Source organism: Rhamphochromis longiceps, linkage group LG15, assembly GCF_057381845.1.
Source record: "Rhamphochromis longiceps isolate RC_006_pf linkage group LG15, R_longiceps_female_GT1.1, whole genome shotgun sequence".
In the NCBI taxonomy this organism is placed as follows: Eukaryota; Metazoa; Chordata; class Actinopteri; order Cichliformes; family Cichlidae; genus Rhamphochromis; species Rhamphochromis longiceps.
Window position 1 is genome coordinate 36,674,536 of NC_140571.1, and position 71,547 is coordinate 36,746,082.

General features: G+C 40.4%; 4 protein-coding genes across 6 annotated transcripts; all 4 read right to left on the reverse strand.

Moving 5' to 3' along the window:
* Positions 1–12,991: 12,991 nt before the first annotated feature.
* On the reverse strand, positions 12,992–17,208 carry LOC146653075 (interferon-induced protein 44-like). 2 transcript variants are annotated; one of them, XM_085382356.1, is made up of 8 exons: positions 17,113–17,208; positions 16,029–16,520; positions 15,259–15,307; positions 14,973–15,168; positions 14,737–14,889; positions 14,465–14,636; positions 14,019–14,119; positions 12,992–13,930 (listed from the first exon to the last, which is right to left on the reverse strand). In XM_085382356.1, the coding sequence occupies exons 2-8, from the start codon at positions 16,498–16,500 to the stop codon at positions 13,736–13,738; spliced, it is 1,338 nt and encodes a 445-aa protein (XP_085238482.1). In that variant the 5' UTR covers positions 16,501–16,520; positions 17,113–17,208; the 3' UTR covers positions 12,992–13,735. The 2 variants fall into 2 exon arrangements, with proteins under 2 accessions (XP_085238482.1, XP_085238485.1); XM_085382359.1 differs by having other exon boundaries at positions 16,029–16,515; positions 17,113–17,202.
* Positions 17,209–31,451: 14,243 nt separating this feature from the next.
* On the reverse strand, positions 31,452–36,902 carry LOC146653076 (interferon-induced protein 44-like). Its single transcript, XM_085381791.1, has 8 exons — positions 36,598–36,902; positions 34,555–35,059; positions 34,342–34,390; positions 33,875–34,070; positions 33,639–33,791; positions 33,367–33,538; positions 32,034–32,134; positions 31,452–31,896 (listed from the first exon to the last, which is right to left on the reverse strand). The coding sequence occupies exons 2-8, from the start codon at positions 35,024–35,026 to the stop codon at positions 31,666–31,668; spliced, it is 1,374 nt and encodes a 457-aa protein (XP_085237917.1). The 5' UTR covers positions 35,027–35,059; positions 36,598–36,902; the 3' UTR covers positions 31,452–31,665.
* Positions 36,903–40,232: 3,330 nt separating this feature from the next.
* Positions 40,233–53,066, reverse strand: LOC146653077 (interferon-induced protein 44-like). The gene is made up of 8 exons (XM_085382355.1): positions 52,754–53,066; positions 45,785–46,301; positions 43,079–43,127; positions 42,571–42,766; positions 42,335–42,487; positions 42,064–42,235; positions 41,253–41,353; positions 40,233–41,144 (listed from the first exon to the last, which is right to left on the reverse strand). The coding sequence occupies exons 2-8, from the start codon at positions 46,254–46,256 to the stop codon at positions 40,950–40,952; spliced, it is 1,338 nt and encodes a 445-aa protein (XP_085238481.1). The 5' UTR covers positions 46,257–46,301; positions 52,754–53,066; the 3' UTR covers positions 40,233–40,949.
* A 4,350-nt stretch (positions 53,067–57,416) lies between these two features.
* On the reverse strand, positions 57,417–62,767 carry ifi44g (interferon induced protein 44g). Of its 2 annotated transcripts, XM_085382003.1 has the most exons (9): positions 62,583–62,767; positions 61,520–61,710; positions 60,578–60,640; positions 60,289–60,340; positions 59,972–60,167; positions 59,632–59,784; positions 58,719–58,893; positions 58,243–58,343; positions 57,417–57,940 (listed from the first exon to the last, which is right to left on the reverse strand). In XM_085382003.1, the coding sequence occupies exons 1-9, from the start codon at positions 62,609–62,611 to the stop codon at positions 57,740–57,742; spliced, it is 1,161 nt and encodes a 386-aa protein (XP_085238129.1). In that variant the 5' UTR covers positions 62,612–62,767; the 3' UTR covers positions 57,417–57,739. The 2 variants fall into 2 exon arrangements, with proteins under 2 accessions (XP_085238129.1, XP_085238130.1); XM_085382004.1 differs by lacking the exon at positions 60,578–60,640 and having other exon boundaries at positions 57,418–57,940; positions 62,583–62,764.
* Between the last annotated feature and the right edge of the window lie 8,780 nt (positions 62,768–71,547).

The following is a 71,547-nucleotide window of genomic DNA, read 5'->3' on the forward strand; positions in this document are numbered from 1 at the left end:
GCCACACTTTGTGTGGAAACAGAGTTAGCATTAGCATTTGCATGATAAGTTTAACTAGCTGCTTTCCCAACACCCTGCCTTCTTTTTTTCAATAATATTTTTACGCCCTCTGGTAGATATTAAAAGTTAACCATGTCACAAGCTGCTTAAGCCTTATTTTTTTTAAAACATTGATTTTAATATACTTTTATTAAAAAAAATAAGATGTATGCCTGTTTTTCTGAGCTCATTAACAGCAGCACCCATATAGCACTGATGGGGACCTTTTTGTACAGAATAATCATTTTCAGTTTTAATAATTTCTAATAATAAGAAGAATAATTTAAACCGACTGTCAGCATAAGAACTACATAAACCTGTCCCACAGGTGTTTTTTGGATCACATATGTACTTTAATTAATTTTGTTGTGTTATTAGTAAAAACATTTATAATCACATATTTAAAAAATATTAATTGTTCTTCTATAGACGCTACATATTCATTGTATAAGACAAAATCAGTTACAAGCACTATTAGCATCACTGTTTTATGAATTTATTTACAGATTTCAATGACAACACATATTAGTACCACTGCACTAAACACTGTTTAGCAAAATGTATTTACAATAAAACAGTGTACACATAATGTCAACATTTACATGTTACCATTTGTTTTGAGATAAGCTACTTTAAATATATAATTTGTAATGATTTGAGTGTTTTGAAAATAATTCAAAAAGAGCCCACAAAGACACAAAAAAAAAAACCTTACTGAAAGTAACATAGCAAATATCATTACCCCCCCCCCCCCCCCCCCCCCCTCCCCTCCACGATACAGTTGTGGTATGACCTAATTTGTTGGTCTTTATATAGATTCTTAGTTCATCAGCCAAGGAACTGGAGCAGCTGCCACTAAGGTAACTCAGAAAACAGAGGAAGATTACATTAAGTGTAACAGTGTAAATTAAAGTGTGCACACTTATTTATAGAATACAGCAGGGGTGTCAAACTCAAATACACAGTGGGCCAAAATTCAAAACTGGAACAAAGTCGCGGGCTAGCGTTAATATTTATTGAAAAAAAAATCTTCCTCCAGATATAAGAATGAATCTTTTCTTATGGACTCAAACAAGTTTAGCTGAAAAACTGAATATGGAACAAGCAAAGCTTAATACTAAACAATATATATATTAGCTGTATAATACCAGTAGGCCAGCTCTAATAGTAATTTGGTATGGCTTCGCGGGCCAAATGTAATTAGTCTGGGGCCAGAGTTTGACACCTATGGAATACAGTATTGTGTGATTGTATAAATCAATTCTAAACCAAAACCACCTTCATCACTCTGTAAAGTAAAGGCTATTTTTAAAGAAAGCAAAATATAAGTGTAGTGTTATGTATAAGTCTCTATTGTAGCACTGTGATGTTTGGTAGATATTACTATATGTGTGGCTATAACTGCAGCCATCAATTTGATATGGGCCCAATTTGATATGGTGGAACAGTTTGTATTAATGCAGCTCTCCTGAGCTCCACCTGAGTCTCAGTCCTCAGAACTATGGATTTTGCACTTTCACAGTGCTTGTCAATTTCTATCTGAAGAGTTATTTCTTATATCAGAAGCATATTAATTTTCCTTCAGCCTCCTCAGTGATCTGAACTGCCTCACGTTTTTCAGAGAGAAGCCTACATTTACACTGGAATATTTTGGTTAGCAGGCCTACAGTGCTCACGCTCCCTTCTCATGAGTTTTGAGTCCTTCTCTTGGGAGAATGCTGGTTATTACTGAACTGGCTGCGTCTTTGTAAATAAATCATTAGTGAATCACACTGTAATTGTGACATCACAAAATTTGCCTCACTAAATAAACCTGCCCCACATTTAAATGAAATGCATCTTATTTTCCCATATTTTACTGTTGTGATCCAGTGAAACTGCTTTCTTCCTCCCTGTTTAATATTTCTGTGACTGCAGAAAAATTCCTTCCATCCATCACTTATGACAACTGAACTGCAGTGTAGTAAAAATTAATCCTTAGGACTTTAATCCTTAAGACTGCAAAACAGCAAGGCACACTATACGAACACTGATTATACAGAATCTTAAGCTCACTTTTATCAGTTAATATCCTGTAGATCATAATCTTGAGCGTCACAGCATTTATAACACCTTTGCGCAACAGCTGTACATTTAACAAATTGTTCTTCAAATTCTCAGCAGGCCCTGGCAAGACATGGAAATTTGCAATCATAGTTAACAATTACAGATGTTTGGAAATACTTTGTGTAACATGATGGAGTCTTATTTCTGCCCAGCCTGACACCCACAGTGTCTCAGTGCTTCCATACTTGGTTACAATTTAGTTTTTTTAGGCTCTTGTTGCTGGCTTCCTAGAGTATTTGAAAGTAGAATGGGAGGGAGAGGGTTCAGTTTTCAGGCCCCTCTTTTATAGAACCAGCTTCCAGTTTGGATTCAGGAGACAGACACTATCTCTACTTTTAAGATTTGGCTTCAAACCTTCTAAAGCTAAAGCATATAGTTAGGGCTGGATCAGGTGACCCTGAATCCTCCCTTAGTTATGCTAAGTAGGCAGGGTTCTAGACTAACTTTTTGCCACGGTTGAACTGGTGCGCCTAACTTTTTTTCTTAGGCGCACTCAAATTTTTCAACTGCATCGCATAAAACCGCAGTTTTACATGTGCACTTTTTTGGGGGGGAAATTGTGTCTATACAGACACTATTAATTTGTAAATGATTAACTAACAATCTTGTCAACACAAGGTTCTTTGTTTGGAGCACATTTCTACAAGAAAGATAAGTTACTGAAAAAGTGCTTGTGCTTAAAGTCCTTTGGCACTCTTTGGCAATATTGTAGACAATGTTAAACTTAATCATCATCTCAGCCTCCTCTGACAACCTGTTTGCTGCTGCCTGCTGCAGCAAACAGGTTGATGGCTCCGTGTCAGAGCACTGGCTATGAATTTCAGATGGATCAGGCCTTAACTTAACAAGAAAATTATCAATAGTTCTTTTCATCTTTTCTTATTACCCACAGCTACATCCACTTCTGTCAGGCCTAGGCTATTCACTAGGACTGGGTGTCATCACTCATTTCTAAAATCCATTTGATTCCGATTCACAAGGTCCCAATTCGATTCAATTTTGCCTCAGATAGTCAGAAATATTATAATTCTGATCATTTTTAAGTACTGATATATGTGAAACTTCATCAGAGGTGTGAGCATCAAAGCAGATGTGTCATGAACCGTAGTTCAGCACACAAGCTGGACCCAGAAGCAGAGACAACACGCCAAGGTGCACGCAAAAGAACTTTATTTTAACTAAGGGCGTCCCGGAAGGGTCAAAGGAAAACACGACAGGTAACTAGAAAACCAAGGGACCGGGAAATAACTCAGGAACGCCGTAATCGGGACTGTGGGAGGCTGCAACAGAAAGAGGAAGAGGGTTACTGGGGAACGGAGAAATAACAGCATACATGGGTAGAGAATGAATCTTACGGTCCAGATGGGGCTGTGGGAACTGGAGGGAGGGGTGAGGGTCCGCGGGGAAGTTCCAGGTGATTAGAGGAGACGAGTGCCGGTAGTGATCCAAAAACTCCAGGCAGGCAGGAAGACAGGCAGGAGAGGGCTCCAAACACGCCAAGCTGTTACCGCTGAGAGGTGACTAACGGACTGGCGTGGAGCAGCTGGCTGAGCTGGGTTAAATGGTCCACCTGATCGCCTGGGATGGGATGCAGGTGTGGAGTCGACGGCCACACCTGTGAGCGTGGGCATCCCATCAGCTCCCTGGACACCGGGCCACGGACCATGACAAGATGCCTTCGTGTCAGAGTAACTGAGGATAAAACACAGAAAAAGGAGATTTTCCTGGCCTGCATGCTTTTTATAGCAGATAACCTCAAACACATTGTGCAATTTTACATGATTTTAAAAAGTTTAAATTTCTTCAGTACTGAACAACAAAAATTAGACTCTCTTTTCCGAGGTCATTTAAGTAAAAAGAAAAAAAAAAAGAGCGGCCAACAAGGCTGCAAACAACGGTAGACTGGTAGGTAATAAGTGAATGAATAATGCTGAAAACAGAGATTTGAGATTGGAAACTGTTCTTGAAGTACAGAGAGAGAGAGAGAGAGAGAGAGAGAGCTGTGCATGAAGTGGGATTTTATCGTGGTGGGAGCCAAACAGCAGAAGTCAGAGGGAATTCATGACGATGTTTATCAAATGTGGAGCGTAGTTTTGATCTTCTTTTGCTGCTGCTTCAGTGATGTTTGGTTGGTGAGGGCAGTAGCAGTTTTTGATACGGGTGACATAGATGGGTGGTTGCCCGGGGCGGCATCACGGGCATCGGCAAAAAAAAAAAAAGTTGCTGTTGCTGGAAAAGTCTCCTCCACAGAAAAACTTTATTGTCATCTCCGCCACATACAGTCCAGTATATAGAGAGACGAGATGACGAGGCTCCAGTTACAGCAGTGCAAGTAAACAAACAATAAATATAAGAAGAGTAAGAAAATAAATATACACTTTAGGACCAGGGGTAAAGGGATCAATAACAATTTAAAATTTATTATTTACAGTTTGATGATTTAAAGTCTCACACACAACCTGTTGACAGGGGAGGGGCCCCGGCTGGTTCCAAGTAGAGCACATTTCATTCATAATGATGTAAACCCAAGTCCATTATGTATTCATGATTTGAATCCTGGGTTGTGTGAAATCCCAGAAATACACCTGAGACAAAGTGAATCTGTGAACTAAGGTGTAGGTCTATTAGGTTATGTTGTGGTGATCCTCGAGTTGGGGGACTTGTGTTCATACTGGAGTGCAAAATAAAACCAATGGAAGATGGACAAGAAAAGTTCAAAGCCATCAGGTGCTCAGTTTAGAAAAAATAGAAAAGAAGAGGAGGAGAAACGAGCAAAAGATACAGGTAAGCAGATGTGTCATTGGATAATGGCAGGTCATCCTGAAACAATCAGAATCAGAGTCAGAATACTTTATTAATCCCTAAGGAAATAATGTGGATTACAGTTTCTCCAAAAAGAAATGGTAAAAATAGTAACTGTAACAGACTAAACTCCAAACAATACATTATGTTACAGATTTTAATATTACAGTTTTTCTCGATTGCTAAAACACATTTCTTGAAACTACGCCTCATATCCTCACAACAGTAAACACAAATCCATAACATCTCACTCAATTTCCCAAACATCCTATTTCCAGGTCAAAATGAAGCTCTACACCCAAAACTATTCACTCCTGCTGAAAAACCAAACTTTGCCCTCAGACATCAAACACAAGCCCTCAAAAACACACACACTACAACAGAGTTTTGCACACTGGTACAATTAATTCAAAACAATAGTTCCAAAACAATTAGGTTGCTTATGGTTCTCCCCTTCAAAAACCTTTTCACATGATAAACACAAAAGACGCAACCAATGTATGTACAGTGGCACATTTTTATTCATGTACTATACAGTACAACACACACCAAAAAACATTATTCCACCTCAGCATCTTGTCTTTGGTCTGGGTCAGGCCAGAGAATCTCATCCACATCACAGGCTATATTGGCCCTAGCCAGGCAGCGGGGGTAAAATCCTCTTGCATGCCTGATCCACCCCTGGCATGCATCTACTGATATGTCTAGGCAGGCCTCTTCCATGGCCTGAAGGAGGTGAACACGGACATAAGGTTCTCGGTCATACACTTTCCACCGCCATGCCGAAAATAACTCCTCTATCGGGTTTAGAAAGGGAGAGTATGCAGGCAGAAAGATATTAGAAAACCTTGGGTTATTGGTAAACCAGTCACGAACCAGAGCAGCGCGATGGAAGCTGACGTTATCCCACACAACAACGTAGTGAGGCTGCTCTGGCTGTGCTGGTTCCCTGTAGTCCAGCTGGAACATATGTTGTCTTAAACCATCAAGAAAAGCAAGGAGAAGCATAGTGTTATAGGGTCCTAGTACGGCATGGCGGTGGAGTACCCCTCGTTGGCTGATGGCTGCGCACATAGTGACATTCCCCCCACGCTGACCAGGGACATTTACAATAGCCCGATGGCCAATTATGTTCCTCCCCCTTTTCCTTCTTTTGGTCAGGTTAAAACCTGCCTCATCCACAAAGATTATTTCATGGGGAACAGGCCGTCCTTCAATCTCAAAGATTCTCTGCAAAACACATAACACAGTAGAGTCAATCGGTACCCTGAACCACAGTTCAAGAGTGCTGAAATGGCAGCATAAACTGCCATGCTGTGATGGTACACAATACTTTATACAGTATCAAAACTCATACCTGAACATATTCCACACGTTGGTTTTTCACTCTGTCAGAGTTTCGTTCGAAAGGGACTCGGTATGCCTGTTTCATCCGGAATTGATTCTTTCGGAGGATGCGGTCAATTGTGGAGAGGCTGATGGCATTTATGCCTCGAAAAAGATGATCATCCTCAATCACTCTCCTTTGAATCTCTTGCAGGCGGATTACATTATTTGCAATTACCATGTTTACAAGTTCCCTCTCTTGCCCCTCCGACAAAAGCCTTAACCTGCCTCCACCAGGTGGTCGTCTCTGTGTCCTACAAAAATAGAAGCACTCATTACTGTAACTGTCACACATTCGAAGGTTCTGATTGGTGTGTGATAAATTTTGACTCCTAGTGTTTCCACCTGGTTAATTGTGTGCTAATTGAGCTCAAGCTATGCTGACTTAAGTTAACATTATTGAATGCTAGTGCTTTCTAAATGACTACATGGTGTAAGCACTGAAAAATGTAGGGATTTGTGTGTAGAGTTTTGCAGTAACAGTTCACCAAATTTGACTCATGTGTCAAAGCAGGGAATAGTGTTTATAGTTCAGGGAAATGGGTGAGCTTTTTGAAAAATAGCGTTACGGTTTTGAAATTTTAGTTTAAAAGCCTGGTTATAGTGTTTAAGCAATCGAGAAAAACTGTAATACCCATGTCTGCAGAACCCAGTCGCATTAATGACACCATATATTCAGCCTGTTCCAAATAAGAACATTATTCCCTTCACATTATACTTACAAACACGTCATATCAGTATGACACTCAAGGCAACTGAGAGTGCCAGCACACAGAGTCTCACATACTTTTATTATTGTTCAGAAAGTCATTTTCTTTTCTGTTCACTTCTTGTACACACTCTACCTCTGCAGTTCTCACATTTGCTTTTCAGGACCATTGCTGCTGTAACTTCACTGCAGCTTTGGTGCTGTCAGCTTCAGTACTGCTCATCTCCACACACACATAAGTCCCAGTGTCCCACTGCGTAAAATAGGAGAGGTATAATTAGGTGAAGGCTGGCAGCTGTCCCAGCCAGCCTCCCCTGGCACTGCCCCTGAAACCCCTGTACCACCCTTCCCTGCAGCTGAGTCACAAACCACACCCTGCCACCACAATCTGTTGCTGCAAACTGTTTTAATGTCACTTTTCAGCAGAAACATATCAGAAAACCTATTTGCTGTTAAAATTGACCTTAGCGTGGCTTTAACTTCATATATTTTCATTACATTTTTATTATTGCTGTTCTGTTTTGTATATAATTTGTGTATCTTTCTGTAAGATGATTTATACATCGGGGAAACCAAACAACCTCTAGGGAAGCAGATGGGACAACACAGAAGAGCTAACTTGTCAGACCAGTGCTCTGCAGTCTATTTAAACCTAGAGACCAGTGGACACTCTTTCAATGATGAGGATGATACAGGGGATGAACATGTCCTGGACAGGGAGGAACCCTGGTTTGCTAATTTTGATCATTCTTCCAGAAGTGCATTTGTGAGACCTGGCTCACAGTCTCTGCTCTAATTCATCCCAAGGATGCTCTGTCAGGTTGAGGTCAGGACTCTGTGCAGGCCAGTCAGGTTTTTCCATACCAAACTCACTCATCTACATGTTTATGGACCTTGCTGTGCACACTGATGTGTAGTCATGTTGGAACAAGAAGGAGCCATCTGTTTCCAAGAAGTTAGGATCATGAAATTGCACAAAATGTCTTGGTGTGCTGAAGCATTAAAGAGGCCAAGGACAACTCCTGACAACTCCAGACAAGTACCATTCTCATGGCAACTGCCAAGCCCAGTCTCACCCATCGGATTGCCAGATGGAGAAGTGGGATTCACCACTCCAGAGAACATGTCTCCAGTGCTCCAGAGTCCAGTAATGGCATGCATCCCCATCACATAACCACTGCATCCGACACTTTGTATTACACTTGATGATGCATGGCTTGGATGCAGCTGCATGAAGCACTCCACACAGTGTTCTTGAGCTAAATTGAAGGCCACATAAAGTTTGGAGTTCTGTAGCAATTGACTCTGCTGAAGGTTGGCGACCTCTGTGCACTGTGTGTATGTTTGTAGAAGCAGTCTAGTTGATTTTATACACATGTGGCCATGGAAGTGTTTGGAACACCTCAATGATCTGGAGGTGTATAAATGTAGATTGTACAAGTTTACAGATTTATTTATTTTTTTTGCCACTAATTAATTTGCTGCCAATTGAATTTTACAGCTGGGATATTTGTAGATTTTGAAATCAGGCAAAAGTATTAAAATTCAAAGAACACCAATAGATTTAAGAGAGAAAGAGATTCATCAGCACCAGTGTTGGTCAAGTTACTTGAAAAAAGTAATCAGATTACTGCCCTTCTTATAGTAAACTTACCCTTCATGTTGTCTTTATTCAATTTCTCAAAAAAGAGTGCAATAATTTATTCAGTCGTGAAAACAGCTGTAAGCAGGTTTTCTGAATGAATCTGTGTATTCTATTAAAAACAAACATAAACAATAAACTTAAAGCTTAAAGGACATGTTAAATATGTAGCCTGAAAAGCATTTTAAACAGGTCTTGATTATAATTAGCTCACTTTATTTTCTCCTGCATTCCTTCACCAGAACTTGGTGAATCATAACATGTAGCCTTTTTAAGTTACTTTAAATACATTCGATCTCAGTTAACTTCTAACTGGCCCCCTATCTATCATCAAGCCTCTTCAGTGCATAGAATAGCTCTCCCACACATGGATTTATTCATTTTCCATGATCTGAAATACTCCTGTAGTATTAATCAATTGAGCATACGGAGTCAGATGCCCAGAACTTGAAAGAAAAGTAGCTTGCTTTAATTCTCTTTTGTTCCCTAACTTTTTTTTCACTTCAGATATTTTTCTCTTGGAATTGGCTAAAACATGCCAAAACAAATGCATTTTGGTTTCAATTTTCTGGCACATTAACACATTAAGTTTCACAATTACACACTTTATGCAATGAAGAAATGAAGAGGATGCTTTGTGACACATTTAATTTTAAAACAACTATCACCTGGGGCGATCATGGCTCAAGAGTTGGCAGTTTGTCTTGTAATCGGAAGGTTGCCCGTTCAAGCCCCGGCTCAGTCTCACTTGTTGTATCCTTGGGCAAGACACTTCACCCCACCTACTGGTGGTGCCCGTGTCTGGCAGCCTCACCTCTGTCAGTGTGCTCCAGAGCAGCTGTGGCTAGAATGTAGCTTGCTATCTCCAGTGTGTGAATGACTGAATGTAGTGTAAAGTGCTTTGGGGTCCTTAGGGACTAAGTAAGTATACTACAAATAGAGGCCATTTACCAAAGTCAAATCTGACAACTGCTATCTAAGTACATAAACTATACTTTATCTTTTTATCAGTAATAAACAACCAACCAAACAAAACCATGGGTACCACTACAGGCACCACACGAAAGCAGTTTACTTCTGCCAGAACTTGACTATACTGGTTCTTACCCCCCCCCCCCCCCCCAAACTTTTTTTTTGACACTTTTTATTTGTTTAGGAACATTTTTATGCAACAAGATAAAAGAAAAAAGAAAAAACAGAAACAGTATGAGGTCATGGGAAGATAACATACACCTGTACATACATCTGCACATCCACACATACATACGTCAACAAGTCTGCATTACTAATTCTATGCATTAAAGGGTGCTGCCACAAGCTGTAAAGTCCAGCCATTTTCTCCACCGTCTCCTTCCCAAATCTCCCTGCAGTCGCAGAGTGAAAGTCATACATTCCATCAATTTGACGTCTTCCACTATAGAGGTAAAAAGTGTTACAGTGGGAGGATCTCTACAGAGCCAGCGTTTTGTTATGGCCTTCTTCGCAGAAGCCAAGAGAACTTTCAGAAGGTAAACATCATCTGCAACTAAATCGTCTGTAAAATATCCCAGATACAATGAGGTAAATGTACAAGACACGTGGAATCCCAACACCTCTGTAATTATCTTTATAACTTCCGTCCAGAAGGGTCGTATGAGTGGGCAGGACCAGAATATATGACCGTAATCAGCCATGACTTCCCCACAATTCCTCCAGCAAAACGCAGGTGTAGCATTGAATTTAGACTTCTGTTTAGGCGTTATGAAATAGCGTATAATGTTCTTCCAGCAGAAGTCCCGCCACATGTTGGAGTTAGTCGTGGTAAACTGTGTCTCCCAGATCCGTGCCCACCAATCTTCTGTAATCACAATGTCCATTTCTTTTTCCCATTTCTGCTTTATGTAAATCGTTGAGTGCCCTTTGAGCTTAGTCAGACAGTTATACAGTTTACTTATCAAGGCTCTGTTACTCCCAGAGTCATAAGCATCAATGAAAATATTAACAATGGAGAAGTCTCCACGGACACAGCTCTTCAGTCTTTTGCCAATATAGTCACGGAGTTGCAAGTATCGAAAAAAGTCTTGTTTCTCGAGATCGTAAGTCTTGCATAGGGTATCAAAAGCCATAATTTTAGATTTTACAATAACCAAACACCCAGCAGTGATTCCATGCCACACCCATTGTTTAAATCTACTATCGTGGGAAGCAGGTAAAAAATCAGGGTCATACGCTGGCCACCTCAGAAGTTTGATCTCTTCCTGGAGTTGCGCCTGCTTGACCACTCCCCTCCATATTTTTAATGTAAAAGTGACCCAGTGGCTGGGTGTCAAGGTATCGTCCAAATCAGAAGCTGCGTGACCAAGTCTAGACTGGATTGGCGTGTCCGAGAGAGACATCTCAATCGTCTTCCACCTCGCACAAAAAGATGGATTACACCAACACACCAAGGACCTCAGCTGAGCAGATAATTGTAATTCCTTAATGAAGGCAGAGCCAAGCCCCCTTTGTCTTTCGGCAACTGCAAAGTAGAGAACTTCACCCTTGGTCTTTTGTTAAGCCAAATGAATCTCGAAATCTGCTTATTCCATTCCCTGAATTGCTTCTCTGGAATTTGAATAGGTAAAGCAAGAAAAAGATAGAGTAGTTTGGGAAGAATATTCATTTTAATTATCTGTATCCTGTTGCCAAGGTCGAGAGGGAGCAAGGCCCAAATGTTGAGATCGCTATATATTTCTCTATTAATACGACTGTAATTAATATCATACAGTTGTGTCAGATCTCTAGGCAGAAACACTCCCAAATATTTGATAGCAGTTGCCTCCCAATTAAACTTGAATTTTGCCAGTAGTGTCTGGTCCGGAGAAAAATTAAATGACAGAATTCGAGTTTTTTTGACATTAAGGACATACCCTGAATACAGGCCATATGTTTCCAACATCCCCATTAACACTGGTATACCTGAGCTGGGATCCGTGATTGTCACCAAGACATCATCTGCGTATAAACACACCTTGTACTCGTCCCCTTCTATTACAATCCCTTTCAACGATGTTTCCTGACGTATAGCCTGGGCTAGAGGTTCGATAAACAAGTTGAAGAGGTAGGGGCTTGCTGGACACCCCCCCCCCCCCCCCCCCCAAAAAAAAAAAAAAAACTTGTGTGTGCCTTCATACTTTGTATAGTACTAAACACAAGGTATAGCTAAAGGTGATGGCAGTATCAGTAGTTTCATGAGAAGTTGGTCACACGTAAAAAAAATACAGAAATTTGGTCTGTTTGGATGATAACACCACGTAACTTGAAAATTTCCCACTGCAGACACATCAGCTGCAGTACTTTGAACCCTCAGTATCGGTGTGATAGCATTATTTTAATATTTTATTATGTGCGTTTTATTGTGTAGTTTTGTTGCACTTTTTTGGTTGCATGCATTTATTTTGAAAGTGTGTCACTTCCTACCTACAGTCTCCCCCAACTTAAAGAATGACTTGTACCTGTAACAAAGGGTCTCGCAGCTAAGAAATGGATGCTAAGAAATTTTAATTGGGGTAATGGCACTTGATAAGTGTTTGTGAGGAATTGGGAGGACATTGGGCTCTTATTAGATGGCTATGTAGTGTTTAGTTAGGCATGATTAGTCTCCTCACAGCTCTGGATTTTTCAGATATAATTTAATAGTTGTTTTTTTTTTCTTTTTTGCTGCTTTCTGTCTGGTCTGCCCTCCCCTTGGGTCACATGATAAAAACAACTTCAGAAAAGAAGTCGAAGATCCTTTCTGCAACAGGTAAAGGACTGGCGATTTATCTGTTGCTGCAAGGAGAACTTTTCCACACTGAGACTCAACATTCTTACGTATTTTTCTTTTTAAAACTTTGAGGCATCATCTGACAGCTTTGATTGTTCAAAATGGTTTATCTTTATCTTTAGTGGCAATTCAATTCTAGTGCCAGTGACAAATCACAGCAACAGTCGCCTCAAGGCGCTTTATATTTTAAGGTAGACCCTACTATAATACATACAGAGAAAAATCCACCAATCATATGACCCCTATGAGGAAGCATTGTGGGAAGGAAAAACTCCCTTCTAGCAGGAAGAAGCCACCAGCAGAACCAGGCTCAGGGAGGGGCGGCCATCTGTTGCGACCGGTTGGGGTGAGAGAAGGAAGACAGGATAAAAGACGTGCTGTGGAAGAGAGAAAGAGATTAATAACAGATATGATTCAATGCAGCGAGTACTGATGCTTTTCACAAAACTTTGCACATTCCTGTACACACACGTTCAACTTTAACAAAAAGAAATGTATAAATCATAACAGTAGTGTTGTTACATTTGCATTTTATTTGTGCTATTACTACAGAACACTGACTTAGATGACTCATTTGAAGTAGTTATACTGACATAAACATTTTCAGCACAGATTGCATTTTTACTTTACTAAAAGCTTCACTGCATTCACTCTGCTCAGTAAGGACCATCACTGACAAAGCTGAAACACAGGTGAATGTAAATAATGTCAACATCATGATTAGACATGAAAACATCTGAAAACAAGTTCCAGGGAAAAAAGAAGAAACTGATAAATACTGCAAAGCTTGATGTAGGGAAACAGTTCATGAAAGGACTTGATGGGAAAACATCACACTATTGGCGAGTAGCCACAGTTTTAGCCACATTTAATAAAGAAAAAAAATAAGCAAAATACATTAAGTTACTGAATACATTTATAAATAAAATTTAAATGTTTGTGCAACATAAAAAAACTCTTATGATGAACATATTTTAGTTTGCCAGACCTATTCATTTATGATAAAATATATAAAATTAAATAAAAATGTCTTGGTGTATCCTCAATGCCAAATTTTTCTACTGCTAGATAAAATTAAACTTAATAATCAGTGCACTAAATTTCTGAAGTAAGACTCTGGATATCCCCGCCAAGGTATCTCACAATATTCACAATATCAAACCTCTGTCAACACTGGTAACCATCACTCTGCAGGGTCACCTGCAGGTACATGAAGTATTTTTAGGGATATTTCATCACTTGCTTATGCCGGCTCCTCAGTCTTCTCCTAGTCTTTGGTTTGTATGTTACTCATTCGGTCACTGAGCTCATCAAAGTAATTATCAACAAAGCGAAACATCTGGATGACGGCGCTGAGCAACAAGATGTCACAATTCATGTCCAACTCCAGCTCCTCGCTGTAGTTCTTCACTGGAATGATACAGGACAACGGCACCCCGAGCCGAGAGCCGGCCTCCTGCATCTGTATGAAAGAACACAGGAAAAAAGTATTAGTACCCTCATCTAATTTTTTACTCACTAAAAAAGAGAAGAAAAAAGTACAAACTCACCACATCCTTGATGTAGCCACTCCTATATACATTTCTCACATCCTCTTTCACCTGTGGACAGGCTTCATCTACTTTAGTGAGAAGGACCAGCTGAGGAATACCTGGAAACAAAGGAGCAGGAAGATCACTTCCAGACTGCCAGAGATGTTTATGTATTGGACTGTAAGAATTTTAGGAACACATCTGGACTCATTGAAGATCAAATGAGCTGAAGTTGAAAACTTTGATCACATGAAACAGTCTGGATGCAAAACTGATCTGCCTCCAGTTATGTTATTGTATTTTTTGGTATACCTTTTAAAAAATATATAATTTCACGAACTTTGATTTACACATCACTGCATTTTCTTTTGATTTTGTTTACATGGCATGGATTGTACATTCCACATAAACTTGTTCAGAAAAAAGAATACAATGAAACTGAAGAGGGACTCAGTTTTACTGACCGATTAAGTTGACCTTTCTGCGGATAGCATCCAGCTTCTCCTCCAACCCTGTGGGCATGATGGAGACCTTGGAAGCATCAATAACATAGGCCACACAGTGGATCTTGTCCTTGAGTCCAGGAGATGTGCGATAGCTGTGGGCCTCAGGATGCAGAGGAGCTGAAGGGTTGAACTAAATGACACAGTTGAGGAGAAACAGAGACACAGTTTGAGTCGACTGCTGACAAATCAGTGTTTCATACATTCAGTGTCCCGCTGATATAATATAGCACCTGATAACGGTCTGGCAGGTGACCTTTGAGGATGCTGCTCAGATCGTCTATGTCAAGCCCCGCCCCTTTGGTCTCCTCCAGTCCCATGGTATCACACAAGATTATTGGCAGAGGTTTCCCTTCACGTCCAGCTTTCACAGAGTAGGAGCGAAACTGTTTACAGTACAATGAGAATGAGTGACAGACCACTGAAATCAGTCACAATAAGTGGAAATCATCAGACAGCAGACACAGACCTGTGTGGTGAGGCTGGTGGAGGAGGAGCCAGAGATGGCCTGGCTGGTGACGTGGCCTCTGAATACAGAGTTGACAGAGTTAAAGAAGCTGGACTTTCCAGCTCCGACTGGTCCAATGAGCAAAACCCGAGGCTGGGTCACAGAGCTGACTGTGGGTTTGTAGCTTTTAATGTACTCAATCAGCTCCGTCCTCTTCCTGTACAAAACAAGGAAATAAAGAACATTAGAAGTCATATTGACTGTGAATTTTGCAGATATGCCAGAATGGTGGTTCTATCAAACCGACCCAGATTCCCAGATTACAGTCCTCCATGGTCTCTCAAGTTCAGTTGTTCCTGTTAAAGAGAAAAAATAAATGATAAATATCAGATTGTAGGTGTTTTAGGTGCACTTTGTAGCACAGTTAATGTGCTAAATCTAATGTCATCAGGTTGAATCTTAGCTTGCTTTTTAGTAAATCATATATAAATTGATGTACAATAAATCACAATAAACTTCACACTCACGTAGTCAAGATTTGCGAGTCATTTTATTATATTTATCTATAGACTGTCACACCTAAAATGTATCACTGCTTGTCTGCAACAACTAAATGAAAATGTGATTATTCATGCTTAATCATGCTAGTTTTATGTCAGTTGTAATGGGACTCAAACCTTCAAAAAAGTTCACTTTTTGTATTGCCAGTTGACAAAATAGTTTCCCAAACGTCTTGTGGCTCATCAAGCTGTCAATTTTAAATGTGCATATTTATTTATTTATTTATTTGTGGATAATGTCTTTCACCGTGGTTCACTCTAGTCCCCAACTTTAGATGTCACTGACTTTGTTTCTCAAGTTTCTTTATTGTTTTGTGATGTTTTGCTTTTTGAGATCTTTTAGCTTACTTCATTTTTTCAGACATCTTTAAATTAAGAGATTTCATTATTCGGCAGGTCTGTTAGTAATCATGCTTGGGTGTTGGCATATTGTAGTATTTGTACTGTGATATATCAAATTTATCAACACTTATCTGCAACAGCTAAATGATTACATGATGCCTTATGTTACACTTACCCTCCACTTGGTAGACTTCACACTCAGTCAGGTTGAGATCATTGCCATGCATTTGAGCAGCGGGGAAGTTGTAATAATTTCCTGGATTGCTGTGCGTTACTGCTTGGCTTGCATTGACAAGAACCAAATCTTCTCCAAAATAAGGCCCAGAGTTAGCTATCATTCTCACTGCACATGCAAAATTATTAACTGGATATTTGATGAGCTTTTTAGCATTAAATGTGAAAAGAAAAGCCTGATCATCATTCACGTACTGTCCAGACTGACTAAAAGGTTGTTTGGTGTAGCCTCCAAACACAAAACCAGAGTTGTTGTAGCCCACAGACACAGTGGGAGAGCGGTTGTTACATCTTTGGTGAAATGCTGCACCGGTGAAGCCGTGGATGCTGGCCTTGTACAGCAGCTGTAGTTTGACTCTCCCCAGCTGAGCGCAGATTGTTCTCTGCTGGCTTTGTGTTAGTCTGGGGTTCATTTTGGACTTGGACTTCTGAACTGAGTAAAGGACAGTGAATGAATTTGTGGAGCTCATTGAACCAAAACAGACACAAATGGTCAAAACTACATTGTTTTAAACCACACAAACTTAAAGCAACACTACAGCATGATTAGAATTTCCAAGTCATTTGGATTAGAATTATTCATGTTATTCTTTCTTATGCATTTCTTGCTGAAAACTTGGTGACAGGAAAGCCTGATTTAGTTTACTACAGATCGCTTTGTTATGTCCTTCATATTTTGTCTCTCTGTTTCTTTAAAATACTAAATATCCTCGAATAAGAGTAAGATGCACAGTACCACAGCATGATATGAAGCATGACTTTGTATTTCGCGGTAGACCACACCCAGCTTATAAACTGTGCCAAATAGTTCTCCTACTTGTTCATCAGTCATTTACCCCATTTTTACTGGTTGCAGGTACTTTTAGAATATTTTCATACATGTTACTTAAATAAATAAATCAGCGAACAATCATTACACTATTGTTCATTAATTAACTATCAATGAACTACATCACATGGCATTCATAATCTAATCAGAATCAAAATCTTATCAATATGCATCTCTTTAATAATTTCAGTTTTACCTCCTGTTATAGAGAGCTGAGGAAAAAAGAGAAGAAATCACAAATGCGTTGTTCAGATGTGACAAGCAGTTTCAGGCCGGCAGAAACAAAACCGAAAGTCTCAGACTGGAACACGCTGGATTTCAAAATAAAACACTGTGTCCGCTGGCTTTTCAGTTTAAAACACATATAAAACAAACCTAGGTGGCACACATCATAAATAATGTATACTTTTGCTTATGTTTTATGAGGGGTCATTGTTCTTCATACTAGTGATAGTATGAAGATAGAGTGATAGAGTGAAGTAAACCACATTAACATAATTAGATTGATTAAACAGCGACTTGCTCAGAAGGAGGTGAGTGTTAGAGCATTTGATCATTATTAATTAATTCAACAAGAATTCTCCCCAAAGAGTAAAAATCAACAATAAGAAAACTATAAGAGCGGAGAAGCCCAAATTGCTCCAGCTCCAAGTTAACCTTTGTGATGGCTTTATTCAAAGCAGTAATGGAGATGGAAGAGAGAACGGTGCACTGGGTAATGCTGTGTAACACGAGGAAGGCCGTCTGTGCAGGGTGAGGATGACTGAAACACGCAAATTTCACTTTTATGCTGTGAAAGAAAAAACTTAAAGCACTGAATGAATGTCAAAACCTTTGATAACATATTTCTGAATCACATTTGTGTTGCATTCAGAATTATATTTTATCAATTTCATTAAGAAACAAGATTACTTACTTTAGCTATGTGCAGCGTTTTGTTGTTGTTAAAGCTTTCACAGAAATGTTAAAATCACACAAACAAAAGTTTTAAAACAAACCCATTTTTTAAATGTTAACACTGAAACATAAGTGATTATCGATATGTGAATGTTGACTTTTTTCTTATTACGAGAAAATTGTAGGCCAAAACTTATAGTCAACACTACTAAGAAGCAGCTTAACCTGATCCAGGGCCAAATGTTTATTCTCTGCCAGGAAACAGTGTAAACAGTGAAAAGGAGCATTTACCTGCTATTAAGAAAGATGATGAATAAATAAAGTGCAGATTAGGCATTATTGGCTTTGCTTGTGTGTTCTGTTTTTTGAGCAATAAACACTGTGGTGGCAGATTTCTTTTTTCATGTATTGATCACATATTTAATCATATCACATTATAGTCAGTGTTGGTCAAGTTACTTGAAAAAAGTAATCAGTAACTAATTACTGATTACCTCCCCAAAAGAGTAATCCCGTTACTTTACTGATTACTTATTTTCAACAGTAATTAATTACTTAGTTACTTTTTAAAAACCCGATTTACAACCTGAAGAGGTGATAAAGCGATAGATCTTTCAGCCCAATTCTACTTTTTCTACATAATCCATCATACAAAATGTAATCAAATGGAAAAGTCTCTTTATTTTTAACTTGTTTTATCAGTTTTAATCTTTTAACTTTATGCATCAAGCAAAAATTTAATTATATGCAACATTCTCTGACTGGAATAAATTAGTTTAACATTTAAACCTATTTTCTACACATTCCAGCACATAAAATAAAATATTTTTTGTGTTTACACTCACTCTTTCAAATAGATGCAAGTAAAACACAGCAGAAAATAAATAAAGTCAAAGACTCAGCGGTCCTGTTGCTCTATTTTCACCTGTAAAGCAGGACTGCGGTAGGCGGAGGTTTACCCTGGTGCAGGTGTGCCGCGGTCAGTTGAAGAATCCGCGAGTTTCTCTGTGAATTTCCCATTACGTTGTAGCGCACTCGGTGCTTGCTTGGAAGTTTAGGGTTTTTTTTCGCTGTATAAAGAAGTTTTCTTCTCACGCACAATGGACGCTAATGTTTTTGTCACTTTTTATGGAATCAAACTCAAAGTAAGGTCAGTACTTCCACGCTTTAAACGCTGCACGCTCATACTCTCTCCCACAATCGATATGTGATCCATTGTTGATCTGCACACAGCTGTTGTCACGAACGGCGCACTCGCTTACGTCACTGTCGTGACGTTTTTAGTAACGCAGTAACGCAGCGTTACTACGGGAAAGTAACGGTAATCTAATTACCATTTTGCAATAGTAATCCCTTACTTTACTCGTTACTTGAAAAAAGTAATCAGATTACAGTAACGCGTTACAAGTAACGCGTTACTGCCCATCTCTGGTTATAGTAATATCACTTTCTCACTTTACTATAGTAAGAGCACTCCTGCCACTAGTTTACATACATGGGGAATGTTAACACAGTGAGGCCATTATAATGGGAGACGTTAAACAGATAGTGGGACTCCTTCTGCTTATCAGGGATGTAAATCCTTAGGTGGAGGCCAAGCAGAAAACAAGGTCATAATTCTCTCTGTGAGGGAGAAGGTATAGAAACTGACTGTTTGGACTATTGGAGAGAGTCAGCTTTGCCATAAGAGCCTATCCTTTGCTCTTTCTTGTGGTCTTCATCTGTGCTCCTAATGATTTCTGCCCAACTCGTCAAATAATCTTATTTTTCAGCCTCATTAGACGAGTACTGTCCTCTTACTGGGGGTCAGTTGGTGTTTCAACTAGAGATGGCACGATACCACTTTTTTATGTCCGATACCGATACCGATATCATAAATTTGGATATCTGCCGATACCGATATGAATCCGATATAGTGTTTTTTAATCAACAAAACTGTTTTTTAAATATCTTGCTGCATTTTGTATAAGTTCATACTCAAGTTTAAAACAACAACTACACTAAAGCTATTCTGTTATACCTGTATGCAAAAAAAAATATTTCATAGTTCAGCAATACTGATCAATCTAATAAACTTAAACCTACACCATCCTCCCTATTCTGGTATTTTAAAGAGTACTTAGCATAAATATTAAGCAACCTAACTAATAGGGTTCCAACTCCCAGCAACAACAAAAATAAATAAATAAAAAATAGGGAACCACCCCTCACGCTCCACCTCATGATGCTTAATCGCCGTAATCAACCTTAATTTGATGCAGTGTGAAAAAAAATGCACAGAAATCAATTATTTTTCAAGAAATATTAAATAGATTCAACATCTTTCTTCAACAGAATTGCAGACTGCACAGATGGTACCTTCCCAAAGGAAAAAGTACTATAGCTTACTAGGGTATATATATTAGACTTAATAGTTACTATATACAATAATGGACTTCTATTCATTTTGCATCAAATTAAAACTTTGGGTGTCAGATAATTATTTATTAAAAGCTAGACATTTTAAATGAGAATAAGAAAGAAAAGTATGTCTTTGTGCCCCCTTTTCCCTGTTAATGCCCTATCGGCCCCCCTGGCTAAACTTTGCTAGATCCGCCCCTGCACAGTTACCAGCCGTCAGCTACGTAGAAAAAGATCCTGGAGTAGAAAGTAAGATTAAATACATTCTAACAACAGCTGATCAAGCTTAAACGTGCTGCTGTTGTTCAGCTGCTGGTTTCCTCTTTCTGGTGCAAAGTGGGCCAAAAGCAAACTAGAGACACGGACTCGCGACAGAAAAGCCGATCAGCTGATCGTTAAGCAGTTTCATGATTGAAGTAGCAGCAAGAAGAGGCAGTCTTTTGTTAAGCTTAACGCAGGAATGCTTTACAAACATTCAGAGATGGACTTACACCAGTGGCGGCTCCTGAAAAAAATCTCAGGGGGGGCAATTTTTATGATATCGACTAAAATGACCCATTTAATGAGTACATCAAACAACACAATTTTAATTTAAATTTAAAATGAACAACCATATTCTGGCCATTTGTATAGATTTGTAAAAATGAACAACCACGACTTGCGCTGGAACCAACTCCGACAAAAAGTCCTGTTGTATGCTTTTGACTTCTCCTTCGTTGCCTGGGTTAGTTGAATTTCGGGCTTGTCAGGTCCCAACTCTTTAACTTGCAGTTTTTCTGCCATTGTCCTTCTGGCAAAAGGGTAGGTTAGAAGCGATCTAACCGAATTTGGGGGAGGCTGTGCCTCAACCGTTAACAATACCGCTGCCATCGTCTCTCTCTGACCTTATAGCTCACTTAGGCTACTGACTGAGGTAAAATTCTAGAACAGCAAATCTTCGCGCGTTTTCTGCAGGGGCGCAATTTTAAGCGCCCCCAAACCATTTAATTCAGCGACGCTGATAGGTCAAATATTTATTATTTTCCCCTGGCAACCATTTAATGATAGGCTATTTCGCTGCATATCAAGGGCGCTTTGACGAGCGCCCCAGAAGAAGAAAAACACCGTTTGTTGGTTGAACTTTAATGAGTCAGCTGGTGAAAATGTTAAAATACGCCTGGCTGTATATGGGCACACACATAGTAAAACTATCATTGATGAATTTTTTAAAAATATATATTTTTACTCCTCCACATTTGGGGGGGCGGAGCCCGAGCGCCCCCTATGGGCCAGCCGCCACTGACTTACACACTTGCTTTACTTCTCTCGGGATAACTTTGTCGGAGATGAAATGCCGGGTTGCTAGCGAAGCTCCAAATGCTATCCAGACCACCGACAGGTCCTGCATGCCACAGCCGCTCTATCACGTGATGCATACTGCTCCGACGTGCTAACGTTCTGAGGTGAGTTACGGCGTGTTGCAAGTTTTGTGAGGTGCTTTCGTGATATTTAATGGATCGGATTACATTTTTTATTTTTCTCCGATATCCGATCCAGTAATTTAGGTCAGTATCGGACCGATACCGATACGTAATATCGGATCGGTCCATCTCTAGTTTCAACTGGAGAAAATGCTTCAATGTTGTGAAACAAGAGAAAACAAAAGCTCACTGAACACTAGGGCTGCCACGATTAGTCGACTAGTCATGATTACGTCGACTATCAAAATTGTCGACGACTAATTTAATAGTCGACGTGTCGTTTGAAGTTTTGTAAGATCCCAAAAGATGCAGGAATAAGTAGTAGGATTTAAGTGTAATAACGGACTGAAACAGAAGATGGCAGCACTGCATGTACAAGGATGCCAGCTGCCATTAATCTGTTCAGTTTATCAAGACACCACATATTTTCAAAAGCGCTCCGGCGTTTTCGGAGACATCTGTTACCCACTAGCTCGATAGCAAGCCGGGGTTCAAGGCTCACTAGAGCCCATGAGAGCAGCGGACTCCTGGCAAATCATTTTCAAACCCACCGCCGTCTTTCGCTACTCAGGTTAAACATGATATTGTGGTGAGCTCAGACAAGGAGGAGACGGAGGTATTGTTTGGTCTTGCTTCCCGTGAGCTAGCCAGGGAGCACAGCCGTTTATTAACATTTGCAGAAGAACACTGCCGCTAGCTAACTGCTCAGCGCGGCAACAACAACAACACACAGGGCGCCCTCTGACCCCGGAAGGACACACCGTCGCAGCGAGAGGGCGTCACCCGTCACTATGGCAACATAGACAAACAGAACCCCGAACAGCCCTGACCCGCTACAATATATAAGTCACTTAGATAACTTAAAAATGTTTTTGTTTGTTTTTTTCAGTATTTTATTTGTTCCTGAGTAAATCGGCTGAGTTTATTAAACTCCGCCGAAACAATCTGCACATTTAATTAAAATTTAATAATTGTCTTTATTTTTAGTTAGCACATACCTTAAACACTTCAAGCTGTAAGCTAATGATAGTTATATAAGAGCAGATGCATGCTGGTGTAATAAGCTGTAGTTTTACGTACAATGGATGCATGATCTGATTAGTCGACTAATTGCAAAAATAATCAGTGACTAGTCGACTATCAAAATAATCGTTTGTGGCTAGGGATGGGTACCGGTGTCCGGTTCTGACATAAACGGTAGTAACCAGACCGAAAAGCAGCGCACATTTCGGTGCTTTATTTCGGTGCTTTTTTTTCCTGAGCTGTGATACACTTCTAGCCAATCATTTTACGTTTCCGAGGATAGTAGGCGGGTCCAGGTACGTACGTTCTTTTAGAGCAGAGCTACAGATTAAAAATGCCCAAAGCGAAGCGGTCAAAAGTCTGGCTGTACTTCACAGCAAAATATGCAAACTCAGCAGCCTGCAACAAGTGTTTTAAGGTGATACTGTGATACTGTCAAAGGAGGTAACACCTCAAATCCGATGAAACACCTGGCGACGCATAGCGTTTTTTTTTAAAAGCCGAGAAATGCGGCGTATTTGATAGCTTGCTGCGAGACTTCACACTGAGCACATCTACTGCGGGTGTGGTGCCTGTTATTGGACCCGGATTTAGCAACATCCCCCAAAAACCCGAAGAGGAGAGTCCTGGCCCCTAGCCCTGCCAGTGTAGCAGAAATGATGAGGATGATGATGGCAGCAGCAGTCGTTCTTCTCTGCGTGAGTAGCTTAATGTTGTTCGTGTGTAATTTACGTTGAGTAGGCTAACCACGTTATTACATTAATGCATGTAAGGTGAACTAGCAAACATCATCATAGTTACATGCGGCTGTCTTCTTGTTTGATGGCAGATACTCCTTTCACCTTGGCCAAAAAGGCTAAAATGACCAAAGAAAAAGTTGAAAACAGTTAAACATGAGAGGTTTTTGGACAAAGTTTGTGTTCTCCATTCTTTAAGCACCGGTTTGAGCACTGGCACCGTTTCAAAAGTACCGATTTGGCACCGGTATCGGATAAAACCTAAACGATACCCATCCCTATTTGTGGCAGCCCTACTGAACACCTGGACTTCTGTATTGTATCAGTCTTGCTGTTTGGTCTGTGAAAGTTTGTGACAAAGCTGGAGAAAGTTCCCTGTCAATTATGTGCATGACACTGATATTTTAAAGACCATTTCAAATGTGCTCATTTTGAAGTTACTTCGCAGCTCATTGACTAATGATAATGTGACTTCACACTCAATCAGGTTGAGGTCATTGCCACACATCTCTGCAGAGTGGAAGTTGTAATAATTTCCTGGATTGCTGTACACTACTGATGCTTTTGTGGACAAGAACCAGTGCTTATCCAAATTAAGGCCCACAGTTAGATATCATTCTCACTGCATTTCCAGGACCAGTAACTGGATTTTTAAGGAGCTATTTATCATTGAAGGTAAAAAGAAAAGCCTGATCATCATTCACGTATGGTTCAGACTGACTAAAAGGTTGTTTGGTGTAGCCTCCAAAAACAAAATCAGAGTTATTGTAGCTCACAGACACAGTGGGAGTATATTTGTGACATCTTTGGTAAGATACTGAAATACTGAACCACTGAAACCATGGATGCTGGCCTTGTACAGCAGCTGCCACTTGACTCTTACTAGCTTGGGATTCATAGTAGTAAGTGAAAAAACCTGCAGTCTGCTGAGACTGAAGAAGTCACCCAACTTTTGGGGATTTACTTACCTGGATGATTGAGCATGCATCAAAACATTTAACAGTGTTTCCTAAATACCCTCTCTTGTCTGATCATTTCCTGTTAACATTTAAATTTACAATGATTGATTACACAGCAGTGAGAAGTAGACTTCATCCCAGTAGATGTCTTTCTGAATGGACTGTAACTAAGTTAAAGGATAAAGTTCACCCACTGTTATCATCTTTAATGCCCTGTACCAACGCAGTGCAGAACAGCTACCTGAATCCCACTCCCACAGATGTTGATTATCTTGTTAATAATTTTTTTCCCCACTATAGACGTCCATGGATACCGTAGCTCCTTTGAAAAGAAAGCCACAAATCAGAAGAACTTGACTCCCAGGTATAACTCTCAAATCTTAGAACAGATAACTCGTAAGCTAGAGAGGAAATGGCGGTATGGCAGATGTGTGGCCCTCCAAGTATGTTCCTTCTGCAAATATACCCCAAACCTGTAGGGCTGTCGTGGCTTCATGTATGGTTGTGGTGGTGTCCACGGTCCATACTCAGATTGTCTGTGAAAACATTAGCCCACATAGCAGACAGGTCTGGCCCAGATCTGGTATCAAGCCAGCACTGCTGGCTGACTTCTGGCATGATAAGACATATGTCATCCAGATATGGGCTTAATTAAGGTACACATTAGGCTGACATCTGGGGCCAGAGCTGAAACTGTTCTTGGCCAGCACAGGGGTGTCTGCAACTGGCCTTGTGATGGCCCATGTGTGGGTCACCTCTGGCAAACCAGATCTGGGCCACCAAAGGGCCATCATTCTTTGCGGTATGTGGGCCATGTGTAAGCACACTGTGTGGGTCAGATGCGGGTCAGATGCGGGCCATACCAATTTTGCTATGTGGGAGGAATCCACGACAGCCATACAGGACTGTTTTGACAACACGGTTTGGGGTATATTTGCAGAAAGAACAGACTTGGAGGGCCACACATCTGCCGTACTCTCATACATCAACTTCTGTACTGAGAGTGCAACAACAACAAAAACTCATAAAGTCTTCCTGAACCAGAAGCCATGGCTCAACAAAGAAGTGCAAGCCCTACTAAGAGCATGTGACAATGCCTTCAAATCAGGAGACCAACAAGCCTACAAAGAGACACGCCAATCTCTGCTAAAGGGCATAAACAAAGCCAAGTGCAAATACAAACAGTGCCTCAGGGGAACATTTTAGCACAAACAACTCCAGAAACATGTGGCAGGGGATCAAGAGACTCACAGGCTACAAACACAATTGCACACAAACAAACTCTCTGCACATCACCTTACCTGACACTCTAAATGAGTTCTCCGCCTTTGACCAACAAAACAGGGACATCAGCACCTGTTTCAGAGGGGGACAATGCCCCCATTCAGCTGGAACAGCATCAGGTCAGAACCACACTGCACAGAGTCCAAAGCAGCTGGTCCTAACAGAGTAGTAGGAAGAGTGCTTAAAGCATGTGCAGACCAATTAGCAGAGGTTTTCGCCTTTCATCTTCAACCTCTCACTGCTATAGTCTGTAGTACCATCCTGCTTTAAGTCAGCCTCCATCATTCGAGTGCCCAAGAAGAACACAGTGAGCTGCTTGAATGACTGTCATCCAATTCCTTTAATGCCCATAATCACCAATTGTATTTAGAAACTCATCATGTCACACATTAAGGCTGTCATTCCTGCAGACCTCAATCCATACCAGTTTGCATACAAGGCAAACAGGTCGACAGACGATGCCACAATAACAGCTCTTCACACAACCCTCACACATCTGGACAATAGTAACACTTATGTGAGAATGCTGTTTGTGGACTTAAGCCCCACCTTCAACACAGTTCAACCCCACAAACTGGTTAAAAAACTAAGCAACTTAGGACTCAGCAGCTCACTGTGCAACTGGATATTGGACTTCCTCAGTGATAGACCCCAGAACGTCAGGATGGGAGAGCACACCTCCTATTTTCTTTGTATTATCTGTATTATTGTATGTTCATAGGGTTGGTGTGTGTTGCCTTGGGCAAGCTATCCTGTGTATTCGTCAACATCTGGATGTCCAGTCTGTGCTTTGGGGATTCTAGATTGCACACAGGCTTTAGGCAGTGGAACATTCAGGTGAGGGAAGTGCTATTGCCCAGTTATGAGGTAGTTTAGGTGGGTGGGGAACAGTGATGGGAATAATGGCGTTACAAGTAACAGCGTTACTAACGGCGTTACGTTTTTCAGTAACGAGTAATCTAATTAATTACTATTTCTATCGTTACAACGCTGTTACCGTTACTAACAAGAAAATGCAGTCCGTTACTATTTTTTAACAAACAGACGGTTGAAGCTGTGTTCAGCTTACGGCATCTTATATCAGTTGCACAGAAGTAGCTCCAAGTAATCTGGGCGCTACAGCTTTATGCAGCTGCGCACGCTCCCGCGGACGGCAGTCACTTTCTGGCATACGATCACTTTTTGGCACAACACGTGTTGCTAAGGGGGCAAAACAATCGTATGAGCAGTGCTGGGACTAACGCGTTATTAAGTAACGTGTTACAGTAACTACGTTATTATTGTGGTAACGAGCATGGTAACTAGTTATTATGCCAAAACCAATCTAAATCCCAGGTGTTATTCGTTACTTCGTGTGGTGGCTATCGCGGAGCTTCCACAGATTCAGTAACATTAGCAAGTGGTGGAGGCCAGCAGGTGGATGAGGGAAAGGGGAGGCAAGAGGAGAGACCCGAAGCGGCCGCTGGTCCGAGTGTCAGGAGAACTGAACTTCAGGTAATAAGTTATGACCTTCAGTCTATCTGGGTCAGATATGAACCAAGTTTAGGTGGAGTTTATTTTCGTTGTGCTGACTTTTTTCCGTACTGCGTACTAGCTAGCATGACGGAGTTTCTATACAGCTGGGTGGGTGCTATGATGTTACTGATGTTGAACTTTATTTTGTTCATAGTTCATAAGGTTAATTATTAGAGTTGCCAACCGTGCCCTAAAAAACGGAATGTCCCATTTTCAGAGAAAATATTGTGCGTTTCGTATTGAGGTGAAAAGGAACGCGATTTGTCGCGCTAAACAACAGCAGCACGTTTAAGCTTGATCAGCTGTTGTTAGATTTTATTTAATATTAATTTCTAGTATCAGCTGATGTTTGCTGGAGCCACAGCTGTAAAAGCTGCTGGTCATGATATCAGTTTGGTTATCTGGTGAGAGGGAAACATGAAGATGAAACCAGGAGACGTCCTTACTGAATCATCAGAGCTGTGATGGAGAAACAGGTTTACCTTTTAGGTGACAGGAATGAGTTGAAGGGAAGTTATGAACTGTTTCTGAGAGACAAATAACACCAGGATCCTTTTTCTATGTAGCTGACAGCTGGTAACTGTGCAGGGGCGGGTCTAGCAAAGTGTTGCTGGGGGGCAGGTAGGGCATTAACAGGGAAAGGTGGGCACAAAGAAATACTTTTCTTTCTTATTCTCATTTAAAATGTTTTGCTTTTAAAAAATAATTACCAGAGTCTTACAACAAACGATTGATAGATTGATACATATATACCATCAAAACAGTGTACATCACTGTCACAACAGCGTTTGTTTTCATTCAAAGGCTTTATGATTTTTCCTATAATGGCGGGCCGGTCTCTAGTCAAAATGCCCGGGACAATTTTCTGTCCCAGTCCAGCTCTGTATGCAGCTCATCTGCAGTCTGGTGTTACCTACATCTTCCTATTCAGAAGGCAGAATTTCCGACTTCTGAGTACAATCGAAAGCACCACGACTGCAGTTTTTGTGTTGGATGTAAAAAGCACACATGTCGCTGTGATGTAGGCTAGAATCATGGCGGCGGTCAACAAGAGAATTCTGAGTAAAACCAAAGTTACTTTCCCTAGTAACTAGTTACTTTGAAAGTAACGAGTAACTTGAAGTAACTGAGTTACTTTTGATAGAAGTAACTAGTAATGTAACTAAGTTACTAATTTAAAGTAACTTACCCAACACTGCGTATGAGTGCTGCTGTTTGACTGAGTAAGAATAAAGTAGTAATGGTAAGTGAATCACACGACCACATCAAGATGACAAAGTTACAAGGTGATATATACCAGTTTTTAAATTGTGTTGAAAAATGGAAAAATGCACCATGTTGACCAATCAAAAAATTATATGGCAACATGACATTTGGTTGTTTAGGAAGAGGAGGAAGTTTCAGGAGTGACGGCGAGAGAGAGCGAGAGCGAGTTTTGAGATGTGAGAGATTTGTGACCTATAGCGTGTTTGGAGTGTGTAGTTAATGTCTTGTCTTGTGTAGTGTTGTGGATAGTTTTGTGCTGTCTGTCAGAACAATGAGGTGGCTGCTGTCTCCAGGTAGAAAACAGGAGTGATACACCTGCTGTCAGACCTGCAGGTATCAGGCTGTGATGTTCTCCTTTATAGTGGACAGAAATTATGTTTTTGGAGTGGCACAAATAATTTGTGTGGCATTTTATTGAATGCAGAACACCTGATTGTTATGTAAATAGTTTGAAATGGTTATTTTAAGAAAAATCAAGGTAAAAGGTAAATGGCTGCAAATAACTTTGTTTCCAAAACGTGTGCATACGGTTTTAAAATTGAAAATGTATATTTGCATTTAAAGTTATGAAATATGATTCATTAAACATGTTTGTGGTTGTTACAGTAAAAAATATAACTTTTTCTACTCTGATTTTATGTTTTTTTTGTCTGATTTTAGATCAATTGTGTTAATACAGTATGTCAAAATGTAACTGTAAATTCAGACATGTGAGGTTGTGCTGAAAAAGATGATACCAAACAAGGCAAATAAACAGTTTTTAAAGGTGAAATGTGGAGGAAACATCAAAAGTAGTTAAAATGGCCAATTATACCCTGGACCCCAGAGGGTTAAACTTTTTTTTTTTTTTAAAGCAACGCAATAGTTACTTTTCAAGTAATTAATTATTTTTTGAATCTTGTAACTCAGTTACTAACTCAGGTACTTTTTTTTGAAGAAGTAACTAGTAACTAGTTACTTTTTCAAAGTAACTTTCCCAACACTGGCAGGGAAGCGTCTCAGATTCAGGAAAGCCTATCTTGTCCTTTTTGTCTGTTGTTGACTAAGTGTGTGACTGGTGTTGAGGCTGTAAGGTATGGAGCCCAGAATTCATATATTCAGTGTCTTGCTGATGAAATGCATTACCTGATAAAAGTCTGGCAGGTGACCTTTGGGAATGATGGTGAGGTCATCAATGTCAATTCCCACCTCTTTGCTCTCTTCTAGTCCCATGGTATAAAAGAATTATGGGCAGAGGTTTCCCTTCATGCGTACCTTTCACTAAGTAAGAGCAAAATTATTGGCTACACCCCAAAACGTGGATCACTGAAATGAATCACAGTGACTGGAAATCATTAGACAACAGACACAAACCTGTGTGGTAAGGCTGGGGTGGTGGAACCAAAAATGGCCTGATTGTTGATGTGACCTCCGAATACACAGCTGACAGAGTTAAAGAACTCATTGGACCAGCTCCAACTAGTTTTCCACACAGCTATGTTCTGTCTCTGCTCTAACGTTCAAATAAAGTCAGTAATTGAAAAAGGGTTACTTGTTTATGCTTGATTTTGTCCTCTCCTTCATGCTCATCCTAATTCATGAATATTGCTCCTTTTTGGCTCTGCAGGAGCTCCAGTGTCAGCAGGAAGTCTTGATGAACAACATCTTGGCCCAGCAAGAGTTTAGGGTCTTCAAAGAGCGCTGCCTCCTTTCCTTTCAGCTCCATATGCCAGACCCTGTCCTCCCCAATCAATGGTATTGCCTAGATGATTATCCCAGTCCCCCTCTTTCCATAGTAGGATGCACACTAGAGCTAAGCAACACAGCTGAAGCAAGTAGAAAAAAAAATGCAATATTCCTTTTCCAGCAGGTGGCAGAGTGGAGCTTACTGACTTCCAGGACTGCAAAACTGATGGAAGAACCAAGTGAGGGAATTTGGCCATCTGTCTGAATGAGTGAAGAAAATAATAATAATAATAACTGCCTGCTTCACATGTTGCCATTGCAGCAAAATAGTCATTTTATCTATGTAATATTAACATTAATCCTCTCCTCTGACACTGTATAATTTTCTTACAGTGTCAGCATTTCAGTTATTAAATATAAAACTGAATACAGAGAGAGACCCCCAGACAAGCAGTAAAGGGCTGGTAGAATATCTCAAAAGAGGAATGAGCATTTGGTAATAAAAATAAAAAGATTCTAGTCTTCAGACAGTCATTGACTGATTTCATCCAAGTGTTAAAAACAATCCCCATGTTTAAAATAATCCTGACTAGTCCAATTAATTTTGTGCCTCTGAAAATGGGAATTTTTGTGTGTATAAAAACGGCTCTAATTCATAAGCTGTTAATGTAATAGTTTGTGTAAAAATGCTTAAATAAAGCTGAAAGTCTGCACTCCAATCACATCTTAATTGCTTGAAAATCCACTGTGTTGGTGTAGAGCTGCAAATTTATGAAAGACGTATAATTATCAAAATGCATAACTGTAATTATTTTATAAAGCCAACATCCTGAATTTTTTTATGTTTTCTTTTTAAAATTCTACTTTTACCAATCATTTAATTGTCACATTTACATGAAGGCATCCAGTCTAATATAAATATAGTAGGCATGATAACAACTGAAAAATGATTAATTGAAGGAAAAACCCATTACTCATTAGTGTATCATTACTACAGAGTTTGATGTGAGGGTAAAGTGTCTGAAATGACAGAATACTAAAGCTTTGTTATGATTATGCAAATGAGGACCCAAATACAGGACAATGGAGGCAGAATGTTCAGAAAGAGCCGAGCCTTTGTTGTGGCTGATTCAAAACTCCAAAATAGACTAAATTCAAAAAGGTATAAAGCAGCAATCCAAACAGAATCAACTTTCCTGGATTTACTGAATGACTGAGCGTGGACCAAGACAGGAGGGTAATAAGACACATTCATTATGAGACACACAAAAAGGTAATCAAGGCAGTCATACAGAGAGCAAGCAAAACTCAAAGATGATCAGAATAAAACTGTAAACGTGGTGATGTCACTCAAAACTCACAATCCAGTATGATAACAAGGAACTCAAAAGTCACAATAATGAAGAAGAATCAATAAATCAGAAACAACACCAAATCCCAGGGCCATTAGAAACTTCAACTGTTTGCACTGATGATGAATAAACGAAGTTTTTTTTTTTTTTTTTTTGCTGTAAACGAACCATTTTCAGGCATAATTCATCAGCTACTCGGGTTGGTACAGCTGCTTCTTAACTTCATTCCGCTCTGTGGTTTGCATGCTGCTCATTCGGTCACTGAGCTCATCAAAGTAATCATCAACAAAGCGAAACATCTGAATGACAGCGCTGAGCAACAGGATGTCACAATTCATATCCAACTCCAACTCCTCGCTGTAGTTCTTCACCGGAACAACACAGGACAACGGCACACCGAGCCGAGAGCCGACCTCCTGAACCTGTATGACACAACACAGGAAAACTACTACTATTATTATTATTATTATTATTATTATTATTATTATTATTATTATTATTATTATTATTATTATTATTATTAACCACAATAGCAGTAAAAAAAATAAAAAGCACGTACAACGTCCTTAATGTAGCCACTCTTATAAACATTTCTCACATCCTCTTTCACCAGTGGGCAGGCTTCATCTACTTTAGTGAGGAGGACCAGCTGAGGAATACCTGGAAACAAACCAGAAAGATGACTGGTAAAATACCTTAGGTTTTTATAATGAGATTTCAGTATCTGAAGATCATGTATCTGGAATAATCACAGCACTGTGCAAGAGTCTTGAGTCACTCACTATTTTTTCATATTTATCTTTTTTAAGTGGTTCTGAGCAATAGTTCTCTAGTCTTTATGAAGATCTTTAAAAGTTTTTCCATTAAATAATTTCCACATATTCTTTGTCCAGTTATTGTAACTGATCATGTTCCAAAATATTGCTGCTACCTCTGTCCCTGGCTTTATAATGAATTGCATCATGATGAAATTAAGATGAATAGTGTTGAAGAGGAAATTGTTCTGTAGTGTGACCAGTTTTACTGAAATCATTGACATCATGATCTATGTCATACAGAGATCATGATATTGTGTGATGTTATGGAACGGGCATCTTCACAGGTGTTTATGTAGGTTTTGGATAAACACATGGTAACATTCAGATGAGATTTGAGGACCTGCTTCCTTCAAATCACATCAGCATGAATCACAAAAAACACGGTTTAAGTCCAGCTTCTAAACTAGCCTGCTAGCAATTTTATATTTTTTGTTTATTGAATAAAAAAAGAATTTGACAAATTTCAACATTTGAGATGTTTCTTTGCATTGATAAATACAGGTTTTGAATGATTTGCATTCATTCATCTTAACAGGCTGATAATTAGGTAGGTATTGTTTGGGGAGCATTGGCTTTTTCTCTCCTTTAAATCCTGACCTATCTGGCAGCTTTTGCAATCATAATAATGATCTGAATGCAGTGTTGTGCTTCACATTTTGCTTTTTCAAGATCAGATCTCTAAATTATCTAAATGCTCCTCTTGTTCAGGCGTTTATTTTATCTGTTTATTTATTCATATCTATTTGTGTTATTTCAGTTATTACATAATATGTCGTATACAGTGTGACAATGTCTAAAGCAGGACAGACAGGGAAAAAAGGGAGGGGGGTGTGTGATAAAAGGATGCACGATGTATCGCCAAGTGCCGCGCCTGTAAGAAAACAAACATGCTGCACCTGGAACACAAAACTTCAAAAATACACAGGTGAATAAATCAACATTGTGTGTGTGTGTGTGTCTGTGAGTTTGTGTAAGAGAGAGTGTGAGTGTGGATGTGTCTTTCTCTTTGTCACAGTGGGAAGTGGGAAGCCGCAATAACGCTATCAGGAACCTTGTTGACTCAACTCTACTGACCCATTAAGTTGACCTTTCTGCGGATAGCATCCAGCTTCTCCTCCAGCCCTGTGGGCATGATGGAGACCTTGGAAGCATCAATAACATAGGCCACACAGTGGATCTTGTCCTTGAGTCCAGGAGATGTGCGATAGCTGTGGGCCTCAGGATGCAGAGGAGCTGAAGGGTTGAACTAAATGACACAGTTGAGGAGAAACAGAGACACAGTTTGAGTCGACTGCTGACAAATCAGTGTTTCATACATTCAGTGTCCCGCTGATATAATGTAGCACCTGATAACGTTCTGGCAGGTGACCTTTGAGGATGCTGCTCAGATCGTCTATGTCAAGCCCCGCCCCTTTGGTCTCCTCCAGTCCCATGGTATCACACAAGATTATTGGCAGAGGTTTCCCTTCACGCCCATCTTTCACAGAGTAGGTGCGAAACTGTTTACAGTACAATGAGAATGAGTGACAGACCACTGAAATCAGTCACAATAAGTGGAAATCATCAGACAGCAGACACAGACCTGTGTGGTGAGGCTGGTGGAGGAGGAGCCTGCTATAGCTTGGTTGGTGACGTGGCCTCTGAATACAGAGCTGACAGAGTTAAAGAAGCTGGACTTTCCAGCTCCGACTGGTCCAATGAGCAAAACCCGAGGCTGGGTCACAGAGCTGACTGTGGGTTTGTAGCTTTTAATGCTCTCAATCAGCTCCGTCCTCTTCCTGTACAAAACAAGGAAATAAAGAACTTTTCCCATTTTAGAAGAAGTCGTAGTAGTAAAATTATTTTTGCTAATATTACTTCTTTGACAGAAGCAGCTGCAGTTACACATATTCCATATTTTGCATGGATTCTGTCAAAATCTAAAATATTTAGTATACCATATCATGCTAAGTATTCAATAGTATACTTTACATTTAATGTAGAAAGGATATTGTGCACAACCGAGGAATGTTAATAGATCAAGCAGGATGGTTTCTTCCTTAAACTTACTCAGATTCCCAGATTACAGTCCTCCATGCCCTTTCAAGTTCAGTGGTTCCTGTTAAAGAAACCAGTAAGTTTATTTGTGATTTTAAATTGGTGCCCAAATCCAAAAATATTAATGTAGTACAGTTTTAGTGAACTACTAGTTCTGTTATTATATAAGAAATTTATCAACTGCAACATCTAAAAAAAACAACATGATTTTTTTTTACAACTTACCCTCCACTTCGTAAACTTCACACTCAGTCATTTTGAGATCATTGCCATGCATTTGTGCAGCAGGGAAGTTGTAATAATTTCCTGGATTGCTGTACGTTACTGCTTTGCTTCCATTGACAAGAACCAGTGTTTCTCCAAAATAAGGCCCAGAGTTAGCCATCATTCTCACTGCATATGTAGGATTAGTAACTGGATATTTGATGAGGTTTTCACCATTAAATGTAAAAAGAAAAGCCTGATCATCATTCACGTACTGTCCAGACTGACTAAAAGGTTGTTTGGTGTAGCCTCCAAACACAAAACCAGAGTTGTTGTAGCCCACAGACACAGTGGGAGAGCGATTGTCACATCTTTGGTGAAATGCTGCACCGGTGAAGCCGTGGATGCTGGCCTTGTACAGCAGCTTTAGTTTGAATCTTCTCAGCTGAGCGCAGATTGTTCTCTGCTGGCTTTGTGTTAGTCTGGGGTTCATAGTTCAAATCTTGTTATCTTTAATCCAAGAAGCCTATTTGAAACACACAAACAAATAATAAAAAACCATCATAAAGTGGTGAGCTAACATTTTTGGGGGTTTTGTAACTGTTCCTTTCAACGGCTCTGGTAGCAACTACAGCCATGGTGGAGAGTATGATTGACTGAAAATCTTTCTCTCATTTGATTTACTTTTACCGGAGCAAATTGAGATGTTTCATAGGTGTGATGCATCTGAGAAATATACTTTTTAAAAAATGACCAGTGGTGGAATTCCTATCCTATTCATAGTCTTTTTTTCTTTAGGTCACCTCTATGATAGTCTCAGAGACAAATATTAATATATTTAACCTGTCTGGGCAACATCATGTAGTGATAGCTAAAAATAAACCAGAAAGATGTGATCATTTTGTATGTTTCACTTCAAATTAAGGCTAAAGTGAATCAATTATTGGGTGAGAAAAATAATTTTTCCAAAAATGGAAAACAATCAGAAGATTAAACAGGCTGATGTTACTGAGTGAACAATGGGCTGTGAGTTCAGTTAAATATCATAAATAATAAACAATAAACAAATTGTCATGATCACTGATAAATGGCCATGAGTAACATTCACAGAGAGTTGGGGAATGACCTCACGGCTCATTGTTAGTCAGTGGTGCCAGTGTCAATAGATGAAGTAGGCAAACTTGGACAGTCGCTTTGCAACAAAGTGGGTTTGGGATGAATTTCTTCCTCTTTGATTGGGTATTTGGAGTTTAAATTAAGCAGTTGAGAGAACCATGGGGAGGGCCCTGCATTATTTTAAGAAAATTCCGACACAGCTATCACTGGGCCCCGCAGCCGAAAACACCGTTATTAAAAACGGTTGGAAAAGTGGCGAATTTTGGCCTGGATGGTTTGCTGTGCCGCTTTCGAAGAATGCAGCCAATGAATTGGGGAACAGCCAAAAAAAAACTGTCAAAAGGATTAGACACACCCAGCTTATAAACTGTGCCAAACGTTCCACTAATATCATGAGTTTAACACAGATGTACTCGTTGCACTTTCTTAAGGTATCGCTTTGTACTTTTGGGGCTGGGGCGATCGTGGCTCAAGAGTTGGGCGTTCGCATTGTAATCGTGAAGGTTGCCGGTTCGAGCCCCGGCTTGGACAGTCTCGGTCGTTGTGTGCTTGGGCAAGACACTTCACTCGTTGCCTACTGGTGGTGGTCAGAGGGCCCGGTGGCGCCAGTGTCCGGCAGCCTCGCCTCTGTCAGTGCGCCCCAGGGTGGCTGTGGCTACAATGTAGCTTGCCATCACCAGTGTGTGGGTGGATGACTGGATATGTAAAGCGCTTTGGGGTCCTTAGGCACTAGTAAAGCGCTATATAAATACAGACCATTTTTGTTATATTTTTAAAAAGTGTATCCACAAGCTCAAATGAAAAGTCGGAGTAATAACCTACTGGGCATTGTGTTAAAGTCAGTTTAACACAATGCTTCCACACAACAACAAAAACCAGCGCATACATTATTTTTTTTTTTTACAAAGTTCTGAAAATCATGCAGCTCTTTAATATTTTCAGTCTTACCTGCTGTGGTTAGAAACTGAGCGGGGATCGTGGTTGCGCAGATTACACGTGTGACAGCCGTCTGCGCGCTGTGCAAGTGAAACTGGATGTCTTGAACGCCTTACGTGCAGTGTTGCTAAAGCCTGTGCTTTGTGGCGCCTCTCCTTTCAGTTTAAAATATCTAAAAGTAACAATGGCAGAAACTACAACTTCAACTTCTCTGTGGGGTTAATGATTTATTTTCCTACATTCGGTCCTAGTCTGATCTAGAAAACTATGAGTATTAATTTCAGGAAAAACAACAACAAAATGTTACCACCAATACGTCAGCAGTACTCCGACGTAATGACAGGTTTAACCTGTTAAGCCTGTTCGCAATAGGCCTACCTATCTCCTCCCTCACTTACAAGTCAGCCTTTCCCTTAATATTATTCAGATAATAATGGAGATGGAAGAGAGAACACAAGATGATGCCACGTGTAACCTCAGCTCTCTATAAAGACAACCTGTGCATCTCAATGATGGCAGGTTTGAAACACATATGTGTGATTGTCTTAATCTACTGTAATTTTACCTAATTAACAAAACGGTGAGTGTAGTAAGTTTTAATGAATAACAATTTGACTGATAAAGATCATTCTTATAATAAAAAAATAAATTTATTAAGAGTTTTAGCTTTATTAATTAAAGTTTTTGAGAAATAAAAGAGAGCATGCTGTTGTACAAGACTGATTACATTTCCTGTTTAAATTGCATTGAAACGCAAATATTGACTTGAGTCTTATTTTTAAAAACCAAAAAAAGATCATTTTGTAGGCACAAAATCCTCAAGGATGTTGTTACAATTGAGAAACGCATATAATAACAGACACAGTCAAATCCAGTCTTATACCACAGCTCTCTTGATACTACGCCTCATGCATTCTCGTGAACATACACAAGTAAATTCTTAAGATACATTACCTGCTTCAAACAACAGCAAAATTAAGAACATTTTTTCTGCACACTGAACTTTTAAAACAGAAACACTTCCGTATGGTCTGACTTTGAGCAGCAAAACATTTTGGTTTCACCAGCCTTAGTTGTTGTTGTTTTTGTTGTTTTTAATTGACTTATTGCATTATTCTTTCTCTTTTATATTTTATTGCATCATTGTTGTGCATTTCACTTATTTTAGTTGCATTTTACATTGTTTAGCAAATGTGCTACATAAATAAACTTGACCCTGTCTTCCCAGCCCAGGAAGGACACGCCCCTTTTGATGGTGATATTCAATAAATCCTTTGAACACAAGATGGAAATCAAATATCTCTATGCAGTTCATATTTTGTGGTTCTGCAGGAGCTGAGGAATCAGAGGAATCCTGACGAGAGATCCAGCCTGCATCTGTGGCAACATGCGAAGTAGCTATTGGTTCATCTGTCTTGGTCGCTCAGCTCCACCCTGTGTGCAAACACTGTTATTGCAATGATAATCATTATATTGGTATGACGTTAGAGATACTAAAACTGCTGCAAGTTTCACAAACAGGACACAATTTATGCATGCTAAATATATAGCTACAACAGCAGCGTTTACCAATCAATGTTTTAAACTAATTAATGCTAAAAATGAAAGTCCATTAACCTTTTCCAGTGCACAATTTCTCCAGCCCTCTGAAAAAGGAATGGAACATACCGTCTCAGATGAGAACAGTACAAAACTTACTATAGGATCTTATAGTTGTAAAATAATAATTAATTAATAATAATGACATTAAAGTGTCAGTTTGTTTAGATAATCTTGTACATTTTTTTAAGAGAAGAAAAACAATTTAGAAAATGAATTCCATTGCTCGAGATGTTGAGCTAAGCAGGGCACCGATGGGCAAAATCGACAACTTTCATGAGAATATTTAAAAATGAGATTTCCATAGCAGGTTAACAACAACTCACTGCGGTGCTTTGGCCAACAGGGCGCTGGTGGAAGCTGAGTTACTGTTGGCTGAAGACAGAGGAGGACAAGGAGAACGTGTGTGTGTGTGTGTGTGTGTGTGTGTGTGTGTGTGTGTGTGTGTGTGTGTGTGTGTGTGCAGGGGTTATCAAGCCATATGCCAAGAGTGAATGAGACATCGACTTACTGATCCACATCACGAGGATATGAGGATATAAGCAACAACATTGGAATGACTGGAGAGAAACGTAGTCGGATGGTAACAAAGAGAAGGTGGTTAGAAATGGGAACCATAAAGAGGCCGCTAGGAAAGTCGCAATCACCCAATACCTGCAGAGGATCAGGCAAGTCCTCAGGAGTCAGCTGAATGGAAAGAACGCAATCCAGGATATCAAACACCTATACCCTGCTTGTGATCAGGTACCCTGCTGGATTAATAAGTTGGCCAAAGGAGGAGATAGAAGCCACTGACATCAAGACCAGGATGCTCCTGGAGCTGGAGGGTTTCACCCCAAGTCCAGCACCCTAAGACTGTACGCTAAGTGGAAGGACGGAAGGAAACCGGGGACTAGTGAGTGTCAGAACCATCATCAGAGGATAAAACAAAGAAAATCTGTGAGTACATAAGGAAGATGGCCACAACCAACCCCCTGCTTACTGAATACCTCAGGCAGCAGAAACCCAAGAAAGAAGAGGACCAAGAGGAGGAACCATCATGGAAGGAGAGGCCCCTGCACGGTATGTACCACCGGCAGATAGAGGAGGTGGCTGACATCCAGAAATCCTACCAGTGGCTGGACAAAGCTGGACTGCACAGAGGCACTAATCATGGCAGCACAGAAACAAGCTTAGCACAGTATACAGTAACATCTGTTCTGAGTATGGCCTGGAAGTCCTGAGGTCAAAATGGGAGACGCCCCCTAGTTTCATTTAGCCTGAACGCATACGTCATAGTTTTAACCATAAACCTGGAAATCATTACCCATCATCGTGGCCCATCTGAGTAAATCATTTACTGATAAGCTACAGTGTAGGTGCTGATAAGAAAACCATCCTTTGGACTGTGACCAATCCTATGTGTGCTTTCTGTGTGTGTTGCTATCGACTAACTGAACTGTCTGATACTGTCAGCTTTGCCCTAAGAGCCTACACTCTGCTCCCTTCTTGTGGTCTTCCTTCGGGCTCTTGATGATCTCTGCTCATGTTACTGAAGGTTTTCATCTTCCTATTTTCCTGTTTGTTTTTTCCTTGTTTTAAGTAGCAACTCCTAAAAATGTGCCAGAGCAGATTTTAAATCAACTCCACGGGCATTTCAGATTTTAACACAGGTGTTGATTGTTAAACTCTGGAAATAATAATAATACATTTTATTTGAGGGCGCCTTTCTAAAACCCAAGGTCACGTTACAAAGAGAAAAAGCTATAAATACATACCTTTTATTGATGCCACAAATGTTTGTGTTTGAGTGTTGTTGTGTGTTGTTGTGTTTGCACCATTTTGAGTACAATAAAGTTACATTTTGTTTATTTTGTATGCAGAAATTCAATTCCAAAAGCCAGATGCAACTTGCCCCAAAAATAATACTGCTATACTGAGTGTTTCTCTTGTGTGCATGTGTGCACCTTGCAGGCAAAAAATTACACAGGGTGCTGAAATATTTCATGTTAAACCAAAACATCATGTAGGAGTCAGGGTTGTTAAGGCAAGCCAAGTTTATTTATATAGCACAATTCAACAACAAGGTGATTCAGAGTGCTTTACAGAGACATTAAAAAATAAAAACAATAAAAAGCATGATTTAAAATTGATAAAAAAAAAAAACAGTAGATAAAATCAGTAGTTAAAATGTAAGTTTTGAAATTTAAGTTTAAAGTGTGGATTTGGTGTTTTATTCAAATGCAGCTGAGAACAGGTGAGTCTTCAACCTGGATTTAAATAAACTGAGTGTTTCAGCTGATCTGAGGCTTTCTGGGAGTTTGTTCCGGATATATGAAGCATAAAAGCTGAATGCAGCTTCCCCGTGTCTGGTTCTGACACAGTAAACAGTAATTTAGTTTATTAAATCTATTAACTTGTGATGAAATATTCAGCTACATGGAAAAAAGGAGGTAATAAAAATGTTCAAAATAATTTATTATCTTGAGACTGATGACCTTTAATGTCATTATTTTCTGTTGCTGAGCTCAAATTAAGAACCAGTTCACCAAAATTTTGAAGGGAGAAACTGGATGTTCACAAAGTACAGATACTATATCTCCCAATACCCACAATATAAGAAGGCTTCTAATTTGTAGTTTAGCTTCTAATTTCTGCCTTTCAAGTAACCCAGTTAACACAGGGAACTAGTACTCAGTAGGATCACCTGCAGGTACATGATTGAATCATTTTAAAGGAAATGTCATCAGCTGCTCAGACTATTACATCATCTCCTCAGTCTTCTCCTAGTCTTTGGTTTGCATGTTGCTCATTCGGTCACTGAGCTCATCAAAGTAATTATCAACAAAGCGAAGCATCTGGATGACGGCGCTGAGCAACAGGATGTCACAATTCATGTCCAACTCCAGCTCCTCGCTGTAGTTCTTCAACGGAACAACACAGGACAACGGCACACCGAGCCGAGAGCCGACCTCCTGCATCTGTATGACAGAACACAGGGGAAAAAGTATTACTACCCTCATATAAAATGTTTATTAATAAAAAATAAATTTAAAAAAAGCAGTTTAAAAAAAGTTAAAAATGCTTACCACATCTTTAATGTAGCCACTCTTATAAATGTTTCTCACATCCTCTTTCACCAGTGGACAGGCTTCATCTACTTTAGTGAGGAGGACCAGCTGAGGAATACCTGGAAACAAAATGAGCAGGAAGATCACTTTGACATAATGATTTCTATTGGATTGTTATTGGAATATCCAAATTCTTTGAGTTGTTTAAGGTATGAAATGAAGTTGAAAATTGCTGTCATGATTCCGGCTCACTTGTGCAGAGTTCTGTCGTGCTGTGAATTTTCCAAGTTTAGTTAATCATGTTTGTAGTTACACGTTCTCTGTTTAAATTCGTTTCCTTTCGTGTCCAGTCTGTCTTAGTCTCATCTGTGCATCCTCCCTAGAGTCCCCTGTATGTAGTCAGTCTTGTCTCCCTGTCTGTGTGTGAAATCTGCATCTTTGTATTCTGTACTTTCCATCTTATTGTGCCAGTCACTCTTCTTCTCTTACATTTAGTTACTTCCTGTCTCCTGACATACCCTTCCTCCTGTGTTATTTTCCTTTTTGATTACTTTGTACTTTTGCAATCAGTCTCAATAAAGGCTTGTTTTCCATTAAGCTCATTTCTGCCTGTCTACAGTCCATGCATGGCTGTTAAACTGGTCCACCTATAGCTTTTTTTTTTTTGTTAAAAAGGGAAAACATTTCCAATTTCAACACATAATATACTAATTTGCACAGATAAAAACTGATTTTCAGTGATTTTTACATTATTGCATTTTTGTCTTCATTTGTTTTACACATAAACTGTCTAATCCCCCAAAGATATGACAAAACCTCAGGCACTGACCGATTAGGTTGACCTTTCTGCGGATAGCATCCAGCTTCTCCTCCAGCCCTGTGGGCATGACGGAGACCTTGGAAGCATCAATAACATAGGCCACACAGTGGATCTTGTCCTTGAGTCCAGGAGATGTGCGATAGCCGTGGGCCTCAGGATGCAGAGGAGCTGAAGGGTTGAACTAAATGACACATTTGAGGAGAAACAGAGACACAGTTTGAGTCGACTGCTGACAAATCAGTGTTTCATACATTCAGTGTCCCGTGATGTACTGTAGCACCTGATAACGGTCTGGCAGGTGACCTTTGAGGATGCTGCTCAGATCGTCTATGTCAAGCCCCGCCCCTTTGGTCTCCTCCAGTCCCATGGTATCACACAAGATTATTGGCAGAGGTTTCCCTTCACGCCCAGCTTTCACAGAGTAGGAGCGAAACTGTTTACAGTACAATGAGAATGAGTGACAGACCACTGAAATCAGTCCCAATAAGTGGAAATCATCAGACAGCAGACACAGACCTGTGTGGTGAGGCTGGTGGAGGAGGAGCCAGAGATGGCCTGGCTGGTGACGTGGCCTCTGAATACAGAGTTGACAGAGTTAAAGAAGCTGGACTTTCCAGCTCCAACTGGTCCAATGAGCAAAACCCGAGGCTGGGTCACAGAGCTGACTGTGGGTTTGTAGCTTTTAATGCTCTCAATCAGCTCCGTCCTCTTCCTGTACAAAACAAGGAGATGAATAATGGTAACATTTTGAATGTGAAGAAATTTTGAATATAACAGTAATGTTTAGTGTAAAGCCAAAACAAAACATGGTAACATGGTAAACAGTATTGCATAGTATTTTGCAGGAATGCCACCTTAAATACTTTGTAGAGTATGACATTCAAATATAGCTTGTTTGTCATAAAGTGTGGATAATGTAACTGCATTCAGTTCAAAAATAGATTATTGCTTTTCCCCCGATCAAACTCTTTAAAATATGTTGTGCATAAAGCATCAGACTGGATGTTGGCTCCATCAGACTTACTTAGATTCCCAGGTTACAGTCCTCCATGGCCTCTCAAGTTCAGTGCTTTCTTAAAGAAAAAAGTGAAATGATACATTAATGTTATTGAATTTAGTAAAGACATTAAATTCAACTCTCTAGATCTGCAGATACATACTGGGCTAATCCCAAGCCTTCATTTTGCTTTGAGTCATTTAGACATTTAGACTTGCTGTTTTTTCCCCTGCTAACCTAAATATGCTTGAGCTTCATGGCATGAGCTGATGACTGGCATTCTCTTTCAGGATTTTCTGGTAGGGAGCTGAACTTTAGTGATGTGACGTTCTGTATCGAGGCTTCAAAGCTTGTGTCGAGTAATGGAGGGGGCGTTTCCGCGATGCGCGTATCGAGGCTTGCTTCATTTATGGGAGGAGCTGAAAATGATGACGTGCGAAGCCTCGCTGCCCGGCTGTACCACGTGACTGGTTCATGAAGTGGTTCGAACTTTGCCGCGAGATATGACAGCGATATAAACCCCTCAGACTTCATTCAAAATGTGGGTGTTTGATGGACAGTTGCAGTTAGTGAGCGTTTGGAGACAGTTTGGAGGTTTATGAGAGAAAGTCAGGAGAGAATGGGGCCAGCTAAGAAGAGGAGGATGTTCTCCCCTGTGTGGGAACATTTTGATTTTATTCCTCTCAACAAGGTATTTAAATTTCTACAGAAGATGTATTTTCATAATACTGATGGTGCAATACAATTTATGTTAAGCGGCTTTACTTTTGTACAAGGTGAAGTGTTTGCTATGTGCCAGGGAGCTGGGATATAATAACAACAACACCTCATCCATGCTTAGGCACTACAGAGCTTTGCATGAGAATAAGGGAACACCGATTGTGGAGCAAGACCAGGTGAGCCATCAAATGCAATGATAATATAGCATGCAGTAATGTTACTAAATGATATAACAATATTATACAACTGTAATAAGTTACGTGTGTGATATTTATATTTGTGCTTTGTTTTTGTTGTCTTTCCTCAGGAGAACAATCTTAAATAGATGAAGACCTGGTTACCATGGTGATTGAGGACTCCCAGCCATTTAGCATTGTGGAGGACAAAGGATTTACAAGATTTGTTAAATCATTGAATCCTAGCTATGTTCTCCCCACTAAAAAGGTCATAAAAGCAGTGAAAATTTAGTTTTTACAGAATAAAATGTGAACAGGCAGGACTGCTGTCCATACCTCAACGTTACAAAAGCACAACCACTGTCCACACCCCAACCACACCTCACCTCACAGTAAATGATCATTTCCATTTTAAGCATTTCCAAATTATCATTTTCCATACTGCCAGTATAAATATACACAGTATACTGCATCACTACAATATAGATCTTTTGTTGTTGACATTTACAGGCTGTGTGCAAAATGTCACACTCTTCAAATTCATGCCAACCAATATTTTTACGTCCAGTAGGTGTCCTACTAGAGCAAATGAAGCTTCAAGAAGCTTTGCGCTGGGGTGAACCAATTGGATGAAAAGCTTCAGTGCTTCATGAAGCTTCATCTGCCCATCACTACTGAACTTGTGGTTCCATCAATTATGAAAACAGTATAATTGATGGATTATACTGTTTACGGTCTTGAAGTAAAAGCAGCAAAAGCATTCCTACACCATCACAATGCCACCACCATGTTTGTGTTAGGTGACGGCTGTGTGCAGACAGGAATGGGACCCAAGATGCAGACTCCAGAGAGAAACTTAAACCAAAACAGCTTTAATGCTGAACTCAAACATAACATAACTGGAAAAAAGTCAAAATAAACTAACACCAGTGGCTGTGCAAAACACACAGCAAAATAAACGGTAGATCGCGACACGGACACAGAGAAACACAGGGCTTAAATACACAGAGGGAGCAATCAGGAAATGAGTAACAGGAGGGAAACACAGCTGGGGCAAATCAGGCCTAACGAGACAAGGGGAAGCAAAACCAGACACATTAACATCAGACATGGACTTTCAAAGTAAAACAGGAAACATAACACAGACTCACGGGCAGGCACTATAACAAAGGGAACAGACGTGGGACCAGGGCAGACACAGACACTGACTGGATGTGGGGATACAGCAGAAAGGGGAGACAGCAACATGGAACACAGACAGAAAACCAGAACACTAAAACTCTAACCAAACCCCACCCAGAGAACCTAAACTAAGAATAATCCTAAAACCCATAAAGCAAAGCTAGAATATAATGAAATAACAAAATCAAAGAACCAAAAACACAAAACACTGGGTCAACGACCCAGGGACCCTAACAGTTTGACTGTTGGTTTCATGTTCTTATTATGAAATGTTGTGTTAGTTTTATATCAGTTGTATATATATATATATATATATATATATATATATATATATATATATATATATATATATATATATATATATATATATATATATATATATATATATGGTTCACTCAAGTCCCCAACTTTAGATGTCACTGACTTTGTTTCTCAAGTTTCTTTATTGTTTTGTGATGTTTTGCTTTTTGAGATCTTTTAGCTTACTTCATTTTTTCAGACATCTTTAAATTAAGAGATTTCATTATTCGGCAGGTCTGTTAGTAATCATGCTTGGGTGTTGGCATATTGTAGTATTTGTACTGTGATATATCTAATTTATCAACACTTATCTGCAACAGCTAAATGATTACATGATGCCTTATGTTACACTTACCCTCCACTTGGTAGATTTCACACTCAGTCAGGTTGAGATCATTGCCATGCATTTGAGCAGCGGGGAAGTTGTAATAATTTCCTGGATTGCTGTGCGTTACTGCTTGGCTTCCATTGACAAGAACCAAATCTCCTCCAAAATAAGGCCCAGAGTTAGCTATCATTCTCACTGCATATGTAGGATTAGTAACTGGATATTTGATGAGGTTTTCACCATTAAATGTAAAAAGAAAAGCCTGATCATCATTCACGTACTGTCCAGACTGACTAAAAGGTTGTTTGGTGTAGCCTCCAAACACAAAACCAGAGTTGTTGTAGCCCACAGACACAGTGGGAGAGCGGTTGTCACATCTTTGGTGAAATGCTGCACCGGTGAAGCCGTGGATGCTGGCCTTGTACAGCAGCTGTAGTTTGACTCTCCCCAGCTGAGCGCAGATTGTTCTCTGCTGGCTTTGTGTTAGCATGGGGTTCATTTTGGACTCTTGGTTGTTTGAGTGTAGTAAAGAAAGTGACTGAATCTGTGGAATCAATCACAAAAAGACAAACACAATCTACATGAACCCCAAAATCAGTTTTAATGGCTCAGCATAGGGAAAGAATTACAATTTACAATAATTTCTATTGAGACCTCCAGTAGATATTCTTAGTGTACAGGCTGTGATCAGCTGACCTGCTGTTCCCTGCGGATTTACACACCTGAATTCAACCAGATGTGAGCAGATGTTTCATGAGCTCTCCTGGGTGATTTCCATCAATTAGATGGATGCACCGGTCCAACACACTGTTGTTTACTTTAAACCCATCACAGTACAGAAATATAGAAATATATAGCAAACTAACCTGCATACCTTGCACTAACCTGCAGAGGATTTTCATGTAACCTTTAAATAACACAGTCTACCTCAGTTTGTCTCTTTCTATTCTTTCCCTGTGACGTACAGCAGCTGCACCTTTACCTAGCAAAACACGAAGAGACTATTTGGTGTTTGAAGGCTCAGTGACAGAAAATAATAAGCAAAACTAAGGAGCCTTATTTGAAAATGGAAGGAGCAGAGAGTCCAGATATTTGTTTAAAAATGTAGGGAGTAAAATCAAAAGGTTGTCAGAAAAAAACTCCTCAAGTAAAATTCTACTTAAGTAGCTACATTTAAAAACAATATACATCATTATTTTCCTTTTTTATTGCCTTCAGATGTTTGTTTCTAGAAAGAACCAAATCTAAATGTATGTTGCTACTTTGGTCTCAACAGAAAAAAATGAGTTAACATAACGATGTCATAAGTTTCATTTCCAGACAGACTGGCATAAGGATGAGCACGTTTTGTTCTCTCACTTCATCAGGAATCCTTTAACACATTTGCAGTGGTTGCTTTTAGAATAATGCATACATTTCACTATATAAATAGAACTGAATTTGTGACTTTAGTGGTGGCTACTACTCTACTCCTACTCTACGCAACTACATCAGTATAGTTACTATCCCGAAAGGAAAACTTTAGTTAATAAAAATCTTACAGGCACAATTTTAAGTTAAATTCCTTAAGCTCTTTAACATTTCTGCTTTTACCTCCTGTTCCAGACGGACGAGGGAGCAGGGATCGCGGACCTTGCTGTAAACACACGGAGGACTACAGACAGGCGTGCCAAGGTAGTTATTCCAGGTGTTGTGCCAAACACAAGCAGTTAGTTACCCGTGCGTCGGGAGCGCGCACTGGGCACGGACCGCAGACGAGGACGTTCAATTCAATTCAATTCAATTTTATTTATATAGCGCCAAATCACAACAAAAGTCGCCTCAAGGCGCTTCATAGATACAGAGAAAAACCCAACAATCATATGACCCCCTATGAGCAAGCACTTTGGCAACAGTGGGAAGGAAAAACTCCCTTTTAACAGGAAGAAACCTCCGGCAGAACCAGGCTCAGGGAGGGGCGGCCATCTGCTGCGACCGGTTGGGGTGAGAGAAGGAAGACAGGATAAAGACATGCTGTGGAAGAGAGACAGAGGTTAATAACAGATATGATTCAATGCAGAGAGGTCTGTTAATACATAGTGAGTGAGAAAGGTGACTGGAAAGGAAAAACTCAATGCATCATGGGAATCCCCCGGCAGCCTAAGTCTATTGCAGCATAACTAAGGGAGGATTCAGGGTCACCTGGTCCAGCCCTAACTATATGCTTTAGCAAAAAGGAAAGTTTTAAGCCTAATCTTAAAAGTAGAGATAGTGTCTGTCTCCTGAATCCGTTTAGCCTGATAACAGTACAATCACGTCTGTGTGTCATAAAAACTTTAACACTCAGCACGTTCTCAACAAGTGAACTGATCTGATAGAATCTGTTCTAGATGGCGGCGCGCACAGACGCAGCGGCCCGGAGCTCCTACACTTTTGCACTTTTGGTGGTACTGTGTATCATTTCACACAGTCTGGGGTTACTTCAATATAATAGAGATGATCTACTACAACTAAGCCGTGGAGATCTTCAATTAACATCCGAGTATCTCATCCCCCCGGAGATCGTCAAGCAACCCCCGGGGCTACCCGCAACAGCAAGCCGCAGGAGGAGACGCTGCGAGCGGAGGCAGAAGAGAGGCAGGCGGGGAGGCCTGTGGGCACGGCTAAAGGCTAGTCCGTTTAAACCACCACTCCCGACCATATTCCTCTCCAATGCCCGTTCAATCCGTTACAAACTGGATGAAATACGACTGCAGATCGCCACTCGACGGACTTTCAACAACTGTTCGTGCATGATTTTTACTGAAACCTGGCTGGACAGCGCCATTCCCGATGCGGCTATTGATCTAGCAGGCCGCACCGCCTATCGAGCCGACAGGTCTGCGGACTCGGGTAAGAAGACCGGCGGGGGGCTGTGCATCTATATTAACAACTTCTGGTGCACGAACGTCACCAAAATGTGAAGTGTGCTACCAGAGGAGATAGAACTTTGGACCAGGTGTACACCAACATGGCGAACGCATACAGAGCCCAGGCCTATCCCCACCTGGGTCTGTCAGACCATCTCTCCCTTCTGCTACACCCAATATACACACAAAAGATCAAGAGCACTGGGATTACAACCAAAACCGTGAGAACATGGCCGCAGGATGCTATTCCGATGCTTCAGGACTGTTTCCACTGCACAGACTGGGATGTATTCAAGGTGCAGGACACTGACAACCGTGTCGCATTGGACAGTTACACCTCCACTGTCTTGGACTACATCTGTTTCTGTGTGGACAATGTAACAACTTGGAAACGACTCCGTGTGTTCCCTAATAATCCACCCTGGATGACACACAGAGTTCAACAACTTATTCGAACAAGGAACAACGCTTTCAACTCCGGGGACCAGGAGGCATACAGTGCTGCCAGGGCTAACCTGAGAAGAGGCATCAAGACTGCCAAGCAGCAGCACAGGAGGCGTATCGAGGCCAGGTTTGAGAACAACACAAACCCAAAGCAGGTCTGGGAAGGCATCAGGGCTATCACGGACTACAAAAGGAGAACACCATCACCCTCAGCCGATAGTCCTACTCTGGCTGAGGACCTAAACCTCTTTTATGCCCGCTTTGATAGGGAGAACACCGACCCTGTCCTGTCCCCTCTCCCCTCAACCGACCCTGCTCCGGTCCTGAGCACTCATGAGCTGAGGCGTGTGTTCCGGAGCTTTAACACCAGGAAGGCGGCCGGGCCGGATGGAGTGCTGGGCCGGGTGCTAAAAGACTGTGCTGCGGACCTGGCGGACGTCTTCACCTCTATATATAACACCTCGCTGTCCTGTTCACTGGTACCATCCTGTTTCAAAGCAGCAACCATCATTCCCATCCCAAAACAGTCAAATGTCACATGTCTGAACGATTTCAGACCTGTGGCACTCACCCCCATTCCCGCCAAATGCCTGGAGAGACTGGTCATTAAACACATCAGAGCTGCTTTTCCACCATCTCTGGACCCGCACCAGTTTGCATACAGGGAGAACCGGTCAACTGAGGATGCGATCGCCATAGTGCTGCACACATTATTGAAGCACTTGGAACACAGGAACACCTATGCACGGCTCCTCTTTGTAGACTACAGCTCGGCTTTTAATACCATCCGGCCATATAAACTCCGTCCCAAACTCCACCAACTGGACTCAACTCCTCTCTGTGCAACTGGATTGTGGACTTCCTCACTAACCGCAGACAGAGTGTCAGAGTGGGTAAGAACACCTCTTCCACCCTTGTGGTCAACACCGGTGCCCCTCAGGGGTGTGTTCTGAGCCCTCTGCTATACACTCTCTTCACCCATGACTGTATTTCCTCCTGCGCGTCCAATCTCATTGTTAAGTTTGCCGATGACACCACAGTGCTCGGACTTATATCCAACAACGATGAGACAAACTACAGGACAGAGGTGCAACAACTAGAGTCATGGTGCCACGACAATAACTTGGTCTTAAACACCAAAAAGACCAAGGAGATCATTGTAGATTTCCGGAGGAAGGGTCATAACAACCATCTGCCTCTCTTCATTGGCAGTGAGGCGGTGGAGAGGGTGAGCAGTTTTAAATTCTTGGGGGTAACTGTGACCGAGGACCTGTCCTGGGGCAACCATATCACCTTAGTTGCACGGAAGGCCCAACAGCGCCTCTACTACCTGAGGAGACTACGGAGCGCACACATTCCCAGACCTCTGATGTTGAACTTCTATAACTGTGCCATCAGCAGCGTCCTGACGCATGGATTTCTAGTGTGGTTCCCCAGCTGCACCAAGGCCGACCAGCAAGCACTCCAGCGGGTGGTGAAAGAAGCTGGCAGAATTATTGGAACAATTCTGCCAGAGATTAGTAATATCTTCCCCACTCGCTGTCTGAGGAGGGTGCACAGTATCCTGCGGGACCAACATCACCCTGCGCGCCACCTTTTCCACCTGCTGCCCTCAGGGAGAAGGTACAGGTCTATACAGGCCAGAACATCCAGACTGGCCAACAGCCTGTATCCACAGGCTGTGAGGCTCCTGAATTCTGCCCCCCTCCCCTCTCTGCCCCCCTCTCACGGACAATAACCATATCCAACTTCTTAATAGCACTGAACTGGTTTGCATTGGTGCATTATATCTTTATTCTCTCTCTCCCCCCCCCCTCTTTCTTAAATAGACAACCATCATATCTCACAGTACAATAATATTGAACGGGTTGCATTGTTGCATTTTGTCATGTTTCTCAGGTCTTTGTCTGAATGTCCTGTGAACATTACCTGTCTTGTTCTCATGTTGTTGCTAAGGATTGTCTCATTGCACTGAAGTCACACTGGGTTAAATATTTACACTTGGGTTTTAAGGGGCATTTTTTTTTTTTTTTTTTTTTACGGGTTGTACGGAAGCCCCAAACGCAATTTCATTGTTCTTTGACAATGACAATAAATAAATACTTGACTTGACTACTGTTCTGCCCAAATAGGGGAAGGCTGTAGGCCGACTTTGTGCAAGACTGGGGCAGAAAGACTTAAAAAGACTATGATCAATTGCAGTAATTAATTATAATCTAATATAATCTTAAATATACAGTAAATATACAATAAAGTTATTATTGTATTTTAGCTACAGAAGTATTTTAGAAGAATAAAACACACAATTGTTTTCATTGGTGCTCTTAGAAAGGTGCATTTTTGTACCCAGCAGAAACAACTTTGGTGGAACAATCAGAGAATAGTATTTCTAGGACGTCTGAAAACGAACACGAAGGCGTTTACTTGTTGAGGATGTGGTATATTGAGTGTCAAAGTTTATATGGATCCTTTTATCAGACAAAACGTCCCATCCCGTCGATACCACGTCTATGGAAGCCCGTTTCCACCACACAAAAAAGGATCCATAACTCGAAATTCCAAGTTATTTTCTCGAAATTTTGAGAAAAGTAACTCGAAATTTCGAGTTATGTTTCTCCAAATTTTGAGTTACGTTTCTCAAAATGTGGAGTTCGTAAGTCGAACTTTCGAGTTAATAAGTCGAAATTTCAAGAAAATATCCTGAAATTTTGAGTTATGGATACTTGTGTTTTTTTCAGTGGCGGAAAAGGGCTTCCATACACGTGAGAATGATAAATGTACAATTTTCTGTTGTAACCTGCAAACTGAACAGCAATGTAACGACCCTTTCTCACAAAAGAAAACGTTTGGGTCCGTGTTCCCTGCCCAATGCGCGCTCCCGGAGCGCAAGGACACAAATTCCAATTTTGGCACCACTTTCGAAAGAAATGAAACTGAAAGTGTCCTACTAGAAAAGCTCCTAGAATAAAACCTGTCTGATGTTTTTATTTCATTTCCTTTCAGTTCAAGACAAATACAACAATGAATTGGGGGACAGCCAAAAAAAACAAACTGTCAAAAGGATTAGACACACCCAGCTTATAAACTGTGCCAAACGTTCCACTAATATCATGAGTTTAACACAGATGTACTCGTTGCACTTTCTTAAGGTATCGCTTTGTACTTTTGGGGCTGGGGCGATCGTGGCTCAAGAGTTGGGCGTTCGCATTGTAATCGTGAAGGTTGCCGGTTCGAGCCCCGGCTTGGACAGTCTCGGTCGTTGTGTGCTTGGGCAAGACACTTCACTCGTTGCCTACTGGTGGTGGTCAGAGGGCCCGGTGGCGCCAGTGTCCGGCAGCCTCGCCTCTGTCAGTGCGCCCCAGGGTGGCTGTGGCTACAATGTAGCTTGCCATCACCAGTGTGTGGGTGGATGACTGGATATGTAAAGCGCTTTGGGGTCCTTAGGCACTAGTAAAGCGCTATATAAATACAGACCATTTTTGTTATATTTTTAAAAAGTGTATCCACAAGCTCAAATGAAAAGTCGGAGTAATAACCTACTGGGCATTGTGTTAAAGTCAGTTTAACACAATGCTTCCACACAACAACAAAAACCAGCGCATACATTTTTTTTTTTTTACAAAGTTCTGAAAATCATGCAGCTCTTTAATATTTTCAGTCTTACCTGCTGTGGTTAGAAACTGAGCGGGGATCGTGGTTGCGCAGATTACACGTGTGACAGCCGTCTGCGCGCTGTGCAAGTGAAACTGGATGTCCTGAACCCCTTACGTGCAGTGTTGCTAAAGCCTGTGCTTTGTGGCGCCTCTCCTTTCAGTTTAAAATATCTAAAAGTAACAATGGCAGAAACTACAACTTCAACTTCTCTGTGGGGTTAATGATTTATTTTCCTACATTCGGTCCTAGTCTGATCTAGAAAACTATGAGTATTAATTTCAGGAAAAACAACAACAAAATGTTACCACCAATACGTCAGCAGTACTCCGACGTAATGACAGGTTTAACCTGTTAAGCCTGTTCGCAATAGGCCTACCTATCTCCTCCCTCACTTACAAGTCAGCCTTTCCCTTAATATTATTCAGATAATAATGGAGATGGAAGAGAGAACACAAGATGATGCCACGTGTAACCTCAGCTCTCTATAAAGACAACCTGTGCATCTCAATGATGGCAGGTTTGAAACACATATGTGTGATTGTCTTAATCTACTGTAATTTTACCTAATTAACAAAACGGTGAGTGTAGTAAGTTTTAATGAATAACAATTTGACTGATAAAGATCATTCTTATAATAAAAAAAATAAATTTATTAAGAGTTTTAGCTTTATTAATTAAAGTTTTTGAGAAATAAAAGAGAGCATGCTGTTGTACAAGACTGATTACATTTCCTGTTTAAATTGCATTGAAACGCAAATATTGACTTGAGTCTTATTTTTAAAAACCAAAAAAAGATAATTTTGTAGGCACAAAATCCTCAAGGATGTTGTTACAATTGAGAAACGCATATAATAACAGACACAGTCAAATCCAGTCTTATACCACAGCTCTCTTGATACTACGCCTCATGCATTCTCGTGAACATACACAAGTAAATTCTTAAGATACATTACCTGCTTCAAACAACAGCAAAATTAAGAACATTTTTTCTGCACACTGAACTTTTAAAACAGAAACACTTCCGTATGGTCTGACTTTGAGCAGCAAAACATTTTGGTTTCACCAGCCTTAGTTGTTGTTGTTTTTGTTGTTTTTAATTGACTTATTGCATTATTCTTTCTCTTTTATATTTTATTGCATCATTGTTGTGCATTTCACTTATTTTAGTTGCATTTTACATTGTTTAGCAAATGTGCTACATAAATAAACTTGACCCTGTCTTCCCAGCCCAGGAAGGACACGCCCCTTTTGATGGTGATATTCAATAAATCCTTTGAACACAAGATGGAAATCAAATATCTCTATGCAGTTCATATTTTGTGGTTCTGCAGGAGCTGAGGAATCAGAGGAATCCTGACGAGAGATCCAGCCTGCATCTGTGGCAACATGCGAAGTAGCTATTGGTTCATCTGTCTTGGTCGCTCAGCTCCACCCTGTGTGCAAACACTGTTATTGCAATGATAATCATTATATTGGTATGACGTTAGAGATACTAAAACTGCTGCAAGTTTCACAAACAGGACACAATTTATGCATGCTAAATATATAGCTACAACAGCAGCGTTTACCAATCAATGTTTTAAACTAATTAATGCTAAAAATGAAAGTCCATTAACCTTTTCCAGTGCACAATTTCTCCAGCCTTCTGAAAAAGGAATGGAACATACCGTCTCAGATGAGAACAGTACAAAACTTACTATAGGATCTTATAGTTGTAAAATAATAATTAATTAATAATAATGACATTAAAGTGTCAGTTTGTTTAGATAATCTTGTACATTTTTTTAAGAGAAGAAAAACAATTTAGAAAATGAATTCCATTGCTCGAGATGTTGAGCTAAGCAGGGCACCGATGGGCAAAATCGACAACCATCTGCCTCTCTTCATTGGCAGTGAGGCGGTGGAGAGGGTGAGCAGTTTTAAATTCTTGGGGGTAACTGTGACCGAGGACCTGTCCTGGGGCAACCATATCACCTTAGTTGCACGGAAGGCCCAACAGCGCCTCTACTACCTGAGGAGACTGCGGAGCGCACACATTCCCAGACCTCTGATGTTGAACTTCTATAACTGTGCCATCAGCAGCGTCCTGACGCATGGATTTCTAGTGTGGTTCCCCAGCTGCACCAAGGCCGACCAGCAAGCACTCCAGCGGGTGGTGAAAGAAGCTGGCAGAATTATTGGAACAATTCTGCCAGAGATTAGTAATATCTTCCCCACTCGCTGTCTGAGGAGGGTGCACAGTATCCTGCGGGACCAACATCACCCTGCGTGCCACCTTTTCCACCTGCTGCCCTCAGGGAGAAGGTACAGGTCTATACAGGCCAGAACATCCAGACTGGCCAACAGCCTGTATCCACAGGCTGTGAGGCTCCTGAACTCTCTGCCCCCCTCCCCTCTCTGCCCCCCTCTCACAGACAATAACCATATCCAACTTCTTAATAGCACTGAACTGGTTTGCATTGGTGCATTATATCTTTATTCTCTCTCTCCCCCCCCCCCCCCCCCCCCCCCCTCTTTCTTAAATAGACAACCATCATATCTCACAGTACAATAATATTGAACGGGTTGCATTGTTGCATTTTGTCATGTTTCTCAGGTCTTTGTCTGAATGTCCTGTGAACATTACCTGTCTTGTTCTCATGTTGTTGCTAAGGATTGTCTCATTGCACTGAAGTCACACTGGGTTAAATATTTACACTTGGGTTTTAAGGGGCATTTTTTTTTTTTTTTTTTTACGGGTTGTACGGAAGCCCCAAACGCAATTTCATTGTTCTTTGACAATGACAATAAATAAATACTTGACTTGACTACTGTTCTGCCCAAATAGGGGAAGGCTGTAGGCCGACTTTGTGCAAGACTGGGGCAGAAAGACTTAAAAAGACTATGATCAATTGCAGTAATTAATTATAATCTAATATAATCTTAAATATACAGTAAATATACAATAAAGTTATTATTGTATTTTAGCTACAGAAGTATTTTAGAAGAATAAAACACACAATTGTTTTCATTGGTGCTCTTAGAAAGGTGCATTTTTGTACCCAGCAGAAACAACTTTGGTGGAACAATCAGAGAATAGTATTTCTAGGACGTCTGAAAACGAACACGAAGGCGTTTACTTGTTGAGGATGTGGTATATTGAGTGTCAAAGTTTATATGGATCCTTTTATCAGACAAAACGTCCCATCCCGTCGATACCACGTCTATGGAAGCCCGTTTCCACCACACAAAAAAGGATCCATAACTCGAAATTCCAAGTTATTTTCTCCAAATTTTGAGTTACGTTTCTCAAAATTTGGAGTTCGTAAGTCGAACTTTCGAGTTAATAAGTCGAAATTTTAAGAAAATATCCTGAAATTTTGAGTTATGGATACTTGTGTTTTTTTCAGTGGCGGAAAAGGGCTTCCATACACGTGAGAATGATAAATGTACAATTTTCTGTTGTAACCTGCAAACTGAACAGCAATGTAACGACCCTTTCTCACAAAAGAAAACGTTTGGGTCCGTGTTCCCTGCCCAATGCGCGCTCCCGGAGCGCAAGGACACAAATTCCAATTTTGGCACCACTTTCGAAAGAAATGAAACTGAAAGTGTCCTACTAGAAAAGCTCCTAGAATAAAACCTGTCTGATGTTTTTATTTCATTTCCTTTCAGTTCAAGACAAATACAACACAAGTCGTTAGTTAAACTCATAGACCTCCTCTGAACTTTTTCATTAATTTTTTATCTTCTTGGCACCCGTGCGTCATGATCCGAGTGAGAATGTTAAACTTTATCACTGTTTCCGTTTGATATCTGCACTTGGATCCACTTCCACGTAAGCTCCTGTTGCACGGTGCTCCAAGCAAACCGTGTTCACTTCTGAACATTTATATTCATAATAACATGAACAGGAGGAAATGAACGTTAGAGACATTTGACCTTAATTTCTTCTCCCAAAATAATAAGGATCACTTTAAGAGTGTGAGATGATAAACAAACTGATCCGTGCATCGTCACATGCTGCAGTTTTCCAGCTTCTTCTCAAGAATGACCCATCTTACTGGTTCTTCAGCTATTAAATTAAAAAGACGGTTCATTAAAAAATATATGCAATTTAAACTAGCACACATAATAATAGTAATAAGGATAAACTAAGGAGCTTGGAAAGAAAAGCTTATAGACTTCTTTAAGTTGCTTGAAGACGTTTCACCTCTCATCTGAGAAGCTTCTTCAGTTCTAGGGTCAAATAGTGGAGAGTCCTACATTTAAGCCCTGTACAAGTATCTTCCCGAGAGGGACAAAAGCTCATTGTGAAACCTAGCCCCACCCTATCATGTGCTTTCATGCAACTTAAAGAAGTCCAGATGCTTTTCTTTCCAAGCTCCTTAGACTACGATGACATGGATGACTGAGAACTTTCACAGACATAATAATGATAAAGGAACTCTGCACAGCATTAATGAATGACACAGCAGTAAGGGGAATCAGTCCAGTTTCCAAGCCTGTTCAAAATGCAAAGACAAATCTTCCACTTTAACCTTTCTGATGGAGGAGAGAAGGGTGTACACTGGGCGATAGCACATGTGTAACCTTAAGTCTCTAGAGAGGGTGTGAACCACATTTTATTTTTAATTTAATAATGAAATGGCGAAAAAGTTTCATTTTTTTTCCTGTGAAAGGGAAAAAACTACAAAACATTGGTGAATGTAAAACATTTTAATAAAGAAGCCCAAAGACTGGTTAAAAAATATATCTGTCTCACAAACAGAACGTAAAGCGTACAGTCAGTTTTTATTAATTAGAAACAAAACAAGACTGTTTAAAGTTCCTATGTATAGCATTTTGATGTCCTTTACACATTTTGGTTTTTTTTATGTCAAAAACAACAGAAACACAAATTTTTGTAACAAATGAAAACTCTCTTCTCTAACACATTGAAACAGGAACAGCCGGGTTCCTAATCTAATGGCCATGATGCTATGGGTATGATGCTCCTAATCTAAATGCTCAGAAATCAGAGATCCAGGGCTGTCTTGAGCTCTTTGTTCTGTGGTGCATTGTCCTGGAAATACATGTCAGCATACTGCAGGATGTGATCAACAGCACTGAGAAGCAGCACATCTGTGTTTACATCCAGGTCCAGTTCTGACGAGTAGTTTTTCACTGGAACGATGTAGGAGGTGGACATGCCCAACAGAGCGGCGGCTTTACCCATCTGCAAACACACAGACACATGTACACCTCCAGCGTTTAGTTTCTTCAGCTGATTAAGAACAACACCAAACACAATCAGCATCTCCTTACGATGATCATCTCAGTGTGGTTTGTGAGGAAAGTTGTTCTAACGTCACACTGACTCTAAACTCTTGTTGTTTATATTCAGACAATCAAACAAAGTCAAATCTTTTCAAGTTTTACATTTACATTGCTGTTTGCAGGATTTATCCTATTCTGGTTTGTAGAGCAGTTACAGTATATGAACATTTCTTGAACTGTATTTGATTTGTTTTAACTTACCACATCCTGAATTGTGCGGCTCTCATAAACACCAGTGACATCTTTGGCTGTTTGCAAACAAACTTGGTCCACGTGGGTGAGCAGCGCCACCTGGTGAACACCTAAAGAACAGAAACACACTGTTGTGATGAAGACTTGCAAAGACAATGCAAACCCTTTAAAGATTGTGCTCAGTTCATTTGTTCTAGAGATAAACATTTGCTCAGCTTTCTTTGTTGTCTTTCTGACCTGATGCAGCGTTCACCATCGTCCTTATACTTTTTCACTAACTCATCTACATAAGGTGTTTTAAAGCGTTGCGGCGTTTTATCTCAAAACAACATCTGTAATCTCCACATTTCGACTTTTTCTTGAAATTCAGGCTTTATTCTCAAAATGATCAATAACAATCTGCTCTTAATGTAGCAAAAGTCAGCTAACTCAAGCAACACAACCTTTAACGTCAGGCTCTGTGTAAACATGTGTCTGTGGCTCACCCAGGTCACTGATGTGCTTTCTGAGCTGTTTAAATGTGGTGCTCAGGCCTTTGGGGTAAGTTGTGATTTTTGAGGCGTCCACCACAAAGGCAACACAGTGGACTTTGTCTTTAAGGCTCGGCCTCTTCACATAGCCCACAGTTTCTGAGGCGGAGACTGGCTGGTCTGGGCTAAACTGGAAGAGAGAAAGTATTTTAAGTTATTAAAAAAGAAAAAGTATTAAAAAGAACTATGCTGTGTGCCTTCATGTACACAATTCTACATGTTGGCACAAACCATAAGGTACAGCTATGGGTGATGGCGATCCCAGTTGTTTTACTAGTCAGAGAAGTTGGGAAACTGATTTGTTTTGTTGTTTCTTTTACATCACAGGACTATATGACCAGTCAGCTGATCATCACTGTTCTTTAGTTTACCCTGATGGGAACAAATATCGGGCATTAAAAAGGGGTTTGGAGCTGCTGTTGACTTTCTGGGTGATTTGACGTTGCTCCTGCTCCTCATTTCCTCTGGTTGCTCCAGCTTTCTCCCACTTAACCTAGCATGCATTTCTAAAGCCAAGCCTAAATTAGCTGTGGGCATTAGCTCTGTGATGGATTAATGACATGTCCTGGGTGAAACCTGGCTCTTTCCCACTCTCAGCATGACAGGATAAAGGAGTTATTGCTGATTCATAGGGAACAAAAAGTGCGCAGCTTCACTGACAAGGACCACAACCTCAAACACGGTTAAATAAAGTTTGATAGTAGATGAATGAAAGCTGGATGGGGTGAGCGATGAACTAGGCCTGAGACCACAGTTGGAGTTAGGCCTCACTGAACATCTGAGGCCAATGAGGCAGGGTGACAAACTGAGAATGAGTGAGGCAGGGTGGGGCACTGAAACGAGAACAAACAGGGCAAGGCATGCTTACCTTGTGTCCTTCAGGAACATGGCCTTTAACGACTGACAGGATGTCATGAAGAGTCAGTCCGGTCATCCCGTCTTCACTCATACCCATGGTATCACACAGCACCAGCCCAGTATGATCCTCACCCTTCTTACCCCGAATGTTGAAGGACTGCAGCTGGCACACACAAAAAGGAAGTTAATAGGACAGAAACCTAAAGTTTAGTTTCATTGACATGGATGAACAGAGGCCTTGTGGATGCTTTCCCTTTTTGAAATGCTTAAATAATCTCATGAAACTAAATGAGGATCTCTGTGTTTATTTTTCCACTTATTTAAAATACATGCAGATGCTCCTCGTGTACCTTTTTGGTAAAACCGGATGAGAAGGAGCCCACCATGGCCCGGTTGGTGACTCTTCCGTTAAACACAGACTGGACTGAACTGATGAAGCTCGACTTTCCAGAACTGACCGGGCCCAGGAGGAGAACCCGGGCCTGAGGCACCTCCTCACAGCTCCGTCTGTAGGAGGTGATTGTCTCCATCAAGCTTGTCTTTCGCCTGGGTTCAGTGATACATTCAGTGACTCATTGTGTTTGAAAGTTTAAAAATGCACTTACTTGACATCTACTAGTTCCTGCTAGTTGAACAGGAGCTCATTGAACAGCACAACTGTACTCACTCTTCTGTCCAGTCCATGTTTCTCCATGGAGATTCCAACTTCAGTTGACCTCCTGAAAAAAATGTAAGAATTGCGGTTTGACAAAATAGCCAGTATTTGTTGTATTTATATAAAGTTCTAACATTCATCGAGGCTAGGGTTAAAAGCAGTGGCATTCAGTGACTTCAGCAAAGACCCCCCCCCCCCCCCCAAAATAAAAAATAAAAATTTTAAAAAATAAAAAAAAAAAAATAATACCAAAAAAACACTTTCCTCCTGTCTTTGAAAATTCGACTAGTATCAAACATACCATTCTGACAGCTTTTTCCTGAACTCTTCCTGGGTGTCCTCCCCTTTGGCCACTCCTTCCTGGCTAAAGAATTGTAAAATTATATTACTACTATAGTTGTCATCTAACTAAACTTAGTTTTACTATTTGCTGACAATGGTAGAGGATTTTTTTCAGACCCATTACTTTAGCAAAAGTAACAATAAAACACAAAGAAAACACTTCACTACACATAAAACTGTATTACTAATAACTCACAAAAAATAAGCAAAAATAATTATTCTACAGAAAAATGTAGTTGTTGTCCTTGTCTTTTTTAAAAGAAAGGAAAAAACACATTATAACCAGCTCAGAAACACAGGCCTACATCTTAATTTTAAAAAGTGTAACAAATATATTTAATATATAAAAATCACCCAGAACCAGAAATTTAGCAAAAGGGCAAGAGACGGTCTACACCCTGACAGGTCGCCAGTCTGTCACGGGACTAATACCCCATTCGGATTTCAGCAGCTCTGTAATCAAGCATTCTGCTTCCAGAGATAATAAACAATTGTGACCACAAGATGGCAGTAATGCAAAGAATAAATGGCAACAGGCATTACAGAAGCTTCATGTCAGAATGATGTTTAAGATGAAAGAAAAACACCCTTTTCTTTGTTATGTTGTAACTGATGTCTGTTTGTAGATTTCACCAGATAAGCACTGCTTGTCTTTCTTGCCCTGATTGAATGCCACTGATTAAAATGACTTTGTAACCAAAAAAGGAAAGAACAAAATGTCCAACTTTATTACCAGAATCACTATTAATCCCTGAGGAAATCATGGATCTCCAAAGCTATTTGCACTTTGTGTACAGACAGCTTCACAGTAGCGTGGTGAAACACAGGACTTGAGATGTTAAAGGTTTCTCATACTTATTTGGGTCTTTGACAAAAGAACTTTGTGTAAAAGGAGGCTCACCCAAGAATGTGAACTGAGGTCTTGGTTCCCTTGTCTCTGAACTATCTGTGACTTCGCTGTTATCATCTCTGGTGAGAGTTGTTGTGCCAAAAGCAGGTTGGACTGAAGTAGTTGGAGCTGCTGTGAGTGGTGTCAATCCATTAGAACTTGAGGGTTTGGTTGTAAGTACTGGAAGTCCAAAGTTAAAGCCACTAATAAAAAAAGTACACATTAGAGGAAGACCCCTTAACTAATTTAAAGAACAGCATGAAACTTGAGGTTTTTTAGTAAAATGGCCTGGTAAATGACCTGTATTTATATAGCACTTTACTAGTCCCTAAGGACCCCAAAGCGCTTTACATATCCAGTCATTCACCCATTCACACACACATTCACACACTGGCGATGGCAAGCTACATCGTAGCCACAGCCACCCTGGGGCGCACTGACAGAGGCGAGGCTGCCGGACACTGGCGCCACCGGACCCTCTGACCACCACCAGTAGGCAATGGGTGAAGTGTCTGACATGTTACACTTAAAACACAATATCAGCAACCTCAAAACATGAGTCTGAAAAGCAGAAACGAAATAAAACGTTGTGATAGAGCCAGGTTCAGGTGTGTGAGTCACAAGTTAATCTGGCTGTAGGCTATGGCACTTGGCCACAGGTGGCGCTAGTTGGCTCCATTTGAGTGCACAAAAAGATAAAGTGCACGCTTTAGGTGCGGAGGGAATTGCTCAGAGTAATAAAACGTATATAAAACGAATATAATGAAGACTAGACTCTCTGGATCGTTGACTCTTGCTGTCTTGTGAACATTTGTTTGTTTGTTTTCGGCAAACCAGGTAAGTTTACCTGGTTTTGACATAACACCAGGTAAACTTTGAAGTTTTAAATTTTTTTTGTTGAATTTCTAACATTTGTTTGTGCAGCCAGGTCTTTTCCTTTCCTGTTATTTGACGGTATATCACACTGACTGCTATGGGCCACAGTGACAGCACTACAGCTGTCACTCATCTTTGCAAGAGTGAATCTTGTCATATTAACTATCAAACTTTGTAATACTAAAAGTTGCGAACTTACCTGTTTTTTTCTTTAACAGACGAGAACATAACTCCTGTGTGTAGATGTTACCAGCAGCTGCAGCTCAGGACACACCGCAAATGAAAGAGCCACTGCCTTTTCCGTAGAAAAGAAAACGAAACTTAAACTGTCACACAAACACCAGTAATGCGAATCTGAGTGTAACACGCTCGTAGGCGGGGTTTGTTGCGTTGTGGAGTTGGATTGGTACTAATGAAGTTAAAGCTGCAGAAACAGATGCGCAAGACACAGCAAACAATTGCAAACAAATCGCAAGAAGCAAGAAAAGAAGTAGCTAGCTGGCCAAATCTGCCTAGCAACCTAGCTACATTTTCCAAGGCTAAAACAGGCTGTTGTTCGTGCATCATCATAATAAAAAGGATCAAACCAACATCAACAAACTTCAAGTGACCTAATTTAGATAACAGCAAACACAATAATCTATTTATTATACTGTTTAAATGAATAAATAAAACACTTAAAATGCTTACCACTTGCTCCAGAAGCGAGTTTTACATAAACAAGAGCACTTTTGTTCTATTTCCCCCACCTTGCAAATCTATGACATCAACAAAACATGATTGGTCCACTGACCAACAGCAAACACATTGTTGTGCACTCTCTCAGTCTGGTACTTTTACTGGCACAGACACACACACACTGTAAGTGCAAAAATAATATCACATAGCAACAATCAGTAATATATTGAAGCTTTTGAGCAACGTGGACAGTAACTGCAGTCAGAGCTTTGGAAACTTTTAGACCTACATGTATTTAATCTCATGCTACAAACTCACACCGTCTTCTTCATCTACGTTTGCCAAAGTAATGTAAAGACAACAGTAAGCTGGTAAGCAGCAAAAGAGAGAAACTAACTACAGGTTGTTTCCAGTGGACTTATATATAGCCTACCATAAACGCATAGTATAATATGACTGCATACTTTCAATATATAAGCGGTAATAGTCTTTAAGTCCTTTACAAAAACTATTAGGACTGTTATCACTAAATGGTAAAATTACAAAATGCTGGAATATTGTAGGCTTATAGTTTGTTTTATTTATTATTTATATACAAATCTACATGGCCCTGTGTAAAGTGATCCCCCATATAGCATAAATTAAATGTGGCTTTTGAGTTCAATTTCTTGCACACTTGGGTTCTGCGGGAGGACAATGATCCAAAACGCACCAGCAAGTCCAGCTCTGAATGGCTTTAAAAAAAAAGTCTTCATTCAGGTCAGGACTTTGACTAAGTCCTGAGCTGAATCTGACTGAGATGCTGTGTCACGAACTTAAAAAGGCGATTCCTGCTCGAAACCCTCCAATGTGGCTGAATTACAACAATTCTGCATAAACGAGTCACAAGGCCATGTAAGTTTGGATTTTGTTTCCCCTTAATAATAAACACCTTCATTTATAAACTGCATTTTGTGTTTATTTGTGCCATCTTTGTTTAATATTTAAGTTTGTTTGATGATCTGAAACATTTAAGTGTGACAAACATACAAAAACAAAGGAAATCAGGAAGGAGGCAAACACTTTTTCACATCACTGTAGACACACAACACTATTTTTGCTCTTTCTGTCACACACACACACACACACACACACACACACACACACACACACACACACACACACACACACACACACACACACACACTGTCAGAGACATATGTTAGATTAACTGGTGATTCTTAATTGGCCAGAGATGTGAGTATGGATGTCACTGGTTGTCTGTTTGTGTTAGTGCTGCAATAATAGACTAGTGACCTGACCAGGGTGTGTTTCGGCTCATGACATCTAGATTAGGCTCCTGCACCTCCAGCATGGAAGGATAGATTCATTATGTGTTGCAAACCCAAAATGTCCACACGCACTTGATTTGCGTGTCTAGCTGATTTGGCTTTCTAGCCACTGGGCGGAAAAATGAACTTGGGACATCATGTCATCATAATTGGCTGTTTTGCCCTTTTAAAGCACAGCATACCCTCAGCTGATCAGACCCAGGTGTGTCCCGTGGTTAATCTTTGGTGGTCAGCTGTTAGCTCAGGTAGTGTTCTTTCTTTTAAGCCACAGCCAGTGACTGCTTTGCTCGATGGTCTTTGACCTCCCAAGGACCTGTCAATTCAACAATGAGGACAGATTGCTGAGAATTCGGCCACAGGATTAGGTCTGGTGTCAGGTTGGAGTTGGCAGTCTAAAAAGGGAAGGTAAGTTTTCTCTCCAGGCCAACAAGCATTCTTTAGACCCTAGCCATGTCCAGCAGGCCTGATCCTAGATGTTGGTCCATAGTTATGTAGACCAGCGGTCCCCAACCTTTTTTGCGCCACAGACCGGTTTATGCCCGACAATATTTTCACGGACCGGCCTTGAAGGTGTCGCGGATAAATACAACAAAATAAAACTAGTACCGGTACCGAAAAAAAGATTTATTCATAACACACGTGAAAAGACCCAGGAAAACTGAGTTAACGATAAAAACGATAACAAAATAACGCTGAAAACCGATAAAAACCCTGAAAACCATACATTTCACACCTGAGCCTCAACTCTCGCGGCCCGGTACCAAACGACTCAAGGACCGCTACTGGTCTGAGTCCCGGGGGTTGGGGACTGCTGATGTAGACTAACCAGCTAGTGTAATGCTGTTCAGACTTGCTCATTAGCTCTGTGTTGTTATTCCTTGTATCTACTACAGTAGCTTTGCATGATTTAGAGTTCAAAATAATAATTATTTACATTACACTTGACCTTGGTGAAAGCTCCTCACCCACTGACTGAAATTAGCCTTTTAGCTCCCTGCTCTCTCCTCTTCAACAAACTTGCCTCTATTTCATTTGCCCACATAAACAGAAGCTTTGAACAGAAGTTGGGTTTTTGTGGTCACAGCCAGAGCTGTGTGCCTGAAATGACCCAGTTAATGATATTTGCTCATGCTGAGATCATACAGAGAAAAATGCCTTTGAGCAGTTTGAAACCTGAAGTCTGGCTCACAGGGATTACTTAGATATATGTTGATCTTGTTATTTCAAACTTAGTATAATATGAGAATCCACCACTGTGATGGTGTGTATGACAGAAAATAAGAAAGTGTTTCCTTCCCTCTGCTGCATCTGATTACTTACCCATCGGATGCAGCAGAGGGCGCTCTCGTCTTGTGTTTAAAGCTGTGGCTGTTCACCTGCTACTTGTCAGCAGGGGTCAATCTACAGCCACATTTCCTTGTTATGTCCCCCAAGTGGAGTATCCCATAGCCTGATATTCAAAATGCCCTCCTGCTCTTAAGGACAATGTGTTCTGAGCCACAATCATTGTCATCACTCATTAGCCTTCAATTTAAAGTAAACATTTATCAGCAGCTGATGGCAGTGCTTTGGACATGAAACCGTTCACAGATGTGTCTGCACATGTAGGTCTGTTTCTTTGGCTTGTTTGCTTTCAATGTTAGAACATTTTAACATCAGAGCTCAAACGATGGGAAACCCTTAATCACTGTAATTAGCTAGGTATATATTAATACACAGTATATCCTGTGTGATTAGTGGTATTAATGTTTGTCTACACTTGATTACTATTATACTACAGTCTTTGGGCACAATGTTATAACAGTGCCAACAAATCAAAGTATTTGGGAATTATTTTTCACTGGCTTTGCCCACTTATATAAGATATTGTAGCAGTAAGAAATAAGCATTGTTAATGAAGTTTTACAATATTTGGGGGCATTTAAATTGATAAATTGTATTACTCAGTTGCATCAGTGCTGGCTATTATTTTAGAAATCTGCATACAATCAATCAGACCTTTATAGAAAGAATACGATTTGTATTATCTCAGTGATTTGTGAACATATTGATCAACACATAGTATAAAAACATAGAAAAAGAAACAAAAAGTCACAGTTTGTTCAGTTTTCACATTGTTGCAGGCTTTAGTTAACTTTAATTTTGTATATATTGGTTAAAATTGATTAATAATAATAATAATCACATTTTCTCTCTTTTGTCTGTCAAACCTGAATCTGACCAATTTTGCTTACTCAGCACACGTCTGAGCTAAATGGTCATTTTCTGGTCAGTCACCTCTGCTCCTTCTAGTCTTTATCTAGACTGTTCTGACTGGCAGCCTGTAACCAACCAGGTGTAATAACAGGCCACGACAACACACGGCTACCTTTACGGCATTTTGACGATGATAAGTTTTTGTTGTGTCAGCAAAAATAACAGACCCTTAGTTCACTGTCTGGAGCCTGGTTGTGGGCGGAGCTTGTGAAGTTGCGCCGATTAGATCAGAAGACTGAAACTTATCGCAGTTGGAGACGTCTGACACACCACTTAATTATAGAGTTGAAGATGCTTAGTTATCTGAGGACAACACCCAAATAAAAAGTATATCCTGTCACAGACTTCAGGTCATGACTGAGTGTCATTAAAAGTAAGTCCACCTGTTGATGATTTGACAGGAAACACCATCTACAGGCTGTATTTTGGTCATGGAGGTCACTGCCCTGCAGAAACTGGTTTACCTCAAAGCTTTGATTAAAAACAACCTGGTGAGTTCACCTTCCAGAAACCATCAACTGGTTTGATATTTTTATAAATTCAAGTAATGTACACTTAAATAACCTCTGGGGATGCCTCGGATCATTTAAACTATGGAGGTAATATGTGGTTTAATTAAGATGACCAACCAGCCAGTTATTGTGTAATCATTTTCAGACGTTTGACAGTTTTGTCTTTTTTCATGTAAAAATTACAAATAATGAAAGCACGAAGATAAAGAAAGCAGAAACCTTTAAACAAAAATGATGGTGCCCAATGTTGTGAAAGTCAGATAGAAAATCTGAGGTGAAGCTCTTCTTTTAACTCCTTTTTAAATTGAAAATACTTCAAAAGCTTGAAATGCTGTCATTCTTTCCTAATTGGTTTTATTTGAAATCAATATCCAGAATTGGCTTAAACCTATAGTTGCCTCTGCAGTTCACTGGCAAGGTATATGTAGAAGATCACAAAAATGTCACATTAGAAGTAAATCACAACATCTACACACCCACAATCACTACACTAGTAAAATGCTGGAGTTTAAGATCGAGTTTCATAGAGTTACTAATCATTACACACAGAAAACATTTTTTTATTGGATCTCAAGTAAAACATTAAAGTTAAAAACATCTCTCACTGAGTGGACGTGATCTCAGTGTCTGCAGTAATTGTTGTGACCCGGCTGCAGGCCTGAGGCCTTTAGTAAGTGTAATAAGTAATGAACTCTATAAGTGCATTTCAGAGGTAATCGAAATTTAAACCTGCTGAGAAATGCTGCAGATAAACATAAACATGTTTCAACAAAACCATTATTATTCCAGTCTGCAGTCATTCATAATTGGCAGCTCTTTTCTGTTCTGCCTTTCCACCTGCATGCATGGAAAGCCTGGTGTGGAGGTGGTCTGCAGAGCAGGTCGAAGCATCAACAGAAACCGTAGGCAGGCTCAAACAAGCTGATGAGACTTTCAGATTTTTTTATTTGCCACTACGATGCAAAGAAATATGTCAGCAGACCTATCGGCTGTTGTGGATTGGCACCCAGATCATGTGTTATGATCCACAGAGACTGTGGCTGAGCACACTGTCATGTAGGATTGTATTTAAGATAAAAAAGATGTGGTGTGTGGTGACGCTTCCTGTCGTCAGGATGTTCGCAGCGAGAGTTGGTTAGAGACCTCTTTTTCTTTGATTACACTCTATGTGGCTGAATGAATGTAAGCTAGTAGCGATCAGTCGATGGATAACAACTTCTTCTCATCAGCTGGGACTGTGAGTTCAGGCAGTTTAGACAGCTCTGACTCAGCAGCCCCCAGATGATATCTGTGGATTGGAGAGCTGCAGGTGGGAGGAGGAGGAGGGGGAGCAGTCTAAACAGGGAGCTATGCTAACTATGTAGTCGTGTGACACAGCAGTCTCTTTTAAAGGCTACAACCCCCACTCACTGCACCTTAATCCTTACACAACTACATGACACACTTATAATCAAGTTCTCACTCTGTCCTCTGAGAGCCAGCTAGTAGACCCAATAACCTAATGTGCAGCGAGGACTGAAATGAAAGCGCTGCAGGGATCTGGATGAAACAGGCTGGAGCTGAGCAGACGGATGGGAGAATAACAACTTGAAAAGTGGCTTTGATTTAGAAATGCTCCCTTACATACTGTGGCAGGCAAACAGCTTGAAATGAAAAGTACAAGGTCATGGTGTGGTAGAAGATTAGATTAATAGCCAAAGTTCAAAATCTGTATCCCTTTAAAACAGAAAAGATTTTTGGTCTATTAGACAGTGTTTTTAATTGAAAATGGTGTCAGCCTAGTCAGTTTGATTTTCAGAGCTAAAAAGATGGACAACATGGCCCTCAAAAACCATTTTTTTAAGCTACGTTTTCCTGCTGGGATGGAGATAAACACAGACCAGTATTTTTAATGATTAGCTCTGTTATTTATTTATTTAATATCCTTCAATGCTGATTCATTTTCCGGCTGCGTTCTACATATCCAGTGTTGGGGATGAGAACGGTGTGCTTGGGTTTCGACAGGTACAATTTGGACAGCACATGGACACAAAGCCAGGTTACATAACCTGTTTATCCATTTCACTCTTTATACCCCAAAGGTCACCTGTACTGAGCCTTACTGAACTTTATGTGACTCATAGCTCATTTTGAGGGCATAATAATAGCTGCTAATCACAGACATGAAGTATTGCGAAACAAAGTTTCCCAAATGCTAAGAACAAAACAACCGAAAGGGAAAGTGCCCTCAGGGGGCATCTGCAGGTATCAGCACGACTTGTTTGCTGTTCTGTCTAGAGGGAGCTGATCTTATATCACTTTTGTTTTTTGGGGGGATGACATAGATTTCGCTAGCATGTAAAACTTCGGAAGCATCTATAAATACATTATATAGTGTATACTGCACCATATTTAAGGTGTTAAAGTATTTGATGCCTTCCTCCATATATGTGCTGCTGCTGCTCATTTACCTGACTCTGCCTGTCCCACATTATGATTCATGTGTCATAGGCTCATTGAATGGACTCAAGACTTTTCAGAGTCAACATGTGCTTAAGCAAAACACAGAAACTTCACACTGCGCGTTTACTGTGACTCTTTGTGATAAATTCATAACCACTGATTACTGATACTGTGACGGTCCGCGTGACCGTGGGGATGTGAGGAAGGAGGACCCAAATGCTGGACTCTGTGTGCTTAGCAGTGCGTTTATTTATAGTGAATGGAAAACAGAAATAAATCCTCAGTGCGTTCCCGACTCCCGTGACATGTCCTCTTCACAGTGCTAGTGTTCCTGTCTCCGCTCCTCAGTGTCTGAGCACCCCGTGCTCGCTGCCCTCTCATCTCCACGCTTCTCCTGGGGAAATAACAGAGAGGCAGCGGTCAAACATACCACAATGCAGCAGACTAAACTTAGTAACTGGTCAAGAGACTAATGTGAAGCCTCCCCCGACGATGCTTGATCAGCTGCAGGTGTGTGAAGGTCTTCAGGTGTGGCCAACCACCTGGCAGGGCCACACCCACCAGGCCTGAAGGTGCCTGTAAACAGGTGCTCCCAGATACACCTGCATCCACGCACACACACACCCACACATATACCTGCAAGCAGGGAGAACGAGGGACAGCAACACCAAAAAAAACATATAATATAATACAAGTCCAGGACCCTGAGAGATACTTAACTGAAGCTTAATAGGTTTTTACTGGTTTAACAATAAAATGATGATAAATAAAGTTTGCCAGCTGGTAAATTACTGGTTTGTAAGCCAGTCTGATCATTATCCACAAAATGAATGTGACGCTGTAACTAGTGTTTATAACAGTCTGTAAATGGTTAATAAATACTGTTTAGTGCATCTGTAAACATCATTTCGATTGCTTTAATGAAGGTGAAACTGATGTTTGTTATGCCCGGTGGCTGATGTTTGCTTGCAGAGACTTTATATTTATTTTTTCAATGATAAATGGTTAGCAATCATATGACATTCCTATTCTTGGGGGATGCCTAGAGCCTCTCCCTATCCCTTTGAAATGGACAAGTGGTTAGGAAAATAAATGGATGGGTGATTAGTAAATCATATTAAATGCAGTTGTTGTGACGCAATCAATTTTAAAGGGGGATTTTCTATTTGCTTTGCTTGGACTTGTTTTTCCTGACAGCCAGTGTGAGTGCTTGACTCTCTGGCTGTTCACACACACAATTACTCATCTGCTAAGATCTCTTTTAAAGTGACGTGTTGCATGTTTTGGTTTCTTTTCTTTTTTTAGAAAATGCAGCTCAACTGCACTTATTCCAGTCAGAGTAGCAGTTTTCCCGGTCTCCTTACAGGTGACTGTAAGTGCTTTCTTTAGCTCGTTGGACAGTGTCTGGGTGGTGTTGGTTTCTCTCTCTGCTGCCTGTGACTCACTCTGAAAGCCCATTGTGTTTTATTGCAAACACTAGCGCCACAGCGGACACATCCTTTTTTAAAATCCTATCATGGTTAGACAAATAGTCCGAATCGCAGACTGTCACAACAAAGAAGGTCAGCGTTTGTCTTGTGGCTGCACTCTGCCAGAGGCTGAAGCAATGAAACTATCTCTGTTACAGGTTTTTCTTTCTGTTAGTGAAGATAGTACCAAATGCAAAAAATAAAATAACTTTTAAAAAATGGACTAATTTTGAGCTAAAGTTGCTTTTTCATTTGCATATATTCTTTTTTCTCTTTATACAGAGAAGTGGATAAAAGTATTTTTGTGAAATCTTATACCAAATGTGGTAAAAGGTTTCAAAGCTCGGCCTATCTTAAAGACTGTCATAGGACTTCCATGGTAAATGTTTGATGACCTGGAAGTCTTGGAAAGATGCTTTAATCACAGCTAAAAGCAGCTCTGGTCTCATATATACAGTCCGATTAACACAGGGCTG

Excerpts from the sequence above, each read along its gene's own strand:
- LOC146653077 (XM_085382355.1), bottom strand. The coding sequence starts at position 46,256 with ATGAACCCCATGCTAACACAAAGCCAGCAGAGAACAATCTGCGCTCAG. Across the intron at positions 43,128-45,784 it reads TGAAATCTACCAAGTGGAGG|AAAGCACTGAACTTGAGAGG; the intron begins GTAAGTGTAACA and ends TTTTTCTTTAAG. Across the intron at positions 42,236-42,334 it reads ACCTGCCAGACCGTTATCAG|TTCAACCCTTCAGCTCCTCT; the intron begins GTGCTACAGTAC and ends TGTGTCATTTAG.
- LOC146653076 (XM_085381791.1), bottom strand. The coding sequence starts at position 35,026 with ATGAACCCCAGACTAACACAAAGCCAGCAGAGAACAATCTGCGCTCAG. Across the intron at positions 34,391-34,554 it reads TGAAGTTTACGAAGTGGAGG|GAACCACTGAACTTGAAAGG; the intron begins GTAAGTTGTAAA and ends TTTCTTTAACAG. Across the intron at positions 33,792-33,874 it reads CCACCAGCCTCACCACACAG|TTTCGCACCTACTCTGTGAA; the intron begins GTCTGTGTCTGC and ends TACTGTAAACAG.
- LOC146653075 (XM_085382356.1), bottom strand. The coding sequence starts at position 16,500 with ATGAACCCCAGACTAACACAAAGCCAGCAGAGAACAATCTGCGCTCAG. Across the intron at positions 14,890-14,972 it reads CCACCAGCCTCACCACACAG|TTTCGCTCCTACTCTGTGAA; the intron begins GTCTGTGTCTGC and ends TACTGTAAACAG. Across the intron at positions 14,637-14,736 it reads ACCTGCCAGACCGTTATCAG|TTCAACCCTTCAGCTCCTCT; the intron begins GTGCTATATTAT and ends TGTGTCATTTAG.
- ifi44g (XM_085382003.1), bottom strand. The coding sequence starts at position 62,611 with ATGTTCTCGTCTGTTAAAGAAAAAAACAG. Across the intron at positions 60,341-60,577 it reads AGGAAAAAGCTGTCAGAATG|GAGGTCAACTGAAGTTGGAA; the intron begins GTATGTTTGATA and ends CATTTTTTTCAG. Across the intron at positions 58,344-58,718 it reads AAAGCACATCAGTGACCTGG|GTGTTCACCAGGTGGCGCTG; the intron begins GTGAGCCACAGA and ends TCTGTTCTTTAG.